The sequence below is a fragment of the Tamandua tetradactyla genome, chromosome 3 (genome assembly GCF_023851605.1).
Source record: "Tamandua tetradactyla isolate mTamTet1 chromosome 3, mTamTet1.pri, whole genome shotgun sequence".
In the NCBI taxonomy this organism is placed as follows: Eukaryota; Metazoa; Chordata; class Mammalia; order Pilosa; family Myrmecophagidae; genus Tamandua; species Tamandua tetradactyla.
In genome coordinates, this window is record NC_135329.1 from 127,857,227 (window position 1) to 127,929,315 (window position 72,089).

Genomic DNA, 72,089 nt, shown 5'->3' on the forward strand with positions numbered 1-72,089 from the left:
GTGCACGACACAGTTATGTTTCACTTAACTTTCAAGTCAGAACATAAATTAAGAATTCTAGAAGTGACATGCCAAATATTTTAGACAGTAAAAAGCATACAACAAATCTATACCAATTACAAACTTAAATACATAGTCTATAAGAAAACAGGTTCATGCTGAATTATTGACAACAAATAATGTTTCCCTTCTTTTAAGAAAGCAATGCTGCATATAAATCCCATCTCCATTTTCAAGACTGAGCTTTCAAAAATAGTATTTTCCCAAGCTTTGTATGGTACCCTAATCCAAAATATTTGAAAGGAGCAGAGAACACTAATATCTTGAGCTTAAGGAAAAATATTATTTACTTATAACAGAATTTAAAATAAATAAATATGATACAATGGGACTCTATTAAAAACAAATAATATAAAATTTAACATCATAGGTATATACAATAAGTCTGCTTTATGCTCTAAAGCTGATCCCATTTTATAAGTATTTCCATATATATTCATGTGAAGAGTTAAATAAAAAATTACAACTTTTAACTTTTTCCTTATCATTTTTTCTTATGCTACCCCTTTTCTTTAAAAAGGTATTTTGTAACTGATATTTAAAACTATTTAATTAGGAATTACAGTTAACCAAAAAAAACAAAATGAAAAAACATCTCAAAGTGTACAAATGTGCACATTTCTCTTGAGTGAAAGCTGAATCAGTAAAAATACCGAATTATATTTGGACACTCAAATAAATTACAAAGCATAAGGACAAGGAACTTGGACATAATAAAACATTCTCTCTTAAATAATTAAACAAGAACATTTAGCCAACATAAGTGAATAAAACTGGAAATATTATGATAATTTAATTGAGACTGGAGTACAATTATAGCAAATATATGATTTCATACTCATATATGAGGAAATAATATATGAAAAAACAAGTTTACAAGCACAAGCAAGATTACCCCTTCATGACTTGTAATTCTGTATAGCTTAAGGGGATATCCTGACACATTCCAGAGTGTGTTGGACAGATAATTAAAAAGTATCGGCAAAGTCCCTTGAGGGACAGGAGAGAAAGTATATGTGGAAACCCCTGACACTGTCTCAACTATTAGGGACTCCCAAGTCAACAGGTCAAGCCCTTGTTCTAGAGTCTTATTTTCATGGAGCTTATTTCTGTAGTGAAGAAGCTAAGCCTACCTATAGTTATGCCTATGAGTTACTTCCAGAAATCCTCTTTTGATGCTCAAATATGGCTTCTCTCTCTCTAAACCCAACTCTGCAAGTAAAATCCCAGGGTGAAATTCTCCCTGGCAATGTGGGACATGAATCCCATGGATGAGCCTGACCCTGGCATTGCAGGATCAACAATGCCATCCTGACCAAAAGAAGGAAAAGAAATGTAACAAAATAAGGTATCAGTGGCTATGAGAGTTCATATGGAGTCAATAGGCTATTCTGGAGGCTATTCTTATGCAAGCTTCAGCTAGATAATTGCTAATTACCAGCATTTGTCAAACCCCAAACAGAACCATCCTTGTCAAGCCTAAAGAACACCTAGGGCTCTATGTGAGATTCTACAAAAGTTTCAACACACTAACACTACTTTCCAGAAACCTACAACCTCCAGATGGCTTCCCAGGTCAGATAAGTCCTCTCCAAGAACATCAACTAGTTCCATCCCCCATCCCAGTTATTGACATCCCTTTCCAACATGAACAAGTTAGAATGGGCAGAGCCCAAATACCCCTAAAGATTGGGAGAAGGAACAAAGGAGAAGGAGCACTTGTGATAGAGAAGATTGGATATAGTAAATGAGTATGACTGCTGAATCATTATAATGATATTTCTTTTAGTCTCCAGTGTCTTGGAACAGCTAGAAGGAAAAAACTAAAAACTGTAACCCATACCAAACTCTGTAATTTATTCTATAACTACTTGTTATAATGTACTTTGAAAATTATTGCTTTTTTATACATATGTTTCACAATTAAAAATGTTTAAAAAAAGAAAACATAAAAAAGAATACCCCTTCACATAAACACTTTTTAAAACTGAAGATATAATTTAGATCATTTGTAACATACAAATAAAGATAGTTTCTAAACGTGTTGTGAATTAACAGTGATTTTTAGATCTATTCTAGAAATCTGTCATATAGACTCAAGACATCTTTTCTATTATATTTTTTCTCAGGTTACTTTCTTTCTCCACCCCACTCACATCCCTTTTCCCATTGCCAAATTAGACTTTAAAATTCCCTGAGGCCAAGATCATTTTATTTCCCAGTTGCACCCAGCATTAAAGCAAGCAAGATATGGGGAGCTCTGTGATTATTTAATGAATGGATGAATATCAGTGAGAGCGAAAGTACATGCAAATCCCATAACTCTTGGGATTTTTGCTTCCTTATCTCCATCCAGTCACATGAAGATGGAATCAATAATACTTCCATAGCGAAATGAAGTATAATCTTTAAATTGTGTTCTCTGTGAAAAGACACAGGCATATCATTCAGAATACCATTTTCCAAGCTGTGCTGTGTAGAACATTAAATTGTGGGATAGTAAAAGTTTCTCCCCTACCTTTAATAAAAGAGTTCCAACATCAAATAATTTGGGAGATGCAGTCTAAAGAAACCCAAAATAACATTTCTTTACTGCTAGACCCCTCAGAGTACAAGATATTCTAATGTGCAGTATCATTTTCTAAGAGGTCTTCAAAAAGCGCTTTTGATCATACATCATCTCAGAAGCATGTTCTAAGGGAAAGTGTTTTGCAAACATGTCTAAAATAATGAGACACCACATTAAATCTTTCTCACTAAAGCGGCACTATAGATTTGAACAAAACATTTACTATCCCATATATTATCCAGAGTTCATCACTTCTGTCTCCACAAGAAGTAGAATGAAGGCAAAATTCTTTGGAGGTTTCTGTACCCACACGCTCATTTTGAAAGGGCAGGGAAATATCTATTTACAGTGGAGGATACCACCTATAGGATTTGGTTGTTCTACTTCATTTTTTTTGAAAAGATTTCCTAGTTTCCTCTTCCTTTTCTTTTCTTTCTAAATGTTTATGCACAAAAGTAGTGAGGACCTCTGAATTGAATCTTAAAGATACCTGACAATGGATTTTTATGCATGAATGATCTCTGGAAGTGTTCAGAGAACATTAAATATTAATCTAATAAATGCAGTGACTACTAAATTTCTATGAGGAAAATGGCAATAGACATTGTCCAGAGATTTCATACAGGTCCTTAATGATTCTGCAAAATAACTCAATTTGGCCCTGTGTGACTAAGCTACAAGTACTATAATGAAAGTTGTAGTTTCTACCCAGAAAGAAAAATACTATGGGAATTCAAGGGAAACTGGGAAAACTCTACATTGTTGACTCTCAAATTTAATCTAATTGCCAGCTCTGCTACTAGCTGTGTACCTTTGAGACATCTCTCAATGTCTTAGGATGCCACATGTCTCATTTGTAAATGAGAATACATAACAAGCTGAATGGTTTTCAAAACATTTGCCTCAGGGGTTGTGGTAGCAGATTCTGAAGAGTTGGGGAACAGAAGTAAGGGAGAACAAACAGTGAGACTCTGACCTCAGTTTTATACTTCAAAGTTCAGGGTAATACTTAAGTTTTAAAAGATCCTGCTAAATTTAAAAATAGGGAAAAACAAAGATTGTATGTTCTAAAGTTCTTTTTACATATACCATACTTATTAATGAATATGTTTTCATCTTAGAAAAAAAAGTGGCTTGACATATTCTTCTATTTATTCATGTGCTCTTGGTTCAAGTACGATAAAAACCCTAATTACTTCGATACTTTTTATGTAGCTTATTTTGCTATTTTTCTAATATCTTTCTTATTAAAGGAAAAGATAAGTTAATGTGTTGCTTTTTAAAATAAAGTGAAAGACAACATGGAGATTGGATAGAATCAACTCCTGCCCGTATTTAACTTCAGAGTTATCTTTTCATGCTGCCTCTGAGCACTTAAATACTGTACTGTATTATTTTTGAGGTAGAACAAAAAAAAAAGAGGCAAGAACATTCACATAAAGAGGGAAATGGGAAAGAAAGCTGTGCGAGACTTCTGGGTGACACTGTTATCACGACTAGGCTTTGCAGTCTTCCTTGACACAAAGTTGAGAAATCGTCTTCTTTATACGAAGCGCAGTGAGTCGGGCTGCCCCACTGGCGTACCAGCACTCCCTCATGATTCTCCCCATGACTCGGAGCGCCTTTAAGAGAGAGAAAAACACCAAAAATTTTAGGCACTAGCACAAAACGAATTACAAAAGAAGCAAAACTGCAGAGCCAGGAATTGATACTTTATGAAAAAAAGAATAAACTTAAAACCATTTGAAAAAAATAAAAAAAAAAACATTTGAGAAGTATTCAGGCCAAACATCAAAAAAATCCTGTCAAAACACATACATTAACCTTGTAGAAGCTAACTCTTCACTGAAAACTCTATCTTCTCCTGACAGAGAAATCCAGAAATTAAGCATTGAGATGGTAGCACCCCAAAATCAAAGCAGCCTGAATTACTGAGTCACCACAGGGGAAACAGATGCCATGGGGAATTGGGTGAACTGCAGCGGACTTTGCATTAGCAAGAAATAAAGGTGAGATCTCAGGGTTGGTTTGTAACTGTCACATAACTTAGTATTATGCATCCATACTGCTAAAGGAAATAAAATCCTTCTAAATGCTTATAAAAAGACATGTTACTACTTATATGTATGAATTGGATTCCTAGATTAAGATAGGCACAATATATGGTATCTGAAAATCTTCCTAGATACACACCTCAAAAATATAATAGGAAGAATATAATGATAAAAACTAGCTTACCTCACAGCTTTGCCACTGGTTTGGAATATTTGGTCGAAACTTCTGGTCACAAACAACTTTCTTCATTTCCTCTATTGAGGGATCTGAAGGCACCATGTCATAATAAGGCAACTGGTAGTCCTCAACAATTCCTATAAGAAATTTGCATAATAAATTTCCCTGTGTGAATAATCAACAAAAATACTTATTTCAAAAAACAATTATGTCTTCAAGGTACAAATGGCACTCTGGGAAACTGGAAAGTCAGGTTTATTAAAATAATATATCACTATAAAACCAAGGACAGGGTGGTGCAATGGTGGCTCAGTGGCAGAATTCTCAGCTGCCATGTTGGAGACCCGGATTCGATTCCCGGTGCCTGCCCATGTTAAAAAAAAAAAACACCAAGGACATACTTTAAAGCACTCAGTTGAATAGTTAGAATTTTGATTTATATAAAATGTCATTATGCAATTCAAAAATAATGTCTCATTTTTTCTAATTATGGAATTTACCCCAAAGCTTCATTGCTATGTGAATGAAGCATATTATTTTTCCATCAAATAACACTTTCAAATCAAAATAGCTTTCTCTCCTTGAAACCTGTTGGGTAACTTTTTTTTTTGGTATGTTTTGTGGCGGGGTCACATTTCATTATTTTTTCCATGTGAATATCCCATTATTGCAGCACCATTTGTTGAATTTTTGTGTGTTTGTTTTGGGGGGAAGTGCATGGACCGGGAATCGAACCTGGGCCTCCCTCATGGCAGGTGAGAATTCTACCACTAAACTACCTTTGCATCCCCTTGGGTAACTTTTTAAAAGTTGAATTTTCTTACCTCTGGATTTTTTAATTACTACACCTCAGAATGTTCCTGAGCTGTAATCAAAGACGGACAGCTCAACATGAAAGTTAATGGGTAAAGGATTTCAAACTTAAAGTCCAAGTCTTGACCTTAATTGTCAAAATATTATTTGGATTCCAAAAATTTCCTCACAAAATCTTTTAAATTAACTAGAGTACTTTAAATTTAAAATATTACAGATGTGCCATAATATTAGAAAACTATAATAACACATTGCTATTTTTTATATTTGAAGGAAACAGGGAAAAAAACTTAAAAGAATATCTAAACAAATATCAATATGGATTTTAAAATAGTAATAACTATCATGTTTGGAATCTTGATAATTTCCAAGAACTATTCTAAGGCTGTTAGATGTTTTAACTAGAGATTCCTCAAAACCAGTGACTAAAGAAGGCGCCGTATTATTTCTGTTTTTACAGATGAGGAAACTGAGTCTCATAGAGGGTCTTGATCTTGCCCAAGGACACATAGCTAGTAAGTGGCAGATCTGGGCTTAAACCCAGGCTCAGCGATTTCAGTGCCTGCATCGCTATAATTCTATTGTTTCTAAGAATAGTTTAACCTTCATGAATGTATCACCATCTCATCTATGAATCAAAGAGAAAAAAGCATGTGTTCTCATCTAAACATAATTTTAATCCCAGAAGCTTTTTCTAAAATCTGCAAGTTTTTAAAATGAGATTGATGTAATACAAATAAAAATGACAATGGATTAGTGATGACAGCTCCTTTGTTGAACGCTTACTATGCACAGGCTCTGTATTGAGAGCTTCACATGAATTAATTCATTAAATCTTCACACCCAACTGCTGGAGTTACTATTACTTTCATTTTACAGATGAGGAAAGTGAGACCAAGTAACTTGCGTAAAAATCATCTCTCAGGAAGTTGTGAAACTAAGACTTCATCCAAGTCTTCTGACTTGAAAGTGAAAACTGTAAACCATTTTCTACCAGTGTTTAACTTTGGTCTCCATCAATGCAACAATTTCATCAGACCACACCTGAAGGGTTTCATCATCCTAACTTCTGCCTTTTGTTATTAATCTCTAAATTGCTGGGATGAATAGAGGAGCAGGAAATTTGTCTTTGCTCATGTGCTGGTTTGAAAGGAAGTATGCCCCCTAAGAAAAGCCATGTTTTAATATAAATCCCATTTCATAAAGGTAGAATAATCTCTATTCAATACTGTATGTTTGAAACTGTAATGAGATCATCTGTCTGGATGATGTTATTTAGTCAAGAATGGTTGTTAAACTGGATTAGGGGATGACATGTCTCCACCCATTTGAGTGGGTCTTGATTAGTTTCTGAAGTCCTATAAAAGAGGAAATATTTTGGAGAATGAGAGATTCAGAGAGAGCAACACTATGAAGCAGAGAGTCCACCAGCCAGTGACCTTTGGAGATGAGGAAGGAAAACGCCTCCCGGGGAGCTTCATGAAGCCGGAAGCCAGGAGAGAAAGCTAGCAGATGACGCCATATTCACCACGTGCCCTTCCAGCCGAGAGAGAAGCCCTGACTGTGTTCTCTCTTGAGAGAGAAACCCTGAACTTCATCGGCCTTCTTGAACCAAGGTATCTTTCCCTGGATGCCTTTGATTGGACATTTCTATAGACTTGTTTTAATTTGGACATTTTCAGTCTTAGAACTTTAAACTAGCAACTCATTAAATTCCCCTTATTAAAAGCCATTCCATCTCTGGTATATTTTATTCCAGCAGCTAGCAAACTAGAACAGCTCACCTCCCCCTCCACTTCACCTTCCTTATATCCATCACAGGAAAGAAGAGAACAAGAAATCCCTTAGAAACATAAGATCTGTGGCCTTGGCAAATCGCTGAACTTTGCATTTCAGTTTCTTGTATATAGTAAGATAGAGCTAACTGCATACAAATTCAGTTAAGATGATTTTTAACATGCTTCACAAATTCGCAATATGTGAATCAGAATTATTGGGAGACTTATTACCTCCACCAAAATAGAAATAACACTCTAAAATCTCCATTCTATGCAGGATGCCCAATTTCGGCCACTGGAAAGCTATTGCTGAAAGGTATTCTCTTAAATATTTAGAAATGATTCAATGCTCTTATGGAAAAAAAGGGGGGGAAATCACAGCTTACATTCCGATATCAAGGAAAGGCAGACAAAGAATGTTTCCAATGTCTGCAAAAGTCAGTCTCACCTCCAACTGAACACCTTCGGGCTATTTCCCAATAAACCAGACCAACAGAATAGATGTCAGCACGTTTGAAGGACTCAAAGATGGTCACATTCATTGTATCATCAAGCATTTCAGGAGCCATATACCTTCAAAAACATGTACATTTCAGATTTTATGCATGATTTTATAGTGATTCATTAAAACACAATCTTATTGAAACCTGATACAAAATTCTAAGTTAAGATAACTTACGTCAACTGCACAGGTAGATCTGAAGCATTATAATCTAATAAAATTCAATAATACAGTTATTAACTCACTCATCAATTTAAAAACATGTTAAACAGAACTAGAGGTCATACCACTTCGTGTTAAGGCAGGTGTGACAGTAGACAAATACTTAGAAAGAACAAGCCAGAGGGAAAATCAATGAGCAAAGCACTCAACAGTGGAGATGGAATTCAGTCACCACCACTGCCATGGAAAGTTCCTTGAGGGCAGAGGGTACATTTCCCAGGACTCCACTACTGTTCAGCACACAGGTGGCAGCATTCCACAAATACCTTCTCTAATGAAGGACTTCATTATGCATTGGCTCCAAGAAACTTACAGCCTTGTTTGAACAGGTTAATAGAATAAATCTACAGTCCATGGGGCCCGGCTGTGCTTAGCTATCCTAGGGAGATTTCGAGGATTTTCCAGAATATTGAAGTGAGGATGGAACAGCCTCCCAAGACACTTAAAACGTTTCAGAACTTCTGAGTAAGTCAAGCAACCCAGGCTTCCGGGGAGTTCCTCATGAGGGGACAATCAGACAGACAAGTGACACTTTTCTTTTTTCCTTGAGTAAAGAAGTAACATCCCTTAGGGCTGCCCAGTCTGAATGAACAGGCTGGATTGTTTCTGGGGTCTCATTAACATCTCCCAGGGAACCAAGAGAACCACTCACAGGGACTGTCCTGGAATCTTAAATAAGGCTCAGAGGCCAGCTATACCAGCTTAGAAATTCTCTACTCTGAAGGGCTTTTAACAACTCCAGGGAAATGTTTTCGATGTTTTGATTTCAAGAACACTGGGATTATATCAAGAGCAGCACAGAGCTTGTACCTCAAACAAAAGGAAGTGGAGGTTAGCGCCCCACAGGCTATTACTAATGGAGCTGTCCTGATATATGTGTGGTACGCTCTGTTTATATCACGCTTGCTTTTAATTTTACTAGATTCTGTTTCTTGAAAAAATTATGTCCAAACTCACACTATCTTAACACATATCACTTTGAGAGACTTAGGGATAAGTGAAAACTTAGGTGAACACATAAACTGTTATATCATATTTTAAAATATTAAGTATTAAACAATAGCACATGTATGCATTTATTACACAGAGTCCCTAGCCTGTCTATCCCACTGCATTGATTCTGTACCTGTGGTTTAGGATGTGAACGTGGAGAACTCAGACTATGTTTAAATGGCCCGAGTTTTGGAGCTACACACCATCAACATGGATTTTCTTACCTGTAGGAAAAAGCATTCTCAGGATGCGGCACCCTGAAAGTAATATATCACTATCTCTTCCACCCTTTCTCTCCACTGGATTCCCCACCCAAGTGGCAACTATCCATAAGGCCAAAATGCCATCTCTCCACTGTGCCCACTGACTTCTCAGGGACCCACAGAAGACTTCTTTCTTCTTGGGCCCGATGATTTAGCATTTGAAACCGAGTCCTCTCTACACATAGCTCCAGCCTTTATAAGTCTTAGTTTACTACTAAAATCATATCTTACCTCTTAGTTCCCACTTTAGGATTCTGAGGGATGTCGATAGTGTTCAGTATTGAATCATGCTTCACAGCCAACCCTAAGTCTGCTATGGCACAAGTTTCACATTTTTTCACTAAGATATTCTTTGATTTTATATCTCGATGAGCAATAGCAGGTTTACCTATGGAGCACAGAAAAAACACATTTATGTCTTTCTTTATTGAAGATTGAGTCTCTCCAAGAGGACTCATTTTTAAGACTTGGCTCAAACATGACCTCTTTGGGGAGGTCTTCCCTGACCTCTCATTCCACATCCCAAATCATTCATGATTACAGTACCCCATTTTTCTTTCTTCATAGTTCACTATCCAAATTCTCTCATTTATTCATGTGTGTGCTTTTTATCTGTATGTTCCAACTGGACTATAAGCTGAATGAGCGCAGTGGTTTTGTCTTATTCATCACTATGCCTTCCATGCTTAGAGCACTGCCTGGCATTTTGTAGGCACTAATAAACTTTTGTTGAATGAATAGAAAAAGAGTCCACATAAGAACATAGCAAATATTCACTTACAAAGTTTCAAACTTACTACCCTAGACCAAGAGTTCTCCAAAGTAACCCAATGATCCCTGGATTATTTGAGACCTTGCTCTAATTACATATCTGCATAAGGCCAGCTGTTATTCATACACTCAAATTAAAACAACATATTGGAACAGATTGAATGAAGAAGCTGAAATGAAAATCCAGACATTAAAAAAGATTAACAAAACTGTAAAATAAAACATCATTTTAAGTAAATTAGTCTTTTTTTACTTTTTCATTGTATAGTCTATCATATATACAAAGCGAAGAAATAAAAAAGCAATAATTTTCAAAACACCCTTCAACAAGTAGTTTTTTGTATTAGAAAAAGTATGTAAATGACTGTAATGTTAATATTAATTGGCTTATTATTGTTATTTTAATCATTCTGTTAATATTAAATATTAAACAATAATCATATTGCTATTTAGTATTTTTTAATTTCTCAGTTATGTCAATAGACATAGCCTACCTATAAAAAACTATTGGGGCTCTCCAATACTTTTTAAGAGTGTAAAGTGATCATGAATCCAAATTTGAGAACCACTGCCTGCCTAGACTAATGACTTTCTAGAGCCAACTCTGTAATTAACTCCAATAAATAGAAAAGTCGATGGGTATTATTTGGCCTTAGAGTACATGATAAATGTGTATATTTCCAAGATCACATTACCCTTTTCAATGATTTTTTAACGATCCTTTGTAAACATGTAAATTATTTGTGCTTTCTGACTATAGACCATTTGCCACAAAAGCAAGACTCCCACGTATTTATGCTAAATGGCAAAGAGAAAACCACTAGAATAAAAATGTTATTACTGATAATATTCAAACTAGCTGAAATATACATGAGCGTTGACTATACCATGACAAAATCTTCAGCTTTATAAAACTATCTTTAATATTTCTTTACACTGAAAATTATTTGTAATAAACTAAAATATAACTAAACACTAAAATATGACCTAGCGTGTTTATCCACATATTCAACGAGAAAACAATTAGAAGGAAATACATACCTTGTGTACCAACAATCTCCATATGCAGGTGAGCAAGACCACTAGCTATTGAAAGTGCCAGTTTGGTCATTCCAGCCACTGTCACTATGTTTCTATTCAAATAGTCATACAAGGAGCCCTGTTCATGATATTCAGATACAAGCCAAAGTTGAGTCCAAGTCCCATTATCTACCAGGAAAAAAAAAAGTAATTGTATTGCTGTAACCATATGTCCAAAAAGTAAGTCAAAACTTTTAACAAATGTCAGAGTTTAATCTGTATTGCTAACAAAGCAAAGTTAATTCCTTCGGTGATAATTCTGGTAGTCCGAGATAGTAAAGCAAAAATTCTCATTTCTTTATATCAATACCTGTTGGTTACAACAACCACTTTATAGGAGAAACCACAGAGAAATGCATTTAGGCTTAGTGCTGTGCTACAAATTACCCAGAGCTTTTTAAAAAGATGATACTAATAAAAATCAGTAATGTAACAAATTTGCAAAGTGAATTATTACTACCAAAAACCTCTAGCGTTTCAAGAATATTTTTCACCGTTCAAAGTATGAAGTTGGTAATTTTCCAAAAGCTTATATTTTGAGCCTAGCACAATTATTAGACATTTTTCAAATAATTTACCTCATTTAACCAAAAGTTAACCCACATAAAAATACTTGTGTCAGAAGAGAAATTAATTTAAAATTTCTCTAGTGTTAGAGTCTCTGAAAGCTTTAGCCTTTGGAATAAAGTGTCTGCAATAGCCATGGGCAGTCCTAACCAGTCTAATACCCAGAGAAAGGAATCTATAATGAATATTTGCTAAGAACATTTTTCTGCCATGTACTTTACGTACAAGAGCTCCTTATTATCCAAATATTTAATTTCCAAGTCTGATAGTGATAAAATTTTGTAGGAATGCAAGTCAACATAACATGAGGTTCACTAATGAACTGATCACGTATAAAACGAATCCTTACTCACACCTCTCTCCTCCCCTGTTTGACACCAAAAGGCTATCTTTGTTCTCATATCAATATCTTTGTCAGGCAACTCTCTAAAAAGTGAAACTGCCAATGTTGGGAAAGATACAGAAATTCAAAGATGAAGGAATATTAGGGTCTCTAAGCAAACACAAAAGCCTTGATAAATTCGGGTCAGACAGTGGTAGACCAGTTACACTGAAGAGAAAATCAGGCTTGATATTTCTTGTGCATATTGTATATTGTACAATAAACATCCTGATTAATTTAGCCCTAACAAGATGATCCATAAAGCCACAGTCATTATTAGTTGACAGAATTGTAAATTAATCTTAACTATGCAATCTAGCTTAGGGCATTAGGTAATTCAGCCCAGGAGTAGAAGAGAAAAAAAGTACTTAGCAGTTGAATGATAAATGTTCCACTTTCAATAGATTGGAAATATTTTCAAAATATAAACAGTTAATAAATTAGAAAAAAACTATTTTTTTTAGCTCCACTTGACTTTACTCGGTTTTTACTAATGCCTGGCAAATCAGAAATGAAACACCAACAGCAAGCATAATGATGGCCAAAATGCACAATAAGGTTAAGTTCTCTTTTACCATCTCATTATCAATAAACACTTTCATCAGGTTTATGCTAGAGATTACTTACAATAGATTTTTAATTTTCACAAGTGATAGTGGACCTTAATATCCACTGGTAATTTATTTTAACTCTTTTTTTAGACAGAGGTTAAAACCTCCACCCCTCCAAAGTTTTTCTCAAGTACTATGAATTCTAGTGGGGGAAAAAATGGACTGGATCAAGTTTTTCTTGCCTTGTACCTTTTTTTTCCCTTTAGAAAAGGCACTAATGCACAGTTAATGAGCAAAGGCTGTATAAAAATGAAGAAAGAAGCATAGGCAATCTACAAACTTTACATGCAGACCCTCATTATTCAGGAATATATACACAATTTTATGAATACTGCTCCATGAAACTCAAAAAGTAATACAGTTTGGGGTTGTTTATGTTAAATCTTGTTAAATCTCAACAAATAAACGTTGCACAAAGTCACAACAGTAGAAAAATTTCACTTTGTTTTGCTCGCTGCTGTCCTAGCTCAATAAAATGAGAAAACATTCATTGAACTTTTAAGTTCTAGAGATGAATTTGTTGTACAGATGAAAAAAAAAATACAGTTCTGGTAAGGATGAATGTTCAGCTGGCATTCACTGGTTTATCTGTACTGGTTTATTAAATCTTGAAATACTTCAGTCCTGCTATTATTCAAAACCCCCAAATGACATTTCTTTGCCCTAGCCACCCAGCCCTTTCCCCTTTGTCATCGTACTCCCACCAAGATGCCTCCAGATCTCTTCACGACCAAGCAACTAAAGGGTAAATTCCTAGCACGGTAAGGGTCTCTGGGGCTCTGCTCCAGGGAAGGCTTCTGTTCTGACTGGTTGGTTGGTATGCCATACTAGTCATCAAATATTTTAAATCAGCCTGGCTATAGTATCATTGGAATTTCTTATCACTCATTTTCCCTGCTTTACTGTATGGTAAAGGATACATTTATCCATGAAGAAGAGGAAAGCATTTTTTCTCCTCAATAGAGAAATTAGGCTTTTACATAGATTTTAATAAGACATAGAGGACATTAATAAGACATAATAGACATAACATTTCCACTTGCTGAACGCAGTTAGATTGGAAATACCTTTGTTGTCAGCAGCAATGAAACCAAGGATGTTTTCATGTCGCAACATAACTGTCTGATAAATTTCTGCCTCGCGAAACCAAGATCTTTCATCTCTGGAGGAGAATATTTTCACAGCCACATCTTCCCCACACCATCTTCCATGCCACACCTCACCAAATCTACCTTTTCCCACAATTTCTTGAAGTACAATTGTCCTTGCAATTGTTCTTTGAACCAACAAAGGTAGACCTACCCAAAGAAGAGGTGGAATTGATACAATTAAGTAACTGGAAGAAAAAAAACTGTTATGACCACTATTTTCACAAAAAAAAGGCAAACATTTTAGCACTTGAATAATTTTTATTGATTTTGAAGAAATAAGTACTATTATACCAAATTTTCATTTAAGATGAGAGTGTGCTAAAAATATTTCAAATTCTTAAGATGAATTTGTTTTCTCATATTCAAAAATATAACCTTTATGAATGTAACCTCCTGCTGCAGATTCCTGATTTCCCAGAATTGTTCTGAACATCTCTGATTTGCACATAAAAATTGATCAGATTACTGAATACAAAAGATAAAAAAAAACATTGCATTAGCCTCTAAAATAAAACATACAGTTTCTGAATATCTTGTGAGTTCTGGAAAATGAAAAATCAAATGCACTAGTCAAGTAAATTAATGATATGACACTGAAAACAAGGTATGGCCACAGGACAAGAAGGAATGAAATTGTGAGGCATGCAACCAGATGAATGAAACTTAAGGACTGTATGTTGAATGAAATATCAGAAACAAAAAGACAAATTTTACCATACCTCACTCATATGGACTAACTATAACATAAAACTTGGTGAACTGAAGTACAGAGCATGGGTTATCAGGCAGGAGACCATTGTAAATGGTCCTAGATTGTAAGCTCTTACAGCAATCACATATATTCAGAAGTTGTAACTGTTATTTCTAAGTTCTGGGATACTGAGCTGTTTGTATAGAACCTGGTTGTTCCCAGAAACTTTGGGTATTTATGTGACAACTGAGACTCAGAGTTAGAGCTCGGAACCTATGAAAGTCAGCACTACCCCATACAGGAAACGTTTAAAAGATTGAAAAAGGGATCAGACTTTGACTATAGATATGAATGAAGTCGATTTGGAGAAGGCTAAGGTAAATCAGAATACAGGGTAAAGGATAATACTGTCTATATTTCAAACTTCAACTTCTGTGTGAGACCAAAGGGAGAAGTGTTTATTTGGTGTAAAATTTATATTTTGGGGAGCACATTACCTAATTTAACTTGTATGGTCTGTTTAGTTGAAAACCATGAGCTCACAGAATCTTGAATAGGGTGCGAGATCTTGTTGATTTGCCCAGGTTAGGGTGATGCCCCAATATATTCCAGAGTAATTTGGGCAGTGAATAAAGAAGTATTTGCAAAGTTCCCTTGGGGGACTGGGGAGAAATAAGGAAATATTCAGCTTCCCCATTTGGAGAATTACTGATATGCTCATATATTCTCATATATCAGTAATATATGGGAAACAACCAAATCAATGGGCTGAACCAGTTAGATTGAAAATATCTTTGTTGTCAGCAGCAATGAAACCAAGGATGTTTTCATGTTGCAACATAACTGTCTGATAAATTTGTCTGATAAATCTTGGGATTTGCCCCTATGAAACTTATTTCTGCAAAGGAGAGGCTGAGCCTACTAAGAGTTACCCGCAGAGAACCTCTTTTGTTACTCAGATGTGGCCTCTCTTTCTAAGCCAACTTGGCAGGTGAACGCATTTCCCTCCCCCTATGAGGGACATGACTCCCAGGAGTGTAAATCTCCCTGGCGAAGTGCAACAGAACTCCTGGGATTCACCAGTAACCAGCACCATGGGACTGAGAAAGCCTTCTTGACCAAAAGAGAGAAAAGAGAAATGAGACAAAATAAAGTTTCAGTCTAAGAGATTTCAAACAGAGTTGAGAGGTTATTCTCATACATTATATAGATGTTCCTTTTTAGTTTATGGTGTATTGAAGTGGCTGGAGGGGAGAACCTGATTGTATAATGACATAGCTTTTACAATGTAAATATGTGATTGTGAAAATCTTATGTCTGATGCTTCTTTTATCCAGGATATGGACAGATGAGTTAAAAAAATATGAATAAAAAATAAATAAACAGGGAGGTGCGATGGTGGCTCAGCAGGCATCTTCTGCCATGTCAGAGACCTGGGTTCAATTCCCGGTGCCTGCCCATGAAAAATAAATAAATAAATAAATAAACAAATAAACAAACAAACAATAGGTAGGATAAGGAATAAAATAAATTGGGTAGAATGAAATACTAGTGGTCAAAGAGGAGCAGGGTTAAGTCTTATGGGATATATGAGTTTTTCTTTTTTCTTTTTATTTCTTTTTCTGGAGTGATACAAATGTTCAAAAAATGATAAGGGTGATGAATAGACATCTACATGATGATATTGTGAGCCATTGATTTTATATCATGTATGGACTATATGTGTGTGAAGATTTATCAATAAAAATATTTTTTTAAAAATTAGTCAAATTAAAAAGAAAAATGGAGTAAATTAGCAATGAGGCAGTAAATGTTTAGTAATTAAACCTAAGTTATGAAATGACCAGTAATGTGGGGAAAAGTTATCCAAGCTGTCCAGTTTTGTGGAAAATAAAGAGTTGTTAACACATTTCATATACATAAATTCATCCTAAAACAATAAATTAAAAACAAAATGTTTTAAAAAGGATATAGCCATAGAAAATATTAAACAGTTATTTCCCTTGGAATAAAAACAATCCTAAAAAAATTTATTCTGAGTTTATATAAAATTCTTGGAACCTTTAATTCCACTTCTAGAATTCTATCCAAAAGGTTTAGTACAAAATACAGAAAAAATTATGGCAAAATGTCTAATACATTATTATTAATTATAGGAAAAAGTGATGGAAATTATCTAACAATACAAATCTTGTTTTTCCCTGTGTTTCTACACTTTCTTAATTTCCACAATGGGTATTTATTAGTCTTATAGAGAAAAATATTTAAGACGGTTCAGTATAAATTTACTCTGGAAAGTCATTATCCGATTGTCACTATGCTCAGATGGTCTGAAACCTCCTAGCACTAACCCTGTAGCTCTTGTGGCCTTCGGCCCCTGCTCCTAAGGTGACCACTGTCCATTCGGATGTTCCATGTGTTCACGAGAATGACACAAACAATGAAGTTTCCTGTTCTGGGTCTCAAAGTCACAAAGACTCACTGCTGGAAAGGTCTTTTGCAATCATTTGGTCCAATGTCACCACTTTAGAAATGAGAAAACTGAGTCCCCACAGTGAACAATGGCTCACCCAGGATTATGCACCTAGCTGGAGGCAGACCTAGAACTAAAATGCTGGTCTTCAGTCCTAACTCTTGCCCTCTCACCATTCGATGGATATGACTGCAGCCTTCTGTTGGGAAAAGTCCAGCGGCAAACTATAAGGGTTATTTTTTGTAAGTTATAGTAAATTTACCAATTAACCATACCCTGAGAGTTATACTAACAATCTTTAATAAATTGATTACCAACAATTGTTGGCTTGTATCTCTCCCTCCCTCTCTCTCATAGACATATACTCACACTCACACAAACATCACCACCTCCAACAACAACTGAGAGACTAGCAATGCCAGTGTTTTCAAACTGCAAACACAGGACCAATGAATGGTGCACACCAGGAATAAGGACAGACAACATCATGAAAGTATCCCACCTAGCAACTGAGAGAATGAAACTCAGGAGAAGCTGCTTCAGTATCTTTGAAAACAACGACCAAAAAATAATCTGAATGATTCTTGTGTTACACACTTAGAGATTTCATTTAAAGATGACAGGCGTTGGGCAGGCTGCGTTGGCTCAGCAGGCAGAGTTCTCGCCTGTCATGATGGAGACCCAGGTTCGATTCCTGGTGCCTGCCCATGCAAAAAAAAAGATGACAGACATTGTCTCTCTCCGTAGGGGCACTTTACTCTCTCTACCAGGGGTTGTAGATGATGATGCCCAGCCTGTGGAAAGGGACCTTTCTAACACCATCCATCAGAACTGTTACATAAGAAAGGAAAGCAGCAACCTCCCAGACTCTTGGAAACCACTTGAGATACAATCCACTCTTAAAGATAAACCATAAGTCTAGTTTCCTCTCTTGCAGACATTACATCTCTTTGAAATTTTTCCCTGACCAGTCCCTGATCTTCACAATTTTTGTTTGTCAACATATAACAAAGCTGCCTCACTTCTTTTCTGTTTGTTTTTCACATTTTTTTATTGTGAAATATAACATATATACAAAAAAGACAATAAATTTCAAAGTACATTGTAACAAGTAGTTATAGAACAGATTTCAGAGTTTGGTATGGGTTACATTTCGACAATTTTAAGTTTTTTCTTCTAGCTGCTCCAAGACACTGGAGGACTGAAAGAAGTATTTAGATGACTCAGCAGTCATACCCATTTGTTAAATCCCATTTTCTGTTATAATTCCTCCTTCTCCTTTGATCTTTCTCCCAATTTTTAGGATATATGGGCTCTGCCCATTCTAACTTTTTCATGATGGAAAAGGGTATCAATAACATGGAATGGGGGATGGAACTAGTTGATGTTCTGGAGAGAATGGCCCCTCTGGATTTTAGGACTTATCTGGCCTAGGAACCCATCTGGATGTTGCAGGTTTCTGGAAAGTAATCTTAGTGTGTGAAGCTTTTGTAGACTCTCAGGTAATGCCATAGGGTTAACAGGAATGGTTTTGGCTGGGGTTTGGCAAACAGTGGTAATTAGCAATATCTAGCTGAAGCTTTCACAAGAATAGTATCCAGTGTAGCCTCTTGACTCTATTTGAACTCTCTCAGCCATTGATACCTTATTTTGTTACACTTTATCCCCCTTTTGGTCAGGAAGTCATTGTCAATCCCACGGTACTAAGGCCAGGCTCATCCCCGGGGAGTCATACCCCACATTGTCAGAGAAACTTTCGCCCCTGGATGTCAAGTCCCACATAGTGGAGAGGGTCGTGATTTCACTTGCAGAGCTGGGCTTAGAGAGAGAAGGCCACATCTGAGCAACAAAAGAGGCTTTCTGGAAGTAACTCTTACTGCCTCTCTTTTAAGAGCACATTCAATTAGGAAAAATGGAAGGGAAATAGAACTGCCTGTTTTCCTCCCACATGTGAGTTCTGTGTGACAGAACCTTGCTGTGTATGGACCCACTCTCTCTGATTATCAAAGGCAGGGAAGTCCTCAGTTACTTTTAGTCAGTGGTCACTGCCAAACATACACTGATGGCTTTGGGTGGAAAAATGTCTAAAATGTTTTCAGATTGATGACTAATGAAATTATCTGTGCTTGAGGGACATTCACTCTTCTCTTTTTATGTGTGGTATTAGAATAATCAGAGAAGAAAGTACAGCACGATCAATAAATCTAGAGTTAGGTCCAAAGATGCACAGAAACACCGAAAAAAAACTTAGTATTTATTTTTTTAGATTTTATACCCTGGCTCATGACTGCTTCCCTAAGTTCCCATCTCCACTTTAGAAATATCTACTCCTTTTTTTTTTCTTTGAAAGGGAAATCCTTGGTCATCTTCAATCTATTTAAGGAGTAGCTACAAAATACACATTTCTACTGAACATCACCACGTGAACTGAAATGTTTTGAGAGGGATAAAATAAGTGATTATTTAATCACTGGAACATTCAAAAGAAACTATAAAAGGCACAGATCATAGCTCTCTGTGCTCAGGCATCATGCCTACAGTGTTTCTGGTACTCAAGAAATTACAGAATAGGGCGGGCCATGGTGGCTCAGCAGGCAAGAATGCTCGCCTGCCATGCCATAGGACCTGGATTCGTTTCCCGGTGCCTGCCCATGTAAAAAAATAAAAAAGAAAAAAAGAAAAAGAAATTACAGAGTAATGTATTAATATGCAAAGAAGGAAAGAGTATGAATCCTAACAAGTCTTACTTTTTTTTTTTTTAACATGGGCAGGCACCGGGAATCAAACCCAGGTCCTCTGGCATGGCAGGCAAAGTCTTACTTTTAAAAAAGGAATGCCAGCTTTCTATCCAAAACTGTAATGTGGATTCCAGTTTGGAGACATCATATTATTCTGACTTTGAAAACATACACCACCATCGGCAATGGTGTAAAGATCCAGAAGCTGCTCCGTGTTGTGTACGATGTTCACGCACATGTGGTCCAGACACAACGGAGGCATAAATTGCTCCCCACCCCCCACCTCTGTCATCTGCCTTTGTTAGTTGTGCCTGCTTTGGTCCTAAAAGACATAGGCAGGTGAGTTCCTCAAAAACTGTTTGGAACAATAATCTTTAATGATTCTTTCGAAGCAAGAGGGAAGGCAGGGTGTTCGGAGGTCATTCATCCAGGTTAGCTCTAGTTCACATTTCTGTAGTGCCAGGTGCTTGCGGGATTTCTGGAAACACGTAAAGCAAGGAATTCCCTGACAATTTTGGGAGTTTGTTATTTTAGGGAAATCCCTGCTTTCTTTTCAGGTCTTTGGAAACCTGAAATCCAAAACACCCTCAAATGCCTTGCGCTATGAGAAAGACTCTTCTAGGCCATCAGACAATCTGTTACTTTTAATTGCTTCACCAGGGTTCTGATGATCCAGTAAATGTCATATAACCCCAAAGCAGGTAAAGCTAACACATGAAAGTTGCACTCTTTCCTTTCTACGGTTTAAGAACATGTTTTTTACTTCAATTTCAAGTCAGTTCCTGATAACTTCACACACTCATGCATCCCAGCGGTTGCCTGCAGATTCTGCAGAGTTTCATAGCCACAAGGAAAGATGCTCTGTTTCCCAGAACCCAACTCTTCAAATATAGAGGTTCTTCGGGGCTATTGGACATGACCAGGAAAGTGCTGAGGATTATTACTACCTATCATGGGGCGGGGGGAGGAAAAGAGCAATCCCCTTCTGGTTTCAGAAAAAAATTCTGAAAAAAAATGTGAAAATGAGATTCTAAGATCCTAGTACACAAAAACCCGCTACTGAGAGACTGAATTGTTCAGGCAATGACAGTTTTTTTCTCTTCTTCAAATCCTAAACGAGATTTCTATACCAGAACTTGCCATATACCATATCATTTAATAAAATTCAATGCATTCTACTTGGGTCCTCTTTAATTCAACACACCATTTGATTTATTTTTAAATAAGAGTTTTCTTACTAAAGAAACAGAGGATGGGCACCTACCTGAGCCAGATCCAGAGGCAGTGACATCATAAATCAGATCTTTAAGGGTTTTTCCAGCATTTGCCAGATTGCACTCGGAGAGTGGCTCTTCCACATTCTGCCTTTTTTTCTTTCTGTGTGTGCAGTGTCGGCCTTGGCATGCCCATATGGTCAGCATTGCAGCTAAGGACAAGAGGCAAACTGGCACAGTAATAACAATGGTCAGTTCCATGGGTCCGAGTTTTGGGGCATTTGGTGATGCTGTAGTTAGAAAAAGAAAGAGCATAACCATAAATCAACCCACTTTAAATATTTTAGAAATTGGCAACGTCATCACCATATTTTCACATTTATAATGTGCAACTTACACATTATGCACTTATGTTAATTGGTAAAGACCCTCTGTGGTATAAGCAAAATGGAGAAAGGGAGTTGATGTTAGGTTGCAGCAAGGGATGGTTACTCCAGGTGAAAATGGGAAACAGAATTAGGATCATGGAAAAGCACTAGTACATAGAATTTTTTTACAAAACTCTAAAGCATTTGACACTTTTTTCTCTGTTATTTTCTCCCCGTTATTCAGCTGTCCATTTTTAGAAATCATCCCTCCATCCATTCATTCATTCATATCACAAATAATTCTTGAGCTCTTGCAAAGCACTGCCATCGTTCAGATACTGGAGATAGACTGGTGTGTGAAAGAGCCTAAATCCCTGCTCATACAGCATTGGCATTCTCACACATCCACTAAATAGGTAGCTATGTAATACAAGTTCAAAAGATGCTAAATGCTATGAACAGATAAAGTGGGGATAAAAGATATGAGAGTAACGTCAAGAGGCTACTTTAGATAGAGCGGTCATGGAAGCTACTAAGAGGTGGTGTCAGAAAGACTTCAGTGAAGCCAGGACCAACAACCAAAGGTATAGTAAGGGAAAACTGTCCTGGCAGAGGGGAAGTAGTCTTAATGTGGGCGCCTGCTTGGCTGGTCGTGGAGCAGCACAGAATCCAGTGTGCCTTGAGTGCACTAAGCGAGAGGAAGATGGAAAGAAATGGGGTAAGGCCGGTCTTTCAATGCTTCATTCTAAGTGGGAGTTGTAGAGTTTAAAGCAGAGGAGAGATATGCTCTAAATTTCTTTCTGAGTGCCTGCTGTGTGGTGGACAGACAACAGAGGGGCGAGAGCAAAAGCAGAGACTAGTTGTCACTCAGGTGGGAGATGATGGCCTCAGCTGACAACCCTGTCTAAAATAGCACTTCCTTTCCATTCCCTGTCCATTCTTTATACCCTTCTCCTCCACTATTTTAATTCCTGACTCTTATATATTCTGGCATATCAGATATTCCTTTACTTCTTATAAGATTTTCTCTAAAGAAAGTATGCTTCATGAGAGTAAGAACTGCCTGCCTTACTCACAAATGTATTCCCAGTGTTTGCAGCAGTGTCTCACACATGGTAGATGATAGATTAATATGTAGATCACGGAAAGCCAGTGTAAGGCTTAAAGGACTAGAGAGCACAATGCCTGCACCTCACAGTCTAAACAAACCATAATGAACCACTGAACATTTACTAGCTTTGCTCTTAATAAGTAAGGGAGCAGCTATTTAGTTTTGGGGGAAAAAAGTAAAATTTGAAACCAAACACTTAAATTTACAACTATAATTTTAAAATGCATGTAGTCTTTTTTTTAACTTAAATTTCATCTTGTATTTAAGAAATCCTTCCTTTTAATTTAAGAAAAAACAGGGAAACATGAAAAAATCCATGATGACTATTTCCTATGCTTTTCAAAGAAGCTATTTTGACATAATGTTCAATGGTAAGTGTGTCTTTGACCAATAAAAGGCACTTGAAATTGGCGATTATTTGCTTTTCATTCACTAAAGAGAATCTCAGCATCGCACCTTCAGGAATGCTAATTTTTTAAAGATAGAATTGGTAGTGTATTTAATATACTAGGGGAAGAAAGTTCTGGTAACCCAGGTTCTTAAACATCAAGGAGTAGAAGAGTATAGGCCTAGGAGAGAGGGTAGCTGCGTTCTGATCCTGTGCAGCCACTTTCTTGCTGTGTGACCTTGAGCAAATTGACCCCCCGCTGGTTCTGCGTAGGCCAGTGTAAGGCTTAAAGGATTAGAGAGCATAATGCCTGCACCTCACAGTTTAAACAAACTTTAATGAAAATGGACCTAGTCAACTAAGCAATTCCCCAGACTTCCTTCTTTGCATTGACAATCCTGGAGAGCTCATTGTATTAGATGTACTTGCATTTTATTTACAATTTGTCAACCAAAATATACGAATGCAATTTGAAAATAAATATTATTTCATTCTGAAGGAAAAAGAAGCAAATTCCTTAAAAACACATTCAGAGACATTTCATTATAATCCTAAAGTTAGTAGTCTATTTACTATCAATAAGTAAAAGACTTAAAACTGTGAATTTTGGAAGCAAATATAATCCATGCATTTCCATTTTGCCTAGGGAATTCTGGCAGGTCATCAGCTCTCCTTCCCCTGAGTATTTCAGGCTTCCTCCAAAATCATTAGGTATTTTACAGGTGCATGGGGGGAGAACTTGGCCTTGAGCATTCTTGAGAGATACTAAAAGAGTTCTGTGAGTTTACTTTGCCTTAGAAATTATTAACCATGGTACTTGTGACTTCTAAAGTTCACTGTTATAAAAGAGTTTTATTATCCACTTCACAATAAGCTTTCAAGTTTATTATTTCCCATTATACCTATATTTCTATAGCCCCACAAAGGGCCTCGAGATAGTCTAAGAGGGCTACAAAATCCACATAATCACTTAAAACACCTACTGGAATGTGTTTTTTAAATAAAATTCAACTATTGTGTATATTTATATGGCTAAATTTTATTTTCATATCTTGGATGTTATTGGAAAATATCGATATAAGCATCATAGTTTAAAAGCTTATTGACTGTCTTCATTTTGGTAAAGCTAATAAACAGAATTTGGATCATCACTATGGCAACTAATAAAGAGGCAAAAGGTCACCCACCTTGAAAATAAAGATTATTAGTGATATCTACTGTTCTCAGGGGTGTTTATTACAGGCGGACAATGTTTCTACTTCTCTGAACAAATTTACTGATACGAGTTAGTAAGGAAAAAAAAGATTACTCAGCTAGGGAAAGGCTGGCAACATCAATAGAAAGAGTTTCTTAAACAGTGAACAATTTTAAAAGCAAACATTTGTGAAACTATGGTTTCAACCAAATATTGATTGTAATCTCTACAGGAGATAAATGAAAAAAAACTGTAGTCTACACAATTATTAATGGTAGAGGGAGATGGTGGTACATTTAAGAGTACATATTAATTTCTAGCAGATTTTATATGCCTGAATCAAAGGAGAACACTTATAATTCTTATCATTTCCAATTTTTGAGATTTTCTGTGCCAACTGAGATGCTTTCTCCAAGGGATAAGCAGACCATGGGGGAAAAGTTAATCCCCGAAGTGAGGTCTGGGGAGTGCTCCATTGCTAATTCAAGTGACTTTATTCCCTAGCAAATTAAATAGAAAACAGGATGAAAGAGAACAACAACAAAAAGCATTGGCACAGATGGGTGACAGCCAAACTCACAAATATCTCCCTACCATATATAATCTCTATAACACACTAAACCGCAACTACTCAGGGAAAGGGAATTTGACCAAGGCAAGGAGAAGGGAAAGTTGGCTACAACACGGTAGAAGATTGTGGACAGTTGCAGACTGTCACATGAAAGGGGGAAGGATATAAAAAGGCAAAAGAAGGCCCAAAAAACATAAACAAAAACCCAGAAAAGGAAAAAGAGAGAAAGAAGAAGGAAGAAAAGAGAAAACAGTTATAAAAACTTACATTTGTGTATTCTGCAATTTCTCCTAGAGACGCGAGGGGGGACCTGGTGAAGGTAAAAGTCAGGGAGGTTTCCACTGCCCAAGTTAAGACTTGAGAACTAGTTTGGATGTTTCAGCTTCCCCCAGGAGAGTTCATTACTCCTATCACTGCCTAGCCACTTCCTATTTCTTGACTTAGGAGGAAAACTGAGCAAGAGGAAAAACAGAGATGAGAAACTAGGTATGATACTCAAGTTTCCTCTCCTGCCAATCTCTTCTCTTTCTTTATTTAAAGTATAAAAAAGTATTCGTGTTTATGAGAATTATATGACTTTCAGATTAATTAATCCGCATATTAATTCGCATACTTACAAATTATACAATAGCATATGCTGTTAGGAGAACACTTCAAACTAAGTGGAGGTACGTAATTGATCATTTGCTGCCAATAACTCATATTGATCACTGGCATGGATATCTTGTAGTGTAATATCTATATTCAATTTTCAGACACATTTTCCCACTATCCTTGGATAGCGCTGTACTGAATTAAAACTAAGACATCCCAATGGAAGGACGTCTAGAAGCTTTGAGAATAGAGGAAGTGAAGAGATATGTGCTGACTAGGCATCTGTTTAAAAACAAATCCAGCAAAGAAAACAGAGATCTTCATCCAGACACAATGTATTTTTGTGAAAGTTCTCCAGGCTACTACTTCCTTCCCAGAAATCATTGTAGCAAGGAACAACATAAATCTTAAAGGACCCAAAACACCCCCAAAGTATCCATACACTAATTTAATCGTTAAATGAACTTCTCCTTTTACTGAAGGTTTTTACCATATGAAAAGATACCACATTGCAAGGTTCAACCCAAAAATGTATAAGTAGCAAGTCTTTGCCTCTACCCTTCAAAAAAGGTAAGCTTTTATTTTTTCTCCTTCTGTGGCTTTGAAATGCCCTCAGTAAAAAAACAAACAAAAGACAGCATTGCTAGGGATGCATTCTGTCAGGGATCTCTTTCTGTCTCAGCACCTGAGAGAAATGGTACCATGATCAACTGAGTGACATGGTGATGGCCTGTCCATCCACCTACTCTATAAACCTTCTGTGACAGGTTGATAAAGTCAGTTAAAGGTCATTTGTCAAGATCATAGCTTTCTGGGGGGTGGGGGGGGAAGTACAGTTGAAAAAGAAGAGAGGAGATATTTCCTCTAAGATATGCAAAGCTACCTCTTAGCTCAACAGGAACAACTTCTCTCAAAAGCAGAGTGGCATGCTAAGCAATGAAAAGTCTTCATGATAAAACTTCCTTTAATCACTTCAAAGGATCCTTAAAAACGGGTAAACATAATTTCAAAGGTTTGCTTGATGATAATGAAAATATATTTTTAATTGGTTCCAATTGCTTTACTAAATTGGCTCAAAGACTGGATCCAAAGGGATTGATTTGTTTAGCGTTGGCTGAGAACAATTATCTAGGAGAGTTGCCAGAGAAATAGGGCACAATCCACACCCTCATGAAATTTAAAATCTACTACGGAATACTGAACCCATCTAGAGAACCATTCCAAAGCAACTTTCCAAGTAAAAATGGAGAGAAAATCTTATGTAAGAGTGGGTTTGGAAGGGCGCACGGTGGCCCAGTGGTAGAATGTCTGCCTTCCACATGGGAGACCCAGGTTCGATTCCCGGACCACACACCACCGACCCCACCAACCCCCCCAAAAAAAGAATGAAGGTCGGGGAGGGGGCAGTTAGTGAAGAGAAAGATTATGAGGTATTCCCTTGATGTTGAATCAATCTGATATAAAAGAATATATAACTTCACTTTAGCAGGAATATGAAGTAGAATGGTCTCAGGGAGCTAACTCTCAAATACCAGTTTTATTTGTCTAACATTCTGATTTAATTCTGTCCTCACTGGTGGCAGGTTGCACCCAGGGGTCTGTCCTAGCCTACTGCTTCTTCTTAGTGACCATTAAAAGTGTTCCCCAGAATAATGCAGTTGCAAATTAATACAGTTAGGTCCCTCCAACATGCTCCACTATAGGTAGTGCAAAATAGTCTCCTTTCTGCACAGTGCAAGAATAATCAGGTCAAATAGGTTGTTTCTGACAAACATGAACCTCAAGTACTGAACAATAACATGATATTATCTAATCTAGAGATTCAACCAAGCTGCGACAATGACAGAAACGACGGGAGAATTATTTCTGCCTTTTAATGGAATCAGATGAGATACTGAAAGGCCATTGCATTGTTTGGTGCTCAGTCTACATAAATGGCTATTTGCATGCACTGTCTTCCCCTGCCCTGAGTTCATAATGTCATAGCCCACAGGCGCATCACACACCCTCAAATACCTCCCGCACAGCTCCTCTCTGGACTGCTGTTTCCTCAGAGTACGTGCAGAACACTGGGAAACTGCACACATTCTGTCCAATCGCATCTGAATTTGGGGACATGATGCGTTTATGTTTTAAGGCAAAAGGAACATGGGATTGAAGAACATAATCACTGGCATAAAGGAGTATGAATCGTTTGCTCAAACAGAGATGTGGAAAGGACCATTTAAATAGGCTCCACTGGTAGTTTTCCTAGATTTTAGGTACCCAACAAAAATGTCAGGGTGTAATTTCCAACATCAAAACACGTATCCTCCAATGAAACGTGTTTGTAAGGAAATTGATAGTAATTATTCAAGCAATATTTTAGACGTGTCTAAAAAAATTAAATCCTTTACATGGGAAAAATGAAAGTTCCTCCAAATCAGCCCCCATATCTTATAGCTCTTTGATTCCCCCAGCTGATATCACAGAGCTTTGTTCAGAAAAGGCACTAAAAAATACTGATGACAAGGGAAAGCTACACTTGTCTTCCTAAACTTCATGCTAATGTAACTTCTCTTACTGAAAATATACTCACATAGAAAAGCTTGCTTCCTTGAAAAGATTATTGTATTTTGGCCTATTTCAATGTCCTATATGCAATAATCACTCCCAAAATATTTGCGTAAATAGATCATTGTATTTACAAAACTGCAAGAAGTAGGAGTTTACATTTAATGTAAAATCCTCAATGTAGAATCGGTTATAAATTTTACTTTCAATTGTCCACTAGATCCATATGAGCAAAATTTCATAAATTAAATCAAAGTGTATTTGTTCTTTGAGACAAAAATTCTTCCTATATTAAACTTTTAAAATACAAGTTTGACTTCTTTGTATGTTTATATTTCATAACACTTTCCAGAACATGAAAAGCATAGCATCTTTCATTTCTTGAAGGGGAGAAAAAAAAAATCTGGCACACCTGTCAGGTGAATATTGCATCCTCAGAGAGTGAACTATAAATGGATTTGTTCGTGTGATGGCAGTACAATTCCACAAGGGGTCCTGTAAGTATTTCTCAGCGTGCACATGTCACCTTACCCTGAGAATGGCAATGAGTTTATCTTTAAAATAGAAAACCATAGGAAAGTTAAGAAGCAGCAGAGGGTTGTTTTTTTTTTTCAAAGGGATGAAGACAGCAAGACTTTTAAATTCCCTAAAGAATAACACTTACTTCCTGAGTCTGCAATTTTTATAAAAATAACACACTTTAAAATGATTAATTTTTAATAAATTTGATTCTAATGTCATGGCAGTTGATCTTCATTCAGAAATATACCTTTGATTTGGTTTAAATATAAGTTAATTTAGACATGTACCTAATCGATATACATTGTATACACCTACTGCAACTTACATAATCAGTTTGGAAGGGGAAAATGATACTGACGTTAATATAACACCCACATTTTAATGCTGCACATGTATTTTTTTATGGAGGTGTATTATTTGAATTAGCAAAAAATATAATAACATTATTAAAATAGCATATTGAATCCTGAAAGGAAAGATCAGAAATTATTACTGCACATACCTTTCAAGCCCTGTATGTTTTGATAGCAAAATGGGAACAAAGATACTTGAAACTTGAAAGTTTTTCGTTGAATAATCTATTTCCATATGAAGGGTTATAATTAGTGCAGGCATGAACTAAATAGCAGTTCCCATCAAAATTAACCCTAAAATAACCAACTTCTCTAGCCCAGATTTCCTCACCTTATCCTGGATGAATTTTCATGGAGAATTTGAGAGTGTCCTTGGTGCTATTTGATATCACAGCTATTTCTCTGAGAAAGTCTCTGATGTCACCTAGAGTCACCAGAAATCATTTTTGCTACAAATCGAAATGCTACCCAGCCACGAAAGAATCAAGCAACAAAGAGGGATTCCTTCATATAGGAAAAACACGTTATAATATTAAGGAGAAAATTAAAATATGAAACTGTATTAAACAGAATAATCTCAACTATTTTAAAAATAGAAAATACATTAGTTATTAATAATGGGAATTCTAGACCAACGGATATAAACTAAAATATACATTAAATGAATGAAATGAAATGAGCCAGCCCATGCTCCACACTAAAAAAAAGTCAGTCAATACTCAGCTTCAGCCAACTGACACCATGAAGGAGAATCAGGGATGCCAAATCTTTCCATTTTTGAAGAAAAGCTAGGAATTTGGATTTTTATATTGATTTAAATTTTTAACATTATAAATTCATTTTTCTTTTCCAGAAAGAGTGTAGATTAAACAATGTATTTCTGTGGGCCAGATACAACCCACATGCAAGTAGAATTGGATAACTTATTTTCCTGCTTCCATGTTAAATACGATGGGGGTTGGCAACAAATAAAAGGAGAAAATAAATAAAAATTTCCTTTCCTTTCTCTGTAAAAGAAATTTGAAGATGGATAGTCCAGGGTTAACAGGGTGGTTCCATGAATTTTTCAGAGTTCCTTCCACCTTCCTTGTTGCCATTCCTATGGTATAGCCATCATCCTGATGGCCCAAAACAGCTACTGGAACTCCAGCCATTACATCCATGCTCCAGACAACATGATGGCGGACGACAGAATAATGTTCCAATTCTGTTTTAATGAGTTTTCTCCGTAGTTCTCCAAAACACTGCCACTTGTCTCATTAGCCAGAACATAGTTACAGGACTACATACAGCTGCAAGAGTAGCTGGAAATATTGTCTTTTAGCCGGGCAGTTCCAAGACCAGCTAGAAGGCTAGGTTCTGCTGCAAAATGGATATTGGAGGAAATGAGATGTTTTCGGAACACATATATATAGTTATATTTACCTTCACTCCATTGGATTTATGTATTCACAAAAGAATATGTGTACAACAAAACAAGTCAGACAGTATGAAATTTGTAAGGAAAGAGTTAAATAATACCCTCTGTTTGGCAAATTTCTCTAACACCAACTTCAAATGTTAAAAGTAGAATATACAACCTTCCATAAATTTACCTATACTCAAAAATTACTTGAAAACTTGAAGTTTTGTTCTTTAATTTTGAAATATAATGAATATACAAGAGTGCATACACCATATATGTAGAGCATAAGAAATAATTATAAATATCCATGCAGCCTCTCCTGAGATAACCCCATATAATCACATTTGCTCCCTTCTTCCAGAGAGCAACCATTATTCTGATTCGGGAAATTATAATTTCCTTGCCCTTTTAAAACAGCAATTTTACCATGGTGTTTAATCATTCTCATGCCAACTTGGCTAAACTGGAACTATGGTTCCCAGAATCACCTTTTCTATATGGTTCCAGGTTAAGGTTGGGATATTTGCATCAATGTTCGTGAATGAAAATGACTTATAATTTTCCTTTCTTGTACTGTCTTTGTTAGGTTTTTTTTTTTTTTACTTTTTTTGTGTTTTTTGTTTTTTATTTTCTTTATCTTTTTTTATTTGCTTTTTTGTCTTTTTTTTATTCTATTTTGTATTTCTTTGTTAGGTTTTGATATCAAAGTTATGCATAATATGAGTTAAGGGATATTTCCTCTTCGTCTATGCTTTGAAAGAATTTGTGTAAAAAAAATAATCTGTTCCTGGAAGTTTAGCAGAACTTTCTGGTACAATCTTCTAGGCTTTGAAATTTTCTTTATGGGATGATTGTTTACTGCCTTTTTAAAACTGCTGATTCAATTTCTTTAACATTATAAGACCATTCGAGTTTGATAAGTTATTTTCTTCTAGAAATCATAAATTATGTTGTTTCTATCTTGTATATTCTTACTATTATTTAAGTTTATTATGCTATCAATTACCAAGATAGTGGTGTATTGAAATTTCCCTCTGAAAAATCCCTGATACTGTGTCAAACATTAGGGACACCCAAACCAATAGGCTAAGCTCTTGATCTTGAGGCATGCTCTTGTGAAGTTTTTGTAGGTAGTGGAGAAACTTAGCCTACCTATAGGTATGCCTAAGATTCACTTCTGGAGGACCTCTTTTGTTGCTCAGATGTGCCTCACTCTCTCTAAGCCCAATTCTGCAAGTGAAATCATTGCTCTCCCCACTGCTTGGGACATGACATCCAGGAATGAAAGTCTCCCTGGGGGCATGGGAGATGACCCCCAGGGATGAGTCTGGCCCTGGCACTGTGGAATCAAGGATGCTATCTTGACCTAAAGGGGAAAAAGAAGTGTAACAAATAAGGTATCATTTGCTGAGAGAGTTCGTATAGAGTGGAGAGGCTACTCTGGAGGTTGCTCTTATGCAAACTTCACTTAGACATTGCTACCAAGTATAAATTGCCAACCTCCAAACAAAACCATTTGAGCCAATCCTAAAGAAAACCTAGGGCAATATATAAGATTCAACAAAGATTCCGTGCACTAGAGCAACTTTCCAGAAACCTTCAACCTCCAGATAGTCCCTAGACCAGATAAGTCCTCAAACCTAGAGGGGCCAGCCTTTCCAGAACATCAGCTATTTCCATCTCCCTACCCCATATTATTCCTTCCAACATGAAAAAGGTAGAATGGCCATAGCCCAAACACCCTACAGAAAGGGATAGAAAGATTACAGGTAATGGTGAAGTTATACAGAGAAAGTAGGGCTTAAAAATTGAGTATGATTGCTGAATAATTATACTGATATTTCTTTTAGTCTCCAGTATCTTAGAGCGGCTAGTATTAAAAAGCTAAAATTGTGGAATTGTAACCCATAGCAAAGTCTGAAAGCTTTTCTACAACTAATTGCTGTGCTATGCTTTGAAATTTATTGCTTTTTTGTATATGTGTTATTTTTCACAAAAAAAAAAAAAGAAAAAATGTGGTGATAAAAAATATATATTCCTTCTAGTCTCCAACATTCTGGAGCAACTAGGAGGAAAAATCTGAGATGATAGTATGGTAGCCCATGACAAACTCTGGGATCTGTCTTGTAACTACTTGTTGAAGAGTGCTTTGAAAACTATTGCTTTTTTCTTTCTTTGCTTTGTATATATGTTAAATTATACAATAAAAAAAGTTTTTAAAAATTTCCCTCTGTGATTGTAGACCTCTCTATTTCTCCTTAAAGATCAGTAAGTATTTTCTTTATTTCTTGTACCAGGTTTCTATACACACATTAACTTAAATTTATTAAAAATCTTTGGTAAACCCCATAGAGCAACTGTTAAAGCACTGAAAAAGTGATCAGAATTCAATTAGAGATATGAATGAAGCTAATCCAGGTGGGATTAAGGCAAAGCAGACTAAAGGGTTAAGGATGATACTGACTGTATATTAAAACTTGAGCTTCTGTGTGAGACCAAAAGAAGAGATGTTTATTTGTTGCAAAATTCATACTTTTGGTAGCACAATATCTAATTTAACTTCTATGTTCAGCTTATTTGAATACCATAAATACATGGAACCTTGAATAGGGAGTGAGAGCTTGTTGGTTGTACAGGTTGGTGTGATGCCCCAATACATCCCAGGGTAATTGGGGCAGATTAAAAAGAATTTCCAAAGTCCCCTTGAGAGACTTGGGGAAAAGGTGGAAATATTAAACTTCCCCACCAGGGGGAGACCTAATATTCTAACAAGCACTGGGGACTGTCAAGTTGATGGGCCAGACCCTCAATCTTGGGGCTTGCCTTCATAAAACATATTCCTGCAAAGGAGAAGCTAGGCCTACTTATGATTGTGCCTAAGAGCCATCTCCAGAGAACCTCTTTTGTTCTCTCTAAGCCATCTCTGCAGGGGAATTCACTGCCCTCCCCGCTATGTGGAACATGACTGATTCCCAGGGAAACGCCTGGCCCTGGCATCACAGGATTGAGAAAGTGTTCTTCACCAAAAGGGGGAGGAGAAATGAAACAAAATAAAGTTCCAGTGACTGAATGATTTGAAAAGAGTTGACAGGTCATTCTGGAGGTTATTCTTATGCAGTTTTTGATATATTGGAATAGCTAGAGGGAAACATATTATACTTGAACTGTAATCCAGTAGCTTTGACTCTTGAAGATAACTGTATAAACTATATAGCTTTTAAGGTGTGACCATGTGATTATGAAAACTTTGTGACTGACACTCCCTTTATGCAGTATATGGACAGATGAGTAAGAAAATAAAGACAATAAATAAACAAATAATAAGAGATGTTTTGGGCTCTTTTCTACTTTTATTTTTAATTTTATTCTCATTTTTATTTTTTTTGGAGTGATGAAAATATTCATAAATCATGATGATGAATGCACGGCTATATGATGATACTGTGAACCACTGACTGTACACTTTGGATGAATCACTGGTAAATTATAACTTTAGCCATTATGAAATGACCCTTTTTAACTCTACTTTTTTTGGCATTAAAATTTGTTTTGTCTGGTATTAATATAAGTCAACAAACATTTTGTTTAATAGATGTGTGAAATAAATTTCAAAATTTCTGTAAACTTTGGTTTTAGACACATTTTTTAAACAACATGTAGTTGGATTTGTTTTTTTCCAATCTGACAATCTTTGTTTTTTAATTGTAATGTTTATTCTATTCATATTAAATTATTAACATTCATTAATTACTGTTATATCTGGATACTATCTTTGTCACATCTGTTGTGTGCTTCTTTTTCTCTTTTCTTGACTTCTTCTGGATTTTTTTAATCATTTCATTTTTCCCTAATAATAGATAAGAAGGAACGTGCTCATTTTCTATTTTTTAAGAGGTCATTTAGAAATTTCAACACACATATTTCAAAGCGTAATATTTAACAGTATCTTCATCCTCCTCTTAGACAAAACAACACCCTCCTTAGGACATTTTAACTCCATTTACCCTTCACCTGGCATTGATAATGTTATTTTTATATTGAATGATCCTTTTATCTTATTTTTATAAAATTCTATAAGACATTAATTTATTCTTGCATATTAAAATCTTTAGAATTAGTCATATTTTTTAATAACTTTCTACGCTTTTCATTCTCCTTGCATGTTAGGAATTTGGGATTGTTTTCTTACTGCCTGAAATACATCCTATTATCAAGTGGTCTGCCAATAGCAAAATCACTCTATTACTGTTGCTTTGAAAATGTCATTTCAATTCTCTCATTCTTTAAAGATATTTTTCCTGTGTATAAAATTCTGACTTAGCAGTCATTTTCAGATACTTTCAGATACTGAAGATATAATTCTAATTTATCTTCTTTCCCTTTTTTTTTTTTTTTTTTTTGCTGATGAGAAGACATCGGTCCTACTGTAGCCCCTTTGAAGCTCATTTACTTTTATTCTCTGCCAACTTTTAGAATTTTCTTTTGTCTTTGGTGTTCCATAGATTAGCTGTGATGTATCAAGCACTGAATTAATTTATTTTTGTCTTTGCTGCTCTGTAGATTAACTGTGATGTATCACAGCTTTATAGTTGTCCTTTTGATACTCATTTAATTTCTTGGGTTTTTGAATTGGTGTCCTTCACCAATTCTGAAAAATTATCAGCTATTATCTCTTCAAGATACAGATTTTGCCCACTTCTTTCTCTCCTCAACTTAGGGACCTTTATGTGAAATCACAGGTTAAACTTTCTCACATGTTCTTCTATTTGCCAACCTCTCTTCCACAGTTTCCATACGTAGTCTCTCCGCACTGCATACAGAACAATTTTCTGTTCTGTATTTTAGGTTCCTAATTATTTCTTCAACTGTGCTTAGTCTGCTGTTATACTTATGTATTAAGTTTTTAATTTTAGTTATCGCATTTTTTATTTTAAAATATTTTCTTCTGTTATTGTTAAAAATTTGCTAGGTCACTTTTTTTTATAGTTTCCTTTTCCTAAAAATATTTTCAAACTGGCTTTTTGTTCTTTAAATTTAGAAAAATATTTGATCTACAATTTTTGTCTGATAATTCCATTATGTGAAACCTTCATAATCTGTTTTTATGGGATTTTTTTTCCTGCTGGTTAATCACATACTATTTAGCATTCTTGTGTGCTTGATTATTCTTAACTGCATATATTCATGTCCTTGAAAAAGTGTGTGTTGTGTCTCTTTGAAGCCCAATATTGCTCCAGAGGGAACCTGTACTTTCCTCTAGCAGGCTTCTGTGGGGACTACCATAAGGCAAGTTTTTATCTGTAAAGTCCCTGCACCACTCAGGGAAGGAAAACTCAAGCCTAAATATATGAGATGGCTAGACCATGTTCATAACTTCTAAGGAATAGATTTCTTTGTTTATTATTGTTGATTTTCTTTACTTTTTCTCCCTGCTCTCCATAAGAGCTCCCAAGCCTCCTATCTGGGGTTAGAAGGAGACAGGTTTATAACTGGTTTAAACTTCCAACAAGGAAACAGACCTTTGCTAGCTCAGCTAATATGAGGGATTGGTATTAGATATCCCAACTTGAAAAAATCATGTTCCTTGGCTTTTGTCTCCCTTAAACCTTGAGCTCCCTAAAAACAAAACATATACACATAAGGAAAAAGTATCAGATAAAAGTAAGAGAAACATAGACAATACTGTCTTAAACAGTAAGGTGTTCGCCAACTAACATCATAAGAAATCTAGAAGCAAATCAGGTCATTGATGAGTCTCTTTACTAAGAAACTAGGGAACCAACCCTCTTTCAGATTTCTTATGTGGGTCAGTGAACTTTCTTGGTGTTTAAGACATTATTGTTTAAGTTTGTAATCTTTTTAGGGGAAACATTCTTATGGTATTTCCTCTTTTTAACTTTTGCCAGTGTAATGTTTGAAATAAAATTGTTTTAATTTGCATCTCTTCAACTTTTAGTATGGCTTTACCACCTTCTTCAATATTCAACCACTTTGGATATTCTTTTCTGTGAATTTTCTGTTTGTGACCTTTGCCCACTTTTCCATTTATCCTTCTGTCTCTATTATTTCCCCCCACCAGTTTCTCTTTCTTGCCATACACATCACACACAAACACACACACAAACACACAAGCATACATACACAGGAGCTCTTTATCTTTTAAATAGTTCCTTCTTCCAGTTATATATTCTGCAAAATTTCTACCCATTATTTAACTATCTTTTGGGTTTATTTATGTGGTGTCTTATCATTCATTTTTATTCTAGTTTTCATGTAGTCAATTATAATTGTCTTTTATAGTGCCTGGGTTTCCTGTTTTATTTAAAAATAGCTTCCATACTATAAAGTCGCAAAAAATATTTTTTTCTAAATTTTTCTCTGACATTTAAATCATTCTATACTTCACAATTATCTATTTAATCGAGCTATAATTTATTTTTGTATACGGTATGACTCTGTGGTACAACTCTTTCTTCCAGATGGATAGTTAATTATGCCAGCATAATTTCAAAAATAAACTATCCTGGAATTTCCATTTCTGCCAAGTTACACATGAGATGTCCATAGAAATCTTTCTTGATACAGCACAAAAATGCTGTATAAAATATAAATGAAAAAATATTTTTTTTATTATATGACTAAGCAAGCTGGTGAGGAAATAAATGAATTGCTCAGCAGCCAAATATAAAGTGCAAATCCAGAGAGGTGCTTGGGCACTGGGGATGCCATTTGCCCTGCAGGCGTCTGCCAATTCCCAGTGGCCAAGTACTTTTTTCTGGATAACTTATCAGACTGTATCACAAGATGAGGAGAGAAAATGGGGTGCCTAAAAGCATGAAAAGTCTTCTGTGAGATGCTCACATAAACCAGGCAACCGTGAATGGTACTACCTTGAAAACAAAATTTAAAATGTTCTGCAGAGCGAGACAGAGGGTGTACTTGTCTCTTTCACCCTTGACATTGGGTAGAGCAGAAAAGAAAAAAGTAAAATCTGTCCAAGTGAAATCTCACTACATGTGTGTACCCTTGTAGGCAAGTTAGAACCAGAACCGTTGGTCCCCAAAAGCCCAATCAAAATCTTGAGTAGAGGGCGGTGAGACCGTGGCTCAGTGGCAGATTTCTCACCTGCCATGACAAAGACTCAGGTTCAATTCCTGGTGCCTGCCCTTGCAAAAAAAAAAAATGAGTAGATTTAGGTCGGTAGCACCCCCAACTGGTAAAAGAAAGATAAAGTAAATCATCTCTGGGGGGACACATTTTAAATACAGACTTCACATGATTCCTTCAGGTGAGGAGCCCCAAAATATGAGCTCACAATAGTAAATCACAAAACACACAAGGAAAGAAGCCACCAAGGGCAGAGCTTGCAGGAAAACTAAGCAAAACACTGCAGAGTCAAATCTATAGTATCTGTAGATATGGAAATTAGCATAGACAAAAATATTTTTAAAAATTTTTTAAGTTTAAGAGATATGGAGGCAGGAGAAAAAGGGCCCTATCTACATCAAAACAGGGTCTTAAAAGGAGCGAAGAAATTATTAAAAGAATTGATAAGAACCAAGTAGAGGGCAATATCCATTGAAGGAATACATATTCAAAATATCTTCCAGTGTGATTACATCACTTATTATTTGTTAACTTTACCTGTTAACATTGCGTACCACTTTGTATAAATAAGTATTTTCCTTCTGAAATGAAAATATTCTTAAAGAATTAAGAATATTTACTTCTGAGGGTGAATTTTTTTCCCAAATGGCTGTTCTCCTAAACTCAGAGGAAGCTGAAGGCAGAAAATTCTTGCATGGATTGCTACTACACAGGAAACAACAAAATCTGGCAGTCTTGGAGCAAAGAGCACTGGAGTCAGAGGAAGAAAAGTAACATCCAGAAAGGTGGGCAGATACTCTGGGATTTAAAGATAGATCTTATCTGGTCTAAAAATAAATAGGAAGAAAAAATTAGGGTAATTTGCATAAAGTATATATATTTTCTTGTTTATCTGATTTGCATAGTCTATATTTAATTTTAAAATATTCAATAATACACTTTTTGCGAAAATAATAACATATTTGCTGTTAGTAAAGACACGAAAATAATTTTGTGAAAATAATAACATATTTGCTGTTAATAAAGACATGAACTCAAAGCACTAGTCAAATAAGTGACTGTTTTTGGAAACAGTTGCTGTCTTCCAAGTTTACGTGGAGAAAAAAATCACTCTAAATTGTTGTAATGATCACATCCCCAGTGACATCAAAAAATATCTGCTTCAATAAGCTTCAGGCGGGGGAGGAAGGTCTTAAAATATTATATTTCCACCAAAATATAAAATTACTTCTTTCAAATACAAAATAACTAACTCCTAAAAATTAAACCAATGTGGAATGCCAAACCAGAAGAGAGTATTTTTAGTAAGGGCAAGTGATTAAATTCAATGCGGTCTAAATCAAATTTTACTTACAATGATCTAAATTAATTTGACAAATCTAATCCATCTTAACAATAAAAATTAATGAGCAAGAAGACTTTGTAAAGGCCATTTAAACGGAAAGCATTTGAAACGAAAATAATAGCTAGATTTTTAATAGTTTTTGTACTAGTAAATTAAAATAATAAATGTCCTTGCTTCATTTAAAGCTACCACATTTTAAATATCAGTTAAAGCGTTGTTGCTTGAACTGTGTCTATGACCTTTGAGTAGGGGTCTGAACAGCATTTTTATTTAAAGCAGTAACATTGATCAGAGTACCTCATATATGTTTAAGGGTCAGTATGCTTTGCAAAATCCATGTTTCAGTTGTATATGCATGTGGGTGCAGGTGTGGATACTGATTTCCTTGTGTCACAGTGGAAATCTGCATGAAAGCCACTAGCTAGGATTTGGGGAATTAGAGTCAAATACTTAAAAGGATTTTCAGGAGGGCAAGAGTAAGCACAGGCTTTGTTCAATTGCAGGGTTACTAGGGCACCTGCAGGGAGAGCAACAGGGAGAAGAAAAGTCACAAGCTGTATTCAAGGTAAGAATTTTGTCACAAGGTAACAAAGCAAGAGATCAAACATTGCAGACAAGATCCAAGGCCAGATGAACCACTATCAGATCTATCTCAGTAGTTGGAGCAGCATCAATTCAGGAATCTAGAAATGACCCCGCCGTGTGGGATGATGGTTAAGTAACAAAATAATAAAGATGAAGGAGCCAGAGAGGCAAGGATCCACTTGGCTTACAGCTGGAATGGCAAAGGGAAATTCCAGATTTTGGCCAACTTCCTTTAGTCACCTCCTGCCCTTTTCTTCTACAGTTTTGCTCGTGAATATGATGCAGACTATTGAGTACTGCAGAAATGTCATACTGTACACTTTTCAGAATGCTTTCTCATACATGTAATCATATTTGAAGTCAAGAAATCCATATTAGGCACAGCAGGAGGTATCAATAATAGTCTCTGATAACATGGAAAAAGAATATATAAAGAACTTACAATTTGACCATAAGATAAATGACCCAAGTGTTTTAGCATGCAAAAGATTTCAATAAATGCTTTATAAGGGATGATATACAAACAGCCCATATGCACAAGAAAAGATGACAACATCATCCGTTATTTGGGAAATGCAAACTAAAGCCACAAAGAAATACCCCACATAACCACTAGGATCGCTAAAATTAAAAAGACTGATTAGAGCAAGTTCTAGCAAGAGCATGAACCAACTTGAACTACTATACATTTCTGGTGGGCATGTTAAATGGTACAACCAGTTTAAAAATGGTTTGGGAGATTTTATAAAGTTAAACATACACTTATCATAGGATCCTGCAATTCTACTCCTAGGTGTTCATTCAAGAGAAATGAGAACAAATATTCATACAAAGACTTTCACATGAATCTTCACAACAGTTTGATAATAGTACCTCCAAAATGGAAACAAAATGAATACCCAGCAATGGGTGGATGGATCAAACACTGTAGCATGTTCACACAGTATTACCCAGCAATAAAAAGTAATAAGCAACTGATACCCCTAACAACAAAGACGAATCTCAAAAACATGATACTGAGTGAAAGAAGTCAAACACAAAATAGTACATCTCCTGTGACTCCTCTGAAACTCTAGGAAAAGTGAATCTAGAGTCATAGAAAAGAGATCAGTTGTCTGTCCCTGGGGGAAGTGGGACTGATCAAGAACACTGACAGCTAATGGAAATGGAAATCTGACGGTGGTTACGTGAGATTACATCATGTCAAACTCATGAGTCTATGCACGTAAAATGTGGACATTTTATTATATACAAAATATATCTCAATGAAGTTGATATTTTAAGAAGAGAGACTGGTTGTTGATGGGACTTGGAGTACAGTCATAGGCTTCTCAGTGCTTAGGCAGCATTTATAGTTGGTCTGAGAAGAAACTGCATTCTAGCTGCACTAAATACCTTTAACTTTCCCAACTGCATGTAGAGAATCTTGTGTTCCCAGACCTTTTGTTATAACCAAGGTAGTGTCTTGTATCCCTAATGCTCTGGCAGAGTGTGGTGTTTTGGATACATTATTATTATTTTTTTTAACATGGGCAGGCACCAGGAATCAAACCCAGGTCCTCTGGCATGGCAGGTGAGCATTCTTACCTGCTGAGCCATTGTGGCCTACCCTGGATACCTTATTTTTGAGAAGACACATTAAACAGGTCACTGCCACTGACTGAGGACATTCCTCCCCACCGCCTTCGTCTTTTGGATCTTAATCAGGGGTAAGCCCAGCACCAAAAATAGGGCGCCTTCACTTCAGAGTGTTTCTGGCCCACAGACAAACCTGGAAAGGAAATGTAAGGAAAGCAGAGTGGCCAGAACAGATCCCAGATCACTATCAAATCAAGGAAATCTGTGGATTTTGAGCAAGAGGAAAGACAAGTGGGATCTAAAAATCAAGACTGGAAGTAGCTTTTAGGGATGGAGTACCCCAGGTATGTCTTTTGGAGTTGTGATATAGAAAATAATGCCTTACGAAGGTGTTTCTCAAAGATGGGACAAGTGCTAATGGTGGTACATAAAATGATTTTAGGGGTTCTTAATATGAATTGAGCTGGCATACAAAACGTATTAAATAACATTGAATCACATGATTTCCTACCTAGTTTTCTTTTTGTTTTTTTTGTTGTCGTTTTTTGATTATTTATAAAAAATCTCAGTTCAGCATTGTATGTCTTTAACACTTTTCTTCTCTCTCTTAGAAAGAAAACACGAAATGTCTAAATGGAATGCCACAGCATTGGTTGTTGTTGTTGTTGTCGTTTATTTACAAAATTATCTTCTATTTATGGCAAGTAAAACTGGTTTTTCATTTGTGGTATTGATACCATGTTTCTGTTTAAAATGCTTTTAAGTTAAAAAAAAGGTAGTTGATTTATAAAAATAAAAAATACTAGTTAAAAAAATACTGTGGTAGTATACTGACATGGTGATTTAGGAATGCCTGAAGATTGATTAATATTATCTTAAAATGTAAGTAAATTTCATTACTTAAGTCATTTCATTACATTACTTAAAAACTGTGTGTATATATGTATAGATATTAACACATCAATAAGCATTTTGCTATTACTTACATTAATAAATATTAAAGAATATTCAGTAATAGGACCATTGTCATGTTATAAACCAGTTTTTTACTCAGAACTACATTTCCTTTAACATCTCCCAGTTGTTGATTCCTGTTTGCAGATAAGAGGTGAGATTAAGATTTTCAGTAACATTGTAAATTAGGATAAAGGACCATAAAATTGCGGAAAATACAGGAATATATGTGAACAATATGAGTAATGAAAGATCAAATTCCTTTCTGCCTCTCTCTGTTAATGAGTGCCCTTGCTTGAGTATGGGCAATGGAAGAAATAAGCAGAAGGTATCCATGCAAAAAGAAATCTCTCTCTATAAAAGTTGGCAACCCACTGCCTTTAGTTCATTCTTTTTCTTTTCTTTCTTGGTATTCATCTCAATTTCTGTCGTCCAAAAGACTTCATGAAAATTGAGATTTTATTCTAAGTCCATTAGTCACTTCAAAAAATACAATTCATGCAGAGAGATTTCATCAAAATTGTTATGTTGTTGTCAATGTTTTGACAGCATTGGGCAATTTTCTTTAAAAAAAAATCAACCTCTGCTAGGCTCTAGAGAATTTTACCAGCCAAAAACAAAACAGAACTGTGAAACACATTTTCTTACTTAAAGAAACATAAGACAATTTGAATGAACAGTTGTGAATGAACAAAGATAAACCCCTCACCTGTTGGAAGGTGGAGTGTTATGTTGTTGCAAAAGTCTGTGAAGCAGCATTCAGTTTTGGTAACATTATTGGAACTATGACAAAAGACTTGGGCATTTAATTCTGGGAGAGAGACACAGGACTTGATCACCTGTTCTTTTCCATTGGATAGCATAACTGAAGCCCAGCATGCTCCTTCTGTTTGGCAGGTAAAGTTTGAAGAGTCACACAAAAGACAAACACACTTCAACCCTGTAAAGTGTAAGGCAAAAAAAAAGGTCAAATACAAAAATACATCATGAAAAATTATTGCATAATACAAAATAAGAACAAAGAAATCCAAGCTTACTGAAAATTGAAGAAGGGTTTAAATGAACAAGCACTTGATAAATATACGTCTGTACTTTTAGACTCTGTCATATCTTTCATTAAACAGGCGGCCCAATTATTCCCTACTCTTGATTGTAGTTTTATAAACTTACTCAGTTGCATTTTAAAACATTTACCTCATTCATGCTCTAAATCTCTCCTTCTTAAACCCAAATCTGTTCATTTCCTAACTTGATAGCTCCTATGAAATGCTGTGAGACAGCACCACAGCAACCAAGAGGAACTGTCCAGCCTCACTTGTAGAACATTCAAACACGGCTGCAGCAGCCTTGGAAATCAACAATCTAGTGTGTTTTATTCTTTTACCCTTTATCCTTTAAATTTTTAAGCGCTATGATTCTTTACATTTATATTCTATGACATTTTAACATGATCGTTTTAGTAACCTTGAGGTATTGATGAGCCATTGTGCTTTCCCCTCTTCTCCAGGAACACATCTTAAAATGAGAATCATTTGAACATGGACTATGCCCTTCTGGCAATTTTCTTTAATGAATGTGTCTATTCCATAAAGCAAAGCGAATCAACAATAGAATTTAATATAACTGCACCAATAAAAATTACAAAAATTGGACTTTGCTAAATTAATTTGTTCACATCTCCTCCACTTTCTCCACTTCCTCCCACCCCCACACATAACGTATACGTGCACACAATCTCACGTGCTCAAAGTGCTGCAATATTTCTGTTTTGACTTAAAATATTTGTCAGCACGTGTCAAAGGCTGTTCAGTGGTGGTGAGCAATTTAAATTTTATCTACACTGTGTCTAATACAACTGTACTAAATAAATCATTTGTTTTATTACTTTTATGAACTTTTCATTAAATCATAACTTCTGCCACACTCACACACGCAAACTGCATAACTGCAGTATTACCACACAGTCATTTTACTAAAGCCTTCGATCAGATAACCACTCAAATTAGAGGTGACTTTATATCTGTAGAATATTTGACACATACATGGCAATTTTTATCTTCAACTCAAATACCAATAAAGAAGCAAGAAAGGATAATATTTGTATATAACTGGGTGGGTAAGGAAGAACAAATCACATACTAATCAGAGAGAAAATTTTCTTTTCTTTTCATAATTTTTCTTAGCTTGTAAAGTACATTCCTATAAAAATTTTTATTAAAACAACATAAATGAAATCCAATAAGAAAATAAAACACTACTTTGTTGTTGACATTGTATCAAATAGCTCACCTTTTATTCCACCGGCAATCAACATGAATGAATGTCCTCTTTGATCAATTTTAGGTACTAAGGTAGAACTTTATATTCTAAATTAAGTAGGATTCAGTAGAGTTATCAAAATCTAGGTGACTTTTAAAATGATAGTTTCAGGCCCTTTCCTTGCATGAAAAGAGACCTCAGACCGTGGATATACATTCACCCAGGTGAATCCTAAGAGTGGAATCTTTCTCTCTTATTTCTCAATTCTAATCTCACAAAGGCTTTTGAATCTTGGTTCAACTAGCTTTGTAATCTTGGTCATTACTTGGCCCCTCTGTGTTTCCATTCCATACAGGAACGATAAAAATAAGAACAAGAATAGACCTCCTTGCAGCATTGTGAAGAATAAATCAATGTACGTAAAAACCTTTAGAACAAGACTTGATACACAGGAAGCACTGTGTACACATTAGTGACAGGTCTTCACCTATCTAACTACTATTTAGATTGTAGTTACCTCATGCAAACAATCTAAATAGGTTTGTATTCCATAGAGCAATGGCTGAAAGAACTGGGGTGCAAACGTAATTTTAAAGACATAACAATGAAATGCATCTTTTTCTACTCTACCAAGAATCATTAAATTTATTTAATGATTCAGGCTGGATCATAGACACAGGAGGTGGTGTTGGGAGAGGGCTCCAGAAAGAGAGTTAAGGATAGACAAAGATCTCAGTCTTAGCTTGGCAACTAACTTGCTACTGACTTTGGGGAAGATGTTTAACCTTACAGGACCTCAGTGACTTCCTCTGAAAATAGGAAATGAATCAGAACAGAGCAGTGGATCCAGTCATCTTGAAGTCTTGTATAGACCAATATTTTATGACTCTATAAATTTGCAATTTAAGTGCAGGAGTTTTCCAAAATACAGTTATTCTTCACCCTCATATTTTACAGGGCTGATGTTGGGAAGATGAATGATTCTCTAGACACACAATTTCAAACCATTTGTTACTAGACTCCTCATCTGAGTCTCCTTGAATTTTGTATTTCACAGAGGAGCTTAGCCAGGAGATCGAGGGAACTAAATAAACACTCACCTTGAATGGATGGAGTCACATCTCATCTAATTAAAAGGTCACACCCAAAATTGGGCATGTCACATCTCCATGGAGATAATCTGATCAAAAGTTTCAGCCCCACAACATTAAATCAAGATTAAAAGAAACAGATGCCCCCCCACAAGATTAGATCACAATTAAAGCATGGCTTTTCGGGGGTACATAATAGCTTCATACAGCACAGGCACTATTTCCAACAAATTGGTGTCATTATATCAATTTTCCTACATTTGGAATCTATATGCCAAAATTTCTGTTGGTCAGAGCTTTACATACTTCTCTGATATACAGTCTTTTCTCTTCCCAGACATTAGTTTACCCTGTTCTCTTCCCTTATTTTAAAACAGGCTATTAAACCCAAAGAATTTTTTAATTCAGAAAAATGTCTCAAAGTTGACCTACTGAATTTGTAATCTTTTCATCATTTGCAGGCTTCTAAGTTAACAAAAAGAACAATTCAAGCTCATCAGTGTGCTGAACATGAAAAGTCTGGTAACAGGAAAGAAGTCAGAACAACCAGCACTAGTGTATCTAAAGAAAGCCAGACAGGGTCAAGGAAATCAGGGAACAAATTCGTCTTCCCTTTCTATTCCTTTTTAAATGTTTACTTTCTTACAATGTGATCATTTCAAAGCATTGCCTTTCCTAATGATAAGGAAAAACAGAATGGAGAAAGAAAATAGAATTAATAAAATATACACAATAGGAATGCAACATTTTAGGACACATGAACTTCCAAAAGAGATTCAGCTTTACTTATCAGGCTTTATCCAAGGGAATCAAGAACTCCAAAAATATTTGAAAACACCCAGAACAAAAAAAAGCTTTTTCCTTTGTGCAAAATGGCAAATATTTTCCATGTTCATAAAAGCCTCACCCTTCAGACTTCAACTAGAGATATGAATGAAGCTGGTCTAGGTAGGACTGGGGTAGATCAGAATACAGGGTAAAGGATGATATCACCCATATTTTAAAACTTTGACTCTTCTGTGTGAGACCAAAGGGAGAGATGTTTATTTGGTGCAAAATTTATATTTTGAGTAGTGCATTTCCGAATTTAACTTGTATAGTCAGTTTAGTTGAATATCATAAGTACATGGAATCTTAAATAGTGCATGATACTTTGTTGGTTTGTCCAGGTTAGTGTTATGGCCCAATATATTCCAGAGTAATTTGGGCAGTGAATAAAGAAGGATTTGCAAAGTCCTCTTGATGGACTGAGGAGAAAGAAAGAAATGTTTGGCATATCCATTTGGAGAATTTCTGATATTCTCACAAGCATTGGGGACACCAAATCAATAGGCTGAGTTCTCACTCTTGGGGTTCACCCCCATGAAACTTATTCCTGCAAAGGACAGGCTAGTCCTACTTAAAATTAAGCCTAAGAGTTACCCCAGAGAGCCCTTTTGTTACTCAGGTGTGGTCTCTCTCTCTAAGCCAGCTCGACAGGCACAGGGGAACTCACTGCCCTCCCCCCTACAGGGGACATAACTCCCAGGGATGTAAATCTGGGACAGAATTCCTAGGATTCGCTGGGACCCAGCATCATGGAATTGAGAAAGCCTTCTTGACCAAAAGAGGGAAGAGAGAAAGGGGACAAAGTAAATTTTCAGTGGCTAAGAGATTTCAGAGTCAAGAGGTTATCCTGGAGATTATTCTTATGCAGTATATAGATGTCCCTTTTCAGTTTATGGTGTATTGGAGTGGCTGGAGGAAAGTCCCTGAAACTTTGAGCTGTGTTCCAGTAGCCTTGATTCTTGAAGACAATTGTACACTTTTACACTGTATCTGTGTGATTGTGAAAACCTTGCATATGATGCTCCTTCTATCTAGAGTATGGATAGATGAGTAAAATATGTGGATAAAAATTAATAAATAGTAAGGGGCATAAGTGGTAAAATAAATTGGGTAGATTGAAATACTAGTAGTCAATAAGAAGGAGGAGCATGGGGTATGGGGTGTATGAGTTTTTCCTTTTTCTTTTTTTTTTTTTTGGAGTGATGCAAATGTTCTAAAAATGATCAGAGTGATGAATACACAACTATGTGACGATATTGTGAGTCATTGATTCTATACCATGTATGGAATGTATGTGTGTGAAGGTTTGTCAATAAAAATACTTTTTTAAAGCCTCAGCTTTATAGTAGAGAAGGAATGGAACTGCTCTAATAAAAGGGATTCTGTCCAGGAGAACTGCTTTAACTTCTGGTTGCAGTCTTCAATTTTCATAAAGGAAGAATCCAGCATGTTTGAATTATAGTACTAGCAGTTCAAAGGCAACACTAAAAGAAATCTGAGGCTTCAGTCCAACTCTACCACAAACAATCTAAGATTTTAGACAACTTCCTTGATCTTTTAAAATTCTTCATCTAAAAAAATAATGTCAGTAACCAAACTCAGTGAGTTCTATAGACTCTATTTTATGGTTCTGTGAGCCTATAAGCTTATATCACTATTCTCAACACAGGTAATTTTAGAATTAACTTATCTATGATAGTTAAGAAGCAAGAGCTAGGGTTAGAAATTTGAGCACCAACATAAAGATAGGTTGGCACCCCCAAAATTCACACCCTGGTATTTTGGTGGATGAGAGGACCCTTCTGGTAAAGAATCCAGCAAAACTTTCCAAGTCATTACTAAAGATTATTTAACTTGTCCTCTATTTAACAAATGAGAATCTAACGTTCTTTCAAATATCAGCATGAGATTTTGAGGAAATTGGGGGAAAATGATAGAAGCTTGAAAATTTTCACAGCCTCTCTGAGATATGGGTAATATCCAGAGAATATTACCTAACCACTCATTCACAGTATATATGCCATCACATTCAGCACAGAAACCAAAACTTCTCAAAAGAGCATCATACCACAGCAATCTGATTAATCTACATTCTACTAAAATAAAAACCTTTCCCAATAATGTTTGAATGGCTGACCAAAGAGTAGAGTTTAAAACTGGCTAGGATTATGCGATTAGCCTCAAAATTATTAATAAATACAGAAATTATATGCATGATGGCATAATAATATTGCTTTAGTGCAACTAAATAACTTTTTTTTCAACTTTATTGAGATATAGTCACACACCATACCAACCATCAACAGTATATGATCACTGGCTCACAGTATCATAATATGGTTGTGCATACATCCCCATGATCGATTTTAGAATCTTTTCATTACTCTGAACCAGAACAGAAATAAGGATAAAAACATTAAAACTCACATCCTCCTCTACACTTTATTCACCCCCATTGTTGATCCACAGTGTTGGTATAGGACATTTATTACTATTGATTAAAGAATATTAAAATATTACATTTAACTATAGTCCATAGTTCACAGTAGCTATGCTTTTCCCCTTATACCTATTAATCTTTTTACATTTGTAGTGGTTCATGAAAGAATTTATTTACACACATGATTTAAACAACCACTATCAATAAAATTCACCTATAATATGTTACTTTTTTTTATAATCCCAAGAATGTGTTACGATCACCTCTAACCATTCCCAAACACTTAACAATTCTGTACATTCTACTAAATGTACATATTTAGTACATTTAGTACTATTAGTAAATGTACTAAATATGTACTAAATATGTACTAAATTAACTGCTCCCCTTTCTACAGCTATGTGTCTCTCTCTAGGTACCCTATATTCTACATTTTTTATCAGGTATGTCCTTATTATATTACTCATCTAGCCATACACAGGATAAAGGGGGCATCAGTCACAAGATTTTTACAATCACAAGTCACAATATAAAAGCTATATAGTCATATCTTATTTACTGTTTTTTTGCTTCTTGTTTTTAACTTTTTTACTGTGTAATATATTGTATATACAAAGCAAAGAAATGAAAAGGCATTAGTTCCCAAAGGACCCCTCAACAAGTAGTTTCAGGACAGGTTCCAGAGTTTGTCATGTGCTACCATACGATCTCAGATTTTTCCTTCTAGCTGCTCCAGAATATAGGAGGCTAGAAGGTATAAATACTTTTTTATCATCACAATATACTTTTTTCCTTTTTTGTGAAAAATAGCATATACACAAAAAAGCAATAAATTTCAAATATTTATTGAAATATTTAAACAACATTACAATTAGCTGTAGAATGTATTTCAGAGTTCAACATGGGTTACAATTCCACAATTTTAGGTTTTTACTTCCAGCTGCTCTAAGATACTGGGGACTAAAAAGAGATATCAATTTAATGATTCAGCAATCATATTCAATTGTTAAATCCTATTTCTCTGTATAACTACATCAGCTTTGCTCCTTCTATCCCTCTCTTTAGGGGTGTTTGGACTATGGCCATTCTAACTTTTTCATGTTGGAAGGGTCTGTCAATAATGAAACTAGAAACTAAAAAGAAATATCTTTATAATGATTCAGTAGTGATAATCATTTGTTAAATCCTAACTTCTCTGTTGCAACTCCTCCCTCTCATTTGATCAATCTCTCCATCTTCAGAGGTATTTGGGCAATGACCATTCTAACTTCTTTATGCTGAAAAGGGGTGTCAACATTTTGGAGTAGAGGAATGTAACTGGTTAATATTCTTGGAGAAACTGATACCTCTGGCATTCAGGACTTATCTGGGATAGGAACAATCTGGAGATTTTAAGTTTCTGAAAAAATAAACTTAATAAGTAAAACTTTTGTAGAGTCCTAGACAGAGCCCAGGGTATTCTTAAAGGTTTTCAGGATTATTGTTGGTTGGGGCTTGGAATACCATGGCGATCTGCAATATCTGGCTGAAGCTTGCATAGGAGTAACCCCCAGAGTGGTCTCTCAAACCTATTTGAAATCTCTTAGCACTGAAACCTTATTTTGTTTCATTTCTTTCCCCCTTTTTTGGTCAAGAAGGCATTGTCAGTCCCATGGTGCCAGAGCCAGGCTCATCCCTGGGAGTCATGTCCCATGTTGCCAGTGAGACTTACACCCCTGGAAGTCATGTCCCATGTAGGGGAAAGAGTACTGGGTTTATTTGCAGACTTTGGCTTAGAGAAATAGAGGTCATATCTGAGCAACAAAAGGGGTTCTCTGGGGGGTGAGTCTTAGGCATAATTATAGGAAGATTTTAGCTGCACCATTACAGAAATAAGTTTCATAAGTGCTAGTCTCAAGTTTGAGGGCTTAGCTTATTAAATTGGGAGTCCCTAATGCTTATGAGACTATCAAGAATTTCCCAGGTGGGGAAGTTTAATAGTTCTGTATTTTTTTTCTCCAACACTGCAAGGGATTTTGCAAATTCTTTTCCGTTTTCTACCCAAAATACTCTGGAATATATTAGGATATTACATTAAGCTACACAGAATAACAAGATCTCATTCCCTACTCTAAGCTCCATGTATTTAGGGTGTTTAAATAACCTGAACAGACAGGTTAAGTTAGATAGTATATGACTGAAACTTAAATTTTGGACAAAATAAACATCCTTTCCTTTGGTCTCTCAACAAAGTTGAAGATTTAAAATATAGACAATACCATCCTTTACCCTGTATTCTGCTTTATCTTAGGCCTAACCAGATCTACTTCCTTCATATCTGTAATTGAAGTCTGATCTCTATTCCAGTTTCTTTAACAGTTGCTGTGTGGACTAATGTTGACTTTCAGAGCTGCAGAACTCTAACCCTGAATCTTAGCTGTCACACAGACATCCGCAGTTCAGGGAAACACCAGGTTATACACATAGAGCACATCATCTCAGAATTTAAGAAATAACAGTTAAAACCAATAAATGTGGCTGCTATAAATCTTATAATCTAGGCCCTAATTTTCTTATAAGCATTTTCTAAATGAGACCCTAGAATATTTGTCCTTTTGTTTCCGGCTTATCTTGCTCATCATAATGTCCTCTTGGTTCATTCATCTCGTTGCAAGCCTCACAGCCCCATTCCTTTCTGTAGCCGCACCATATTCCATCATCTGATTTTACCACATTCGCTCTTCTGCTCATCAGTTGATGGACCGTTCGGCTAACTCCATCCAATGGCCATCAAGAATAATGCCACCATAAGCATCAGTGTTTATGTCTAATTGTGTCCCTGCTTTCAGTACTTACAAGAATATTCCTTTCAATGGGATTACATGATTATATGGTGATCATATATTTAGCCTCCTGTGGATCCGCTCGACTGCCCTCCACAGAGGCTGCACCATTCTACTGGCTGACGAACAGTGAATAGATATACCTGTCTCTCCACATCATCTCGAGCACCTGCATTTTTCTATTTATCTATTTATTTAAAATAACTTTTTAACAGAGGGAAATTGTCAATTTAACATAATAGCTTAATATTTTTTGCTTATTAGTACAGTCAGTAAGTGAATAGTTCACTTTTCAAGGCCTTTTCCAAGAACACTACTAATCGCATAAGCTCCAACACTATATTAATTACTAATAAGCTCCAACACTATATTATAAAATAAATCAGTCATCAAGGGATACAACCAAATCTAAATTGGTTTATGACAAAATTATTTGTGTGGGTTCCCTTAAAATATCCCTATGAAAGGATAAAAATGCAGCAAAATTCTGGGAAAGTCAGACAGTCTTTCTCCTTCCCGTCCTTGGGAGTCTGGACATCTGTGGGCAGCAGGTGGTCGGCTGTGGGTAGGAGGTGGGCAGGCATGGCGATTGTGTGGTAGCAGTTTTCAGGTACGGTGCAGCAGCCCTTAGTCTAAATCCTTGATTCCATGGGGAAATCAAAGACTATCTGGACTCCCCAAGTCAAGTTTAGACTTTGTAGCCATGTGTCTTAGTTTGCCAGGCTGCTATGACAAATACCACACTATGAGTTGATTTAAACAGTGGGAATTTATTGACTCACAGTTGATGTCTCCAAAATTGAGGTGTCGGCAAGACAATGATTGCTCCCCCAAAGTTTATAATATCTTGGTGCTGGCTGCCAGGGATCCTTGGGGGTTCTTGGCTTATATCCCTGTGCAGGGTCACATGGCGATCTCCTCTCCTTTCACTTCTAGATTCTTTTGAATTCCAACTTCCAGATCATCTCTGTGGCTTTCACTTACTATGTCTGAACTTCTGTTTATAAAACCTCCAATAATGCGGATTAAGGCCCACTCTCATTCAGTTGGGCCACAGCTTAACTAAAATAACATCTTCAAGAAATCCTACTTACAATGGTTTCACACCCACAGGAATATGGATTAAGATTAAGAATATGCTAAAATGGGATACATGATTCAATCAACCATACCATGTAAGGAAAAAAAAAATGAATCCCATTTAGGACCTTCTGTCTCCAAGTATCATGTTAAAGAAAAGAACATTCCTAATCAAAGGACACATCTCCTCTGCTCTTTCCCTATGTAATTCTTACTTAAACAGAGGCGTTGTTTTCTTGTGCTGGCAGCCTGAATGCTTCCTTAGCAAACCATTACCTCAGTCTTCAGGTTTTTGAAGTTATGTCTTCTAATCTGTAGAATAGTGGTAGCTCGGTGAATTCTGATTTCATTTAGAATAAGTCAAAATCCACAATTGTTATCCTGGCCTAATAAGCCCTGTGTGGCCTGGACTCTTCTTTTCTATTGAACTGCATCTCTTTGAAGTCACCATTCCAGACACAATGATGTCCTTTTTATGGTCTAATAGGACAAGCTTTTGCCTACCTCAGGGCCTTTGCTCAGGCTGTACCCCTTGCCTGTGATTCTCTTCTCCATCTTTCTAATGTTTCAGGTCTCAATTCAAATGTCACTTTCTCAGAGAAATCATCACTAACTCTTCCTTGATGAAACATCTGCTCCCCATTCCTTCTTGGTACTTTCACAATCTATAATTAGCTCATTTAATTGTAGGTCAGCCCCACTAGAATGAACCCTCCATGGAAGCAAGGGCCTTTTCCTGTTTTATTTTACCATCATTTCTCTGATACCTAGAATAGGGCTTGGCATATGATAAAAATCCAATAAATACATATTAAAGTAATAAATTGTAGAAAACCACCAAGTACAGAAAAATGTAAAATTGCCACACACGTAAAAACACTCACAAACTGAGAATTAATCTCACTGTGGTATGTTTTCTTCTACTCTTTTTTTTCTATATAGATTTTTCATAGTTGAATTCTACCTGTAAACACACTTTTAAGTTCTCCCTTTTTATTCTCTTAGCATTTTATCATGAGATTTATAATATCTTCTTATAACCATTCAATGGCATTTATGCACATGTCAATAAAAATGGAGGGCACATAGCATTTCCTTGCCTTTAGGCATTTTGGTTGTTTCCCCTTTTTTGCAATTAAATAACACTGTTGAATATCTTTGCAGATTAATCTTTATTCAAATTTCATTTCCTAAGCTAGAGTTCCAAAAATAGAACTACAACACCAAAAGTTCATGAACAGGCATTGTCAAATAGCTTTCCAGCATAGTTGTATCAATTAGCATTTCCACCTGCCCTGTCTGAAAACAACATTACACAGTATACTTGTCAGTATTAGATATTCTCATTAAATCTTTTTTAATTGTGAAAAATAACATATATACAAAAAAGCAATAAATTTCAAAGCACACTGCAACAATTAGCTGTAGAACAGATTTCAGAGTGTGGTGTGGGCTACAATTCCACTATTTTAGTTTTTTACTTCCAGCTACTCTAAGACACTGAAGACTAAAAGAAATATCAATATAATGATTCAGGAATCATGCTCATCTGTTAAACACTATCTTCTCTGTTATAACTCCTTCTTCTTTGACCTCTCTCCAAATCTTTAGGGGTATTTGGGCCATTACCATTCTAACTTTTCCATATTGGAAGGGGCTGTTGATAATGTGAGATGGGGGATGGAACTAGCTGATGTTCTGGAGAGGCTGGGCTCTCTCCAGGGTTTCAGAACTTATCTGGCCTAGGAACCCATCCAGAAGTTGTAGTTTTCTGGAAGTTGTAGGTTTCTGGAAAGTAATCATAGTGCATGGAACTTTTGTAGAGTCCCAAATAAAGCCCTTGGTGTTCTTTAGGTTTGGCAGGAATAGTTTGGTTCAGGTTTGGCAAACCATGATATATGCAGCAATGTCTAGCTGAGGCTTGCCTCAGCTAGCCTCCACAGTAGTCCCTCGACACTATTTGAACTATGTCAGCCACTGATACCTTGTTTGTTGCAATTATTTCCCCCCTTAGGTCAGCAAGGCATTGTCGATCCCATGGTGCCAGGGCCAGGCTCATCCCTGGCAGTTATTTCCCACGTTGCCAGGGAGACTTTTACCCTGAATGCTATGTCCCACATAGGGGGGAGGGTAGTTATTTCACCTGAACACTGGGCTTAGAAAGGGAGAAGCCACATCTGAGCAACCAAAGAGGTCCTTCTTAGGCATAACTATAGGTAGGTTAAGTTTCTCCACTACATAAATAAACTTCACAAGAGCAAGCCTCAAGACCAAGGGCTTGCACAGGAGGCCTCCCCTCCAGCTTCTCATGTTTGCCAAGCCCTAACGCCTCAGTTTCCCCACAGCTCCTGTATGATGAACAGAACCAGTAGCAGTCCCAATGGGAACAGCCAATCTTTCTTTGCCAGATGACTTTGAAATGACTTTGAAATCATCAGTCAATGGGTCTTCAGCAATTCATCTGGTTGAAACCTGAGACTGTTAAGGAAAATAATTTTATTATAGATATCTTCATGCCATTATAGCTTTATAGATGCTAATACATGTGACTGTTGTCCAATTTGCTTTCTTTTGTAGTGGCATCAGATTTGGCTATAAAACAAAAAATGTTTATTTGGCACAACATTTATAATTTGACTAGTGCATTTCCTAATATAACTTATGTGGACAGTTTAATTGAACACCATAAGTACATGGAACCTTGAGTAAGACATGAGATTTTGTAGGTTTGTCCAGAGCGATGCCCCAATAAATCCCACAGTGATTTGAACAGTGAATAAAAAAGTATTTGCAAAGTCCCCTTGGGGAATGGCGAGAAAGGGGGAAGATTCAACTTCCCCATGTGAAGAATTCCTGATATTCTCACAAGGAGTAGGGACAACCAAAGCAATAGGCTGAACCCTCAATCTTGGGGTTTGTTCATAGGTAACTTATCCCTGCAAAGGATAGGCTAAGCCTACTTAAAATTAAGCCTAAGAGTCACCCCCAGAGAACCTCTTTTGTTGCTCAGATGTGGCCTCTCTCTCTCAGCCAACATGACAAAGAAACTCACTGCCCTCCCCCCTCTCTACATGGGACATGACTCTCAAGTGTGTAAACAACCACCCTGGCAACGTGGGGTAGAAATCATAGAATGAGCTGGGACTCAGCATTAAGGATATGAGAAAATCTTCTAGACCAAAAGGGGGAAGAGAGAAATGAGACAAAATAAAGTGTCAATGGCTGAGAGATTTCAGAGACAAGAGGCTATCCTGGAGGTTATTCTTACGCATTATGTAGATATCACCTTTTTAGTTAAGGTATGTTGGAGAGGCTGGAGGGAAGTGCCTGAAAATGTAGAGCTGTGTTCCAGTAGTCATATTTCTTGAAGATGATTGTATAAGGACATAGCTTTCACAGTTTGACTGTGTGATTGTGAAAACCTTGTGTCTGGTGCTCTTTTTACCTATGGTATGGATAGATAAGTAAAACATATGGATTAAAAATAAATAAATAATAGGGGGAACAAATGTTAAAATAAATTGAGTAGATTGAAATGCTAGTTATCAATGAAAGGGAGTGATAAGGGGTATAGAAAAAATAGGGGAAACAAAAGCTAAAATAAATTGGGTAGGTGGAAATACTAGCAATCAATGAAAGGGAGGGGTCTTAAGAGGTATGGCATGTATGAGGTTATTTTTTTCTCTTTATTTATTTTTCTGAATTGATGCAAATGTTCTAAGAAATAATCATGGTGATGAATATACAACTATGTGATAATATTGTGAGTTATTGATCATATACCAAGAATGGAATGATCACATGGTAAGAATGTTCGTGTTTGTATGTTATGTTTAAAAAAAAATTTTAGTTAAAAAAAATGTTGGCTATAAAAGATGGACTAGATATGATACTATATATCCATTAAATGAAATAGATTGTTCTTATATAGAGTTGTTTTCTGGGGAGAAGCAGGCAAAGTTTTATGTGTGTATTTTAGGAAAGATGGGAAGTAGTTTTTGTAACCATTGCTTGAATTGGAAATATGGATATGAGCATTGGGCCATAGTTGGTTAATCCAACTAACACCTACATTACATTCTCCTTGATTGCTCTTGTTATGCTGTTTTGTGAACCTGTAGAAAAACAAGTGCTTTTCCCCTTGAAATTTCAACAAACAGAAAGAATATGCATAGAATAATGCATTCTATGTAGCCATGTCACTGTGAATAACAATTTCTTGCATATTTTGCCATTTTGATTCCTATGTTTCCTTTTTTTTATTTCTCTGTTGCTGTGCAAAACCATTCAGGGGAAAGTAAACTTCAGTTTTATAATCTGTATGCTTAAAAGCAGGTACTACCATTTATTTTACTGACTTATTGAAATGATTCACTTTTGTAAGAATCAGATGGCATTATGCTTGCTGTACAATGCCATATTGGTATAAACAGTATGTATGATATATTTATAAATAGCACAAAGAAATTATTGTGTATCATACACAAAGAAATTGCTGTTAAATTTCTCCCAATTGGTTCAAACTTTGCATGTAACCCATGTTTAAGCATTGCTTATTAGCACAGAATATTTTTAATGTGGATATTTACTTCTAAATTCTATTACAATGGAAACAATTTGCAAGTCCTTACAATACTGACTTTTCTCCAGTAATTGATATTGACTCTTAAATTTTATATTTATGAAGAAAAATTTAATCATGGAATATGAAAATAATGTGTTCATTTTTCCATGGGTTATGATGGAATTAATGGATTTTTAAAATGCACATCCATCACTATAATTCTAAAACAAATATTTAAATATTTCAGCAATTTTCTGGAAGAAAGAATTTTACCTAAAATTATTTTCATAAGTGGCATAGCAGTAATTTCAAATTTAAGACTTTAGCAGTCATAAACAATGGTCATGTGCTTTCTCCATAGTATCTAGAAATGGAAGCAATTTATTACAAGCTTCTACAGGTTTTACTTTTTAAATAGAGTGAACATGTTGAATTTAATATACAAATAATTCCAATAATTTTCAGTTTATATTTTGCTTTGGTAGAACTTTGGTGTGTGTTCATCATCCATGAGTTATTTGTGAAAGTGTTTCTTCTATATGAATATTGTTTCATGTTTGTAGGGAAAAAACTGTACCTAAATATTTCATGGTCTCAAGTCTGCAAAAGAAGCACAACTCTATTGCTTTGTCCTGCTTATAATCAGTAAACATTACTTTTACATTAAAAAAAAAAAAGATCAAGGGCTTGTCCTATTGGCTCGGGAGTTCCTAATGTTTGAGACAGTATCTTCCCCGGTGGCAAAGTTTAGTAGTTCCATATTTTTTCTCCCATCCCTCAAGGGACTTTGCCAATACTTTTCAATTATCTACTCAACATTCTCTGGGATGTATCCAGGCATTACATTTAGCTATATACAGAATTACAATCCCTCATTCCCATTCTGAGCTCTCTGTATTTGGGTAATTTAAAGGATCTATCCAGGGCGTTACACTGGTGGCTCAGTGGCAGAATTCTCACCTGCTGTGCCAGAGTCCCGGGTTCATTTCCCGGAGCCTGCCCATGTGAAAAAAAAAAAAGTAAATGATCCATCCAGACAGGCTGAGTGCTACAGAAAATTTAGGTTCTGGACAAAATAAACCTCTCTTCCTTTGGTCTCGGAGAATAGGTGAAGCTCTAAAATACAGACAATGTCTTCCTTACCCCTGTATTCTGATTTACCTTCTCTCAACCTAATTGGCTTCATTCTTATCTCCAGTTCAAGTCTGATGTCTTTTTCAATTTCTTTAACAGTTATTGTATGTGGCAATGGTGACCCTCAGAACTGCAGAACTCCTACTACAAGTCTCAGGTGTCACACATGTACCCAAATGTTTTAGTTTGCAAAAGCTGCCAGAATGCAATATACCAGAAACAGAATGGCTCTTAAAAATGGAATTTATTAAGTTGCAAGTTTACAACTCGAAGGCTATGAAAATTGTCCAAATTAAGGCACCAACAAGAGGTTACTTTCACTCAAGAAAGGCTGATGCCATCCGGAACAGCTCTGTTTGCTGGAAAAGTCACTGGCTGACATCCGCTGGCGTCTTTGGGTGCTGAACACCTGTCTCAGCTGGGAAGGTACACTGCGATGACTGTTGGCTCCCTCTCCTCACTTCATCAGGCTTCCCCAGGGGTGCCTTTCTTCTACATCCCCAAAGATCTCTAGTTGCGTGGGCTCTGTTGGTTCCACAGCTTTTTCCAAAATGGAAACCCCACCTTGAATGGGTGGAGACACATCTCCATGGAGACCAACAAAGCAAAAGTGATCACCCACAATTGGATGGATCACATCTCCATGGAAACAATAAAAAAGATCCCACCCAGCAATATTAAATGAGGTTAAAGAACTTGGCTTTTCTGGGGTCCATAACAGATTCAAACAGGCACATCAAAATTTCAGAGAAATACCAGGTTATACAAAAACAGCACAGCCTCTCAAAATCTAGAAATAACAACTACCACTTCAGACTAAATGTGACTGCTATAATCATTAAATCTTAATAATAGGATACATGGAAATTTTATCTTATTTTAATTTGCATTCCTTTATTAATAGGATTGAATCTTTTTTTCAAGTATTTAATCTGAGTTTCCTTTTAGGTGAATTTGCTGTCCATTTCCTGCGGCCATTTACCTCTTCTCAAATTGGAAGTGTTTGTTATAAAATATAGAAACCCTTTGTCATTTTGTTACATATAACTTCTCCCACTTTCATGTTTGTTTAATTGCTTTTTCCTGACATACCATGTTCATTGTGTTTGAAAAAAAAGATACTGCCTCTTTGCCAAAAATTCAATAACACAAATGACACAAAGAAAGAAGTAAAATAAAATGAATAACTCCAAATCCCATTACCCAGAGATGACTACTGTTAAACCCTGTTAACAAATGTCTTTCTATGGAGTTTTACATATAGATATACCTAGTGATACTCTCATGAAGTCCTAATAATATGATAAATGGATATTGCATCTATCACTTATTTTGCAATTCCTTCTTTTGCTTTCAAACTTAGAAAGTTCCCCTATTTTCTAAATGTGCAATGTTGTCTTCCATTTTATAATTTGATTGTTTTACACATTTAACTCTTAAGTCCAGATGGAATTTGACTGCGGTATGAGATAAAACACAAATCTCTTTCACAGGAGGTAATTGAAATACTTTATGGTAAATTCCAAGGGGTTATATTTTTAATTTAATAATGATTTCTACCATCCCCAGGCCTCCCTCTCCCCCATCCAAACTACCAGTCTCGTTTCACCTTCTCAGGGGCCCTCAAAGTCTTTTCAGCCAGCACCCCAGTCTGGGAAGCTGTGGCAGTCTTCACCCCGCGGGCAGTGGGGAAGCAGCTTCTGTTGTAGGACTGAACCTATGGTAAACTGCTCCCGCGTTGTCAATGTGTTCTTGTCACACACGTTTCCCAAATGGCACTCGATTCCGGGTCCCCGCACATTCTTCTCCCCAACGAACATCTGGGCACCTCCTCCGGCGCCGCTCCCGCAGACCCTGGACTCTGCCGCAGGTTGGGCCACCTTTCTTGGGTCTGATGGGCTTGCGGGTCGCCATGACACCCCCAGCTTTGAGGAGGGCTTTGGCATCAGTGAACTCTGGGCCCAATAGCTCCTGGCTGGTCTCTGCCACCTGCCCTGGTGTTCAACCAGCAAGGGTTACACGCTCCCAGGACTGTGTCCCGGCGCACCAGGATGCCATCTAGTGGCAGCAGAGAAGATGCAAGCTAATTTTTCAAAAACACGACACCGGATTAGCGTTTCACAAACTCTTTAAAAACCTGTGTCTCCTTGAAATAAAAACAAAAATCTCACATCCTCAGTTTTCCGATATTAGAAATTTCAAAATAAAACGTACAATTTGTCAAGAAACATATCAAAGCCATGGTGATTAGAATGTGCTTCTTTCAATTGGAAAAGCGCCCCCCCCCCCCCATTCTTTAATTTGCTTAAATATCCCACTCTAGCCTAGGGAAATGCTTTTGAAAGCCTTGCTTGCTAGACCAGCATCTATTTTTTTAAAAACTCCCCTTCTTGCACCAAGAAATTCCAGCTATTTCAGTTTGCTAAGTCTGCAGGAACGCAATACACCAGAAACGAACTGGCTTTTATAAAAAGATTTAATTACAAATGTACAGTTCTTTGGAGGAAAAGCAGCTGTCTTTCCTCTGACTTTCTCTGTTACATGAGAAGGCACACAGCGATGTCTGTTGGCCGACCCTGTAGGCTTCTGTGTTCAAACAGCTTTCTCCACGGCGATTCCTTTCCGCATCTCCACTGTCTGGGTCCGAGCTCTGAGCGCTAAGCTTAGGTGTCTGAACCGTTCTGAGTGCCTTCTCTCTCTCTTCTGACCTCTCCTTTTAGGCTTCCAGCTAATCAAATTAAACATCACTCATTGTGGAAGGCACTTACCTTAGCTGTTCGCAGATATAATCAGCTATAGATGAATTTCACATGCTGATAATATAAGTCCACAGCAACAGAACTGGGAACCATCTCCTGGCCAAGTTGACACCTGAACCTAACTACAACACCAGCTAACCAATTATTGTTTCTGAAATTCTTCCAAATTATAAAAAGAAGAAAAAGAGATAATTAAGCACTTAGTATTTATTACAATTTGTATAGTAATTTAGGTCTGATTGGTCATACAGCTGTTATGTTTACATTTACATGATAATAATATCTGACAGCAGTGGTTCCTAGATTTAGGGATTTCACTAACCAATAAAACTTCAAAAATAATTTTGGGAACCAACCAAGGGTCATACCAAATTTTTGCTTTGCCAAGGAAGAACATTAAAAAAAGAAGAAAGGGGGGGGGGGTTGTGCAACGGTGGCTCAGTGGCAGAATTCTCACCTGCCATGCCAGAGACCTGGGTTCGATTCCCCGTGCCTGCCAAAAAAAGCGCGAGAGAAAATGATCCTCTATAATCAACAATTTAAAAAAGAAAGGACATTATAATACCAACCAAAACCAAGTAAGGTAGGACACAATGTAAGAAATAAGAATTGACTTTACCAAGATCAAGGGTATATTTCACAATTTTTAAATGTCAAAAAACATCACTGTATTTTATTATTTTACATTGAATTGGCTTTTCTTGATACAAATTTTATAACTGGGTGTGCTGATTTGAAATGATGTATGTACCCTAGAAAAGCCATGTTTTAATCCTAATCCCATTTTGGAAAGGCAGCCGTTTCTTCTAATCCCTATTCAGTATTGTATGTTTGAAACTGTAATTAGAGCATCTACCTGGAGATGTGATTTAATCAAGTGTGGTTGTTAAAATGGATTAGGTAGAGGCATGTCTCCACCCATTTGGGTGGGCCTTGATTATTTTACTGGAATCCTTAAAAAGAGGAAACATTTTGGAGAATAAGAGAGATTTCTGAGCGAGCAGAGAATGACATAGCCACGAGAAGCAGCAAGTCTACCAGCCAGCAACCTTTGGAGATAAAGACGGAAAACACCTCCCAGGGAGCTTCGTGAAACAGGAAGCCAGGAGAGGAAGCTAGCAGATGATGCTGTGTTCGCCACATGCCTTTCCAGATGAGCGAGAAACCCTGACCTTGTTTGCCATATGCCTTCTCACTTGAGAGAGAAACCCTGAACATCATCAGCCTTCTTGAACCAAGGTATCTTTCCCTGGATGCCTTAGGTTGGACATTCCTATAGACTTGTTTCATTTGGGACATTTTCTCAGCCTTAGAACTGTAAACTAGCAACTTATTAAATTCCCCTTTTTAAAAGCCATTCCGTTTCTGGTATATTGCATTCCGGCAGCTAGCAAACTAGAACGCTGGGGAATGGGCTGTGTATCGTAAATGGAGCTTTCACATCCAACCTGTTCCTATACTTTGTTTTGACTACAATCAATGGCCACCATCTACATAGAAATGCTCTCTAAAATGGAAGCAGCAGTCTTTCATAATGATATTTTTACTCAATTTGGAATATTCTGGAAAATAGAAAAAACCTGAGTAGTAATAACCACCCTCACAAGCTACATAAAAAGTTGGTACTGACAAGCGAGGCGTCGCTAACAAAGGAATTTACTGCTCAGAGGACAGAGCTGCTGGGCTCGGGGTGCTCACAGTGGGCAGGTGGGAATTCACCCCGTAATTCCTCTACCCACACTGGGGCACAGATCTGAGCCCTGCATTGCCTCAGCTTGCACATTTAGGTCCATTTCAGAGGAGTTGGAGGATGATTTGCATTTCTTGAATTATTCCAGATTTGTGCTTGATATTACTCATCAACTCTATGATTTACTTGATGCTAAGCTCTTGATCGGGAATACATACAATTTTAAGATTGTTTCTTTGGGAAATGACTACCAATTATTATACTCTCGAAAGAAACAATTTCCAGTAACTTTTTTTTTTTTACATGGGCAGGCACCAGTAAGCAAACCTGCGTCTCCGGCATGGCAGGCAAGAACTCTGCCTGCTGAGCCACCGTGGCCCACCCTCCAATAACATTTTGTAGGGATAAGCAGGCATTGTCACTCTGATGAGGGAGGAATGAGCCCATGTAAGGAAAAGAACAGGTGTCCCAGTCCAGTCCAGTGCATTTAGAGTTCACGTTAGGAGACCTGGGGTTCTAGTTCCGGTTCTGTTAATATGGCCTTTGATACAGAATGTATGAGGGTTTTTTCTTTCTTCTTTGTATTTCTTTTACTGGAGTGATGCAAATGTTCTAAAAATGATCAAGGTGATAAAATCACAGCTATGTGATTATACTGTGAGCCATTGATTGTACACCATGTATGGACTATATGTACATGAAGATATGTCAATACAAACATTAAAAAAAAAAAAGGCTTTTGAGGCTTGCATGGCCTCATCTGATCTGTCCAAGGAAGAATTCAACTATTGATTTCTAATGACGCTTCCGGTTCTAAAGTTCTAGGATCCTAGTTGATGCAATAAGGGACATGGTAAAGCATCAGAGAAGTATGACTGACGCACATCCAGAGAACCAAGAAGTTGATGTCCAAGAATCATAATTAAGAGAGAAAACTATGAAGAGTAATTTATCTTCATAAATACTGAAGGGAATAACCAGCGTTCATACATTGAAGTCTCTTGGGTCATAAAAGCCCGAGAAAAATTGTTTTGCTTTTTCAATTTCCATGAAGTGAAGAAGATCAAAACCAAGTAGAAGAAGGTCAAGGAGAGATTGGTGATAAAAGGAGAAGAAAAGAGTATGACACTGTAATCTACTTGGGAAACAGATAAAATATAGAAAGTTAATAATAGAAATGTAAGGTTTTAAAAGCTGAGTAGGATCTGACTTGTTTGAAAGAGTCAGGTGAAAAAAGTAAGTAACCAATGATTTACGGTCAGTCAAATGACAGGGATATCTGCAGGTAAGACTTGTAAGTGAATAAGCAAATAGCAAAAGAGAAGGACTGTCTCAAGTTTAGAATGAAGAAAATAGAAAAGTTAAAATGCTCACAAGTTCCCAGGGATTTACTTTTCAGAAATTTTTATCACAATCCACAGTTATCCAGTTATATGTTCTGCTATTGTAAAGATAAACAATTCCCAATCTAGAAATAAAAGAAAACTAAAGAAAGAAACTCATCTAACTAAGTGGCAAAGAGGAATTGAAAGGGGAAGAGGATTTGGAAGGAAAGGTGTTAGTTCTTTCCAAATTCCATTTGGGCCCACTCAACACCAACCCTGAGGTGCAAAGGTTTATCTGGATGGGGGGTACAAGGGTAGTTCAGTGCTAGAATTTTCGCCTGCCAAGCAGGAGACCTGGGTTCGATTCCTGGTCCATGCACTTCTCAAAAAACAAACAAAAAATTAAACAAATCGTGCTGCAATATGGGATACTCACATGGAAAAATAATGAAATGTGACCCCGCCATACAGCATACAAAAAAAAATGTTTATTTGGATAATGGAAGGCATTATACTGTGCAGACATAAAAAGGACCATCACCTGTCCCCTCGTCAAAAAGGATGGGTGTGAGTGGCAACTGATAAGTGGGAGACTATGCATTTTAAATCCTTAATAATTGCAGTAAGATACAATTCTCAGACTTCTAGTCACAGCTGCTTTGCAAGATGAGTTATGAAGCTTGTCCTTGTTCCTTTTGTCTGCCAAAGGGCATTATTAAACAAAATAACTGCCTTTTTTTCAGCTACACTAATACATCTCAAGACATAAAAGTGAAGAAATATAAGGAAGAAATTAGAGGACTTCAGATAAGTCTCAAAGGATTCGTATTAGAACAAAAGGAAAACCTAAGGCAGTTTATCCTGTCTGAATTTTGCTGCTTCTCTTGTAACAAGCTAGTATAAAACAAAACAATGTGTAGAAAAAAAAAAAAGAATTATAACAGAGAAACAAAGAAAAACCTTATCTTTGTAGCTATGTTCAAGCTTAATGTTGCTGAAATTCTGCAAGGTGTAGAGAAAGCACCCTGTGATTTGGAGAATAGTCTCTGGAGCAGAATTCCTGCACCACAACTAGCCCAGCCATGTGACCAGAAGCAACAACACTCTCTATAACCTTCTAGGTACTGGTGAAGCAGGAGTAATAATTCCTATCTCACAGGGGTTTTCTGAAGATTTAAAGAGATCTTTCAGATAATACATTTGATGCACAGCAGATTCTAAAAAGGAACATTTAAAAATTAATAAGCTCCTGCTATCACAAATGATGAGCTATTCATAGTTCAACATTCAAGACATCAACCACACTCCCTAAAAATAATTTTCAGTGTCTCTGAGAATCCTTTCTGGGTTTGATTCACTTTTTCCTTGATAGTGACACTGCCACAGTAATCAGTAGCTGCGAAACAAGACTGACATTTTTGCTTAAAAAAAAATCTGTGGCTTCTGGGCATGCCCAATGGATAGAAGGACCTAGAACTTCTGAATCTTGTATTTAGTTACTGCACTAATTTTTCCCTTCTCAATCAATTATTTCTTGGATCTGACAAATAAATATGAAAAAGAAAAATATGTCAATAGAAAAATGGACAAAGTAGACAGAAGAAAAAGAAAAACTGCCAATAAATAAGATTTAATCCCAAGAATAATCAGAACAGGAAATTAGTAGAGACACAATTTTCATTTGCTAAACTGAAAGTGATTTTGTAAGTTATAAACCCAGAAAGAGTGAGGGGTCAGCAAAATTGCATCATTATACATGGCTGGTAGAGTATCAGTTGGGACAAACTTCTTGGGATAAATCTGAAATATTTGTCTCAAGAGTCCTAAAATGTTTATGATCTTTGTTTCCATATCTTCACTTTCATTAATGAAATAATTAGAAGAAACAAAAGTTTATTTAAAACTTTCATTGCAGAGTTAATGTTCACAAATTTAGAAATAGAAATAACCCAAGTACCTCCATTCAAAATATTTAATTAAATATGGACAATACATACAATGGTATAATATCCTGTTTTCTAATAACATTTAATAACAGTGGAAGTCGCTGATTATAAAATATTAACTGAAAAACAGAATCGCAAAACATACAGGGTATATTATCCAAAGTTGCAACTATATGCACAGAAATAAAGACTATCAGTAAATACATCAAAATACTATTACTGGTTATCTCTGAGATTTGGAATTAAGAAGATTTTTACTTTCTTCAGCACACTATTGTTGAAACTAAAACTGTTCCCTAATTTTCTATAATGAACACATATTCATGCTATAATCAGAAAAAAAATTATTTTGTAAAGTCTCTTCTTGGTTTGTCAAACCCTTTAGTTCCTAGGGAACTGTTGAAGGATTCATAGGGGTATCTTCAGTCAGTCTTCTGCTTGGACCTTTAAAATAACACAGATGGGGAAGTCTGGGTGAGCAGCCACATACCCTGGTGCCTGGTTATGCCACAGCTACAACTACTAAATTTTCAACTCCAATAATTGGAATTTGTAATCTGAAAATTGGCTAGCCTATCTGAAATCAGGGTTCTCCCTGAAAATTCAGATACATGATTGTCACAGAATAACTTCCGTCTATAATGGAAACTTACCTGATCTCGGGGGTATAAACCAATGCACTAACCTATCCTGATGGTATTTCCATAACATTTTTAATCTTTCTTGGAAGAGGATCAGATCAGGCATAGCCGCTTCCCTTGACTTTGTAGAAAACAAATCAAGAAAATGCTGATGGCTCATTGTGTGGATGGCATTGTAACTGAACAAGGGGTAACCCAATCTGACTCAGCAAAATGGGATTTGTTAAACAACAAATTAATGAGCCAGTGTAAAAAATGCAGAGTCAAGCAAAATTCTCCACCAGAACCTTAATGCTCTTGTAAACCGAGAAAAAGAACTCAAGCAGCCCCTTAAGTGCTCCCTTGTAGGTGATAAATGATCTTCCAAGTTCAACCAAATGCTTTCACCTAAAAGAGGAGGTAAGCAATGCTGCATTTACAATGGGTTGGATGCATGGATGGATAATGTCCCTGAGTTCCAATTTCCTTTGCTAGGAGAAGAAATCACTACACTATGCTAATGAATTAAACATAGTCTAATTTTTCCTACTTTGCTTGCATCTCTGCTTTACGCCATTTTACAGAATGAAGACAATAGATACCAAAAAAAAGACATTTTAACAGGTACAGAAATCCCTTACAAAGAAGTTATATAAGAAAATTAAATCAATTATTTAGGTTTTGGAAACTGTTCTGAGTTTTGAGTCTGGCTTCTTTCATTTGACTTCAGACAATCTGAGATTTATCTGTGTTGCTGTGCACATCACTAGTACGCTGAATTAATTTATCACAGTTTGTTTATTGATTTGTTTAATCAGTGTTATAAATGTGCATGGTAAAAATAGTACAGGAAGACTTCAAATAAAAAGCATCCACCTCGTGAACCATACCTCTCAGTCTCACTTCTTGAAGGTATGTACTTTTGAATATTTTTGTAGTTGTTGTTCAGGACATTATCTTAGAGGATATTATTTAACTCTCAATAATGTACTTAAACTGCTGATCTTGATTAACCACTTTGATATATTATCTACTGACTTCCTGATTTATTTAAGACTTCAAATATTTGTCCTCCAGTTTGAGGGCAAGGGGTGTCAGGTTTATTGAGATATAATTTTCATGTAGTAAAATTCATCCTTTTCATATACAATTTTATAAGTTTTGACAATTGCTTACAGTCATTTAATCATGATTTAAATCAAGATTTAGAACAGGTTCATTCAACCCCTAGAATTTCCTCATACTCTTTCCTAGGCAACTCCTCCCCTAACCTCAGTCCCTGACAATTACTGTTTTCTGTTTTTGGTTCCTCTACTTTTTTCTTCCTCCAGAATATCAAATGAATGTAGACTTTTGAGTCTGGCTTCTTTCAATTTGACTTAAGGCAATCAGATTCATCTATGTTGCTGTGCATATCAGTAGTACACTGAATGAATTTATCACAGTTTGTTTCTCCATTCCCCAGTTAAAGGACATTTGGGGTTTTCCCTTTTTTTTTTCCTTTGCTGATTATGAATAAACCTATCATACATATTCACATATAGATTTTTTTTCATGAAATAAGTTTTGTTTCTCTTCATTAAAAAGAATATTTAGGGGGCGGGCCACGGTGGCTCAGCAGGCAGAGTTCTCGCCTACCATGCCAGAAGACCTGGGTTTGATTCCCGGTGCCTGCCCAGGCCAAAAAAAAAAAGAAAGCAATATTTAGGAATGGGATCGCTACCCTGTATGGAAAGTGTTTAATTTTATATGAAATTGCCAAAGTGTTTCCCAAGGTAGCTGTTTCATTTTTCACTCTTACCAGTAATGTATGAGAGTTTCACTCTTACCAGTAATATATATAAGAATATATTTTATATTCTTGTTAGCACTTGTAGGCTTTGTTTTTGTTTGTTTGTTTGTTTGTTTGTTTTTTTAGTTATTCAAATAGGTCTACCATGGCACTTCAGTATGATTTTTTTTTTTTTTTTTTTTTTTGGTATGGGCAGACTCCAGGAATTGAACCCAGGTCTCCAGAATGGCAGGGAGATTTCTGCCACTGAGTCACAGTTGCACCACCCCATGATGATTTTAATTAGCATTTTGCTGATGACTAATGATATCAAGTATTTTGTTTGTGTTTATTTCCTTCCATGTATCTTCTTTATATCTGTTCAAATCTTTTGTGTAGATCTTATTGGGCTGTTTGCTTTCTTATTATTGAGCACTGAGAATTCTTTATATATTTTGCTAACAAAGTGCTTTATCAGATATGCAAATATTATCTCCCATCCCATGGGTTATCTTTTCATTCTCTCAATAGCATCTCTCAAGGAACAGAAGTTTTTAATTTTTAAAAAGTCCAGTTTATCTTTTTTTAAATTTTATGTATCATGCTTTTCATGCTCTTATATAAGAAATGTTATCTAACTCAAGATTTTAAAATTTTTCTTTTAAGTTTTCTTCTAAAAGTTTTTATGGTTTTAGGTTTTAATTTTAGGCCAATAATCCATTCTGAGTTAACACTTATACATGATGCAAGGTGTGTTTTTGGGGGGGAAGGAGGGTTGGTTTTTTTTTTTGCATATGGCTGTCCAAATGTTTCAGTACCTTTTGTTAAAAAGATTATCCACTCTCCAGTGGATTGCCTTTATATTTTTGTTGAAAAATCAATTAAATATATATGTGTGGTTTATTTCTGGTTTCTTTATGCTGTTCCACTGATCAAGGGGCCTCTCTTTTGTCAATATCACATTGTCTTAATTATGGTCATTTAGAATAAGTCTTGAAATCCGATACTGTAAGTATTCAAACTGTACTTCATTTATTCTAAAATTGTTTGGTTCTTCTTGTTCCTTTGTCTCTTTTTACACAAATTTTAGAATCACTTTGGTGAATTCTGCTAACAAACAAACAAAAAAACCTGCTAGGATTTTGACTAGAATTCAGTGTAATTGGGGGATAGCTGACATATAACACGGAGTCTTTGAATCTGTGAATACAGCATATCAGTTCATTTATTTTTACTTAGATTCTTCAACCACTTTTTGTAGTTTTAAAATATATATCTTGATACTTCCAGGAAAGATGGCAGAAAAAGCAGGCAGCTGCTGTGCTTACTCCTTCTCCCAAAACAGCTTATGGATGGGCAGAAACCAAATGAAACAACTGCCTTCTGGAGGCCAGAGGAGCACTGCACTGCAACTAGGGAAGAGTGAGGCAAAGAGGCCGAGCACTTACAGCAAGAAAAAAACCTGCATAAATTCCTCAGTGATGACTGCAGGCACCCATCCCCTCCTCCCAGGTCCTAGCTGGAGCCTCCAGATGGAGAGGAACACGGAAGCCCTCTTCCCCAAGAACAGGAGAGAACGAGGCTGAATACTGATCATGATTCTTGAAAAGTGGATTTAGAACACTGGGCCCCAGTTCTGAGCTGGACTTTCAGCCCATCCAGATGAGGATGACCAGGTCATTGTTTCCACCCAAAGTCAGAAGAGATTTAAAGAAACGGAGCTTACACACGGCTGTAGGGAAGAGGTTGCTGAAGAGCGCTGTCTGCTGGGGGGACTTGGAAAGCACAGCTTTAGAGGACTGTCAAAAGGGTTTTGGCATGTTTCCTGACCCTCTCTCCAGGGCTCATTCAAAAGGAACAAATTAAAACTTTGCAGGAGACACAGAATTTGGAACCACTAATCAAAGAAGTTCAAACAAATTTCTTAAATCAATTCAAGGAGATGAAGGAAAATGTGGCTAAAGAAATAAAGGATTTTAAGTAAGAAGACACTGGGTGAGCATAAAGGAGAATTTGAAAGTATGAATAGAAAAATAACAGAACTTATGGAAATGAAAGGCACAATAGAAGAAATAAAAATACACTAGAGTCATACAACAGTAGATTTAAACAGGCAGAAGAAAGAATAAGCAAACTAGAAGAGAAGACAATTGAAATCTCACAAAGAAGAACAGATGGAGAAAAGAATGGGAAAAAATGAGCAGGATATCAGGGAATTGAATGACAACATGAAGTGCAGCAGGAGATAAGAGTGGGAAAGAAACAGAAACAATATTTGAGGAAACAATGGCCAAAAATGTCCAAACTAGATGAAAGACATAAATATATATGTCAAAGAAGCAAAATGTACTACAAATAGAATAAATCCTAATATAGCTATTCTGAGACACATATTAATAAGAATGCCAAATGCCAAAGATAAAGAGAGAATCTTGAAAGCTGCAAGAGAAAAGCACGTCATCACATACAAGGGACACTCTATAAGACTAACAATTTCTTATCAGAAATCATGAAGGTGAGAAGGCAGTGGGATGATACATTTAAGATACTGAAAGAGAAAATCTATCAGCCTAGAATTTTTTAACAAGTAAAAAACATTACCCAGTAAGTTTTTTATTCAGTAAAACTTAAACTGAGAGTTTAAAATAGTCAAAGATAAGCAGAAATTAATAGAGTTCTTCAATAAGAGATCTGCACTACAAGAAATAGTAAGGGGAGTTCTGCAGGCTGGAAGGAAAAGACAGGAGAAAGAGGCTTGAAGGAGAATATCAAAATGAAGATTATCAATAACGGTAACTAAAAGGGTAAAAAGAGAGGCAAAAACAACATATGACAAAAAAAAAAAACGAATGGAAAAATGGTTGAAGTACTGCCTTTACAGTAATAAAATTGAATGTAAATGGATTAAACTCCCCAATCAAAACATATAGATTGGCAGAATAGGTAAAAAAAAAAAAAAAAAGGATAATGCATCTATATATCTATATGCTGTCTACAACAGACTCACCTTAGACCCAAGGACACAAATAGATTGAAAGCGAAAGGTTGGAAGAAGATCTTCTACACAAATAGTAACCCAAAAAGAACTGGAGTAGCTATACCATTATTGGACAAAATAGACTTTAAATGCAAAACTCTTATAAGAGACAAAGAAGGACACAGTATATTAATAAAGGGGCAATCCACTAAGAATAAATAATCATAATTATTTATGCATCTAAAGAAGGTGCCCCATGAGGCAAACACTGGAAATAAATACTGAAGGGAGAAATAGATACCTTTACAATAATAGTTGGAGACTTCAATACACTACTCTCATCCATAGATCAAACTAGACAGAGTATCAAAATGGGAACAGAGAATGTGAAAAATATGATAAGTTAACTAGACTTAACAGACATGTACAGAACAATGCACCCCAAAACAATAGGATATACATTCTTCCCAAGTATTTATGGATCATTCTTGAGGATAGACCACATGTGGGGTCATAAAACAAGTGTCAATAAATTTTAAAAATTGAAATTATACAGAGCGCCTTCTATGACCGTAATAAAATGAAGCTGAAAATCAATAACAAATAGAGACCTGGAAAATTCACAAATATATCGAGGTTAAGCAACACACTCTTAAACAATCAGTGGATCAAAGAAGAAATGCAAGAGAAATCAGTTAATGTCTCAAGATGAATGAAAACAAGAACAAATCAAAACTTATGAGATGAAGCGAAGACAGTGCTAAGAAGGAAATGTATAACCCTACATGGAGCTAAAATCAAAGACCTAACTGCATACCTAGAGGAACCAGAAAAAGAACAGCAAACTAACACTGCAAGCAGAAGGAAAGAAATAGCAAAGACTAGAGTAGAAATAAATGAAATTGAGAAAAAAATCATAAAGAGAATTAACAAAATAAAAGTGGGTTCTTTGTGATGATCGATAAAATTGACAAACCCTTAGCTGGACTAACAAATAAGAGAGCAAATGCAAATAAATAAAATCAGAAATGAGGAGGCAGATTA

The 72,089-nt window shown here is 36.2% G+C and overlaps 1 protein-coding gene across 1 annotated transcript; it reads right to left on the reverse strand.

Moving 5' to 3' along the window:
• Positions 1 to 869: 869 nt before the first annotated feature.
• Positions 870 to 42,674, reverse strand: ACVR1C (activin A receptor type 1C). Its single transcript, XM_077153884.1, has 8 exons — positions 42,449 to 42,674; positions 21,161 to 21,400; positions 13,911 to 14,141; positions 11,245 to 11,412; positions 9,664 to 9,820; positions 7,901 to 8,025; positions 4,868 to 4,998; positions 870 to 4,251 (listed from the first exon to the last, which is right to left on the reverse strand). Exons 1-8 carry the CDS (start codon positions 42,600 to 42,602, stop codon positions 4,126 to 4,128), a joined length of 1,332 nt encoding a protein of 443 aa, XP_077009999.1. The 5' UTR covers positions 42,603 to 42,674; the 3' UTR covers positions 870 to 4,125.
• Positions 42,675 to 72,089: the final 29,415 nt, after the last annotated feature.

Excerpts from the sequence above, each read along its gene's own strand:
- ACVR1C (XM_077153884.1), bottom strand. The coding sequence starts at position 42,602 with ATGCTATCCAATGGAAAAGAACAGGTGATCAAGTCCTGTGTCTCTCTC. Across the intron at positions 9,821-11,244 it reads GGAGATTGTTGGTACACAAG|GTAAACCTGCTATTGCTCAT; the intron begins GTATGTATTTCC and ends TGTGCTCCATAG. Across the intron at positions 4,999-7,900 it reads CCGAAGGTGTTCAGTTGGAG|GAATTGTTGAGGACTACCAG; the intron begins GTGAGACTGACT and ends AATTTCTTATAG.